Source organism: Impatiens glandulifera, chromosome 1, assembly GCF_907164915.1.
Source record: "Impatiens glandulifera chromosome 1, dImpGla2.1, whole genome shotgun sequence".
Classification (NCBI taxonomy): Eukaryota; Viridiplantae; Streptophyta; class Magnoliopsida; order Ericales; family Balsaminaceae; genus Impatiens; species Impatiens glandulifera.
The window spans coordinates 75,265,293-75,337,109 of NC_061862.1; the positions used below are offsets into that span (position 1 = coordinate 75,265,293).

The window sequence follows — 71,817 nt, forward strand, 5'->3', positions numbered from 1 at the left end:
AAAAGAAGATTGCTGTTTTGGCTTTAAGTTTTATATTTTTATTTTTGAAATAGCCAATTTAAGGGCCGGTTTTGGTTTTAAAGAAATTTTAGGTCAATGACCTTTATATACATTAAGTTTTTTTTAGATTACATATTTACAACAAGAAAAGTAAAAATCCTAAACACCTATCAAAATAGAAAGGCTAAAAACAATATATGAAATTAAAAAAAAGAAAAGCAAAAAAAGATTCAAATTCAAAAAGAGAAAAAAAAAAGACAAAAGAGCTTACAATGGGCATCCTAGAGAGAGAAGAGAGAGGAAGGTGAAGGTTGAAGGTCGAGAGTTGAAGTTCCCCTCTTTGCTAGGGTGTTAAGAGGGGTATTTATAGGCAAAGCTATGAAACCCTAGGTCCCAAAGGCCCATTTAACAATCTTGATCGTTGGAAAGAAAACTATTTTAAACATTTACAAATGTTTAAAATAATGGAGCAATCTCACATGTCACTAAATCAAGTTTTCAATCCAATGGGATTTAATCTTTATTTAATAATAATTGGATCCTTTCCTTGGCCTTACTTTGGGTTGATTTGCCTTTGATTTGGATCTTCCTATCTCTATTCACAAATCTGATCTGGATCTTGCATGTCAATCTTGGATTGACCCATTTCCCTTTATCTTACAAAAGAAATAAAATTAAAACAAACAATTAAAAAAAAAACAATTGTATTATTATTAATTATTCCTATTTCTAAGGAACAATTATAATTATAATAAAATACTAACTAACTTAATCAAATTGCAAAATCTAATCTAACAAACTAATCTAATTAAAAGAAAACAAAATATACCTAACGAAATTTTATAAAAAACGCTAATATATATTTTGTAAATAATTTTTTTAATTTTTATTTTTTATAAATACCAATGTAATTAATTAAATAAAACCTTGAATATTTTAAGTGTAATAACTTCTCTAAGTGTTGTAACATAGACAAATTACTACCTTAACTTTATTAAGAATCCAAAATCAATTATTTTCAAAAACTCAATTGTTCTAAAAATAATCGTCTTTAATATAAATCGTGCAATGAGTCCGTGAATGAATTCGAGAAAATTTTATAGACTCAGATTTATAAAAAGTATAAACTATAAAATTAGGTGTGAAAAATGAGTGTCTACAATTATGTACATCGTCGTTTAATCAATTTCGTTCATGTAATTGCAATGGTTTAGTTTATACATTTGTTAATTATTTAATGATGTTTGATTGTTTAGTGAAATCTAGTTACTAGAGTCTCTATGATAGACTCAATCCTTAATCTCTAATATCATCGGAATAAGCAAGAATTTGGTCGTCGGAGAAGAAACTATCAAACAGTTCTTCAGACGCATCTCAGGACACTTCCAAGTTGTTGTGAAGGCTCATTTGAAGCTTAAGGATGCAATGAAGACAATGTCACAGGCCAGCATGAAGACACCCGACGAGAAGAACTATTGCGAACGAAAAATGTCAATCAAATCCTAATTTGTAGGGGATTTCTGATTCAATAATTAATATCCTTTTTGTGAACTTAGACATCGATTGTCAATGTGCATCGCCTAGGCAAGTTCTAAAGAAAATGAACCCCGTATTTGGAAGCAGCGTCTAGGTGAACTTAGGCATCTATAAAATTTCCGCTTTCAATCTCGACATAGAATTGATATTTGTTCTCCAAATGGATGATTACTGGAGCTGCCTTTTGAGAGCTAGATGATGACTAGATGAATTCTGAACAAGTGAGTTCAGGAAGAGAAACCCGGTACAATAATAATATTTTTTCATAATTTTTAGTGCCCATTTGGAACACGACCTAACTTTGAAATAATGATATCTAGAGTTTTACAACTTGAAAAATTATAAAATTTCAACAGTGGGTCCACAAAATTATTTTTAACCTCCACGTAACTTTTCAAAATTTTCTAAGCACTTTTGGAGAAACACTAAATTTGGCAATGTCATATCGGGAGTCTTGTAGCTCCGAAAATTCGAAACTCGAGGGTAAAGTGATTCTAAAAATATGTTTGAAATGCTCAAAGACTTTCAAAAAAATTCAACATCTTTGGAAAATTTCTCGATTTCAGTTGTGTCATAAGTGAGGCTTCAATTCTCCTCGACTCTTAAATCCACATCTCTTTATACTCATGAACTCCTTCCTCATAAGGATTCACAATTTTTTTTACACTCGTGGACTCCTTTCCTATAATGATCCAAAGTTCGAACCCGGCAATCAAACACTCAAAAACATGCAAATCAACGAATCCACATTGTTGTTGACGTGTGCTTGAGGAGCATTCAAGGTTTCGTCATATCTTCTTTAGTATAAGAAATACCTAACAAGTGATTAGAATAATCTCTAAATTAAGAATAAGGCCACCTTTCTAAATAGAATTAAGACATGACAACGATAACCAAGAGAATTCTAGTGGCTTGATATCACTCTTTGTCCAAATCTAATTGAAGCTTAGAGTCATCTTTAAGCAATGATAGTTTATACACAAAGATAGGATATACACAAGCAAAAGAATTCTGAGCTCAAAATGCAATATGTAATAACCCTTCACAAACAAATTCCTAACTACATTTGCGTAGACACTATCCTTTGGAATATGCGCATAACCCTATGGCCCTTTCCTAATGTGTAACCAAGCACCGGACCTTTAATTCGTGAATACTCTAATTTTTTTTAGTTTCTTTGTGAAGTAAACTAAAGTGGCGAATCTTAAAAACAATTAGCTTATTATGCTTCCACGCATACAAATTAATCTAAAACATGTATGGGCCAATATCAAAAATCTATGATTTAAAACTTCACTTTGGTTCCTCATCTCAAAAGATATGACAACATCCTATATGAATAGTCTTCTTATCTATTTTTTGTGAGATTCGAGAGAAAGGTAAGCCAAGAGTTTTTATAGCATAACTTCTATAAAAAAAACTTTTCTAAAACAAGTGCATAGGTTGTGTCTACCAATCAAGTCATTCGATGCATCTCCTCCATGGGCGGAGCACTCAAACAAATAGGTAAGGCATGGGACCAACCAATATCAGATCGCACAAATCGTTATTAAAGATGGGGCATTAGAATGGATAAGAAAAATAATCATTATGAACAAATTCTTTCACGTCCAAAAAGAAAATGTGAATAGAAAAACATGGTAAAGAAAACAAAAGCATAAGCGACACAAATAAGCAGCGTACAGCCCGCGATTGCTGCTTTTCAAACATTCATGAATGTCACTTTGAAAGAAAATAAAAAGGGAAACATTTTGTTGAAACAATCCTCAATTAAGGTAATAAGTGTCGTGAACCGTACTCTCACCATATACGCCAATAAAGCCCTAGTATGAGTAAAATGCTCATCATCACCGAGGCGAAAAATCAATTGAGACTTAATCATCAGTCAAAACATATTTTTTGATATACCTATAATCATTTATAATGATCATCCTAAAAATATTATTTGTCAATAGAATACGTGAATACTTTGTTAAGATTCACGTCAAATCAAAACCTATATTTAGATAGTACATACAGTCATTTATACATGATTGTCATAAAAATGTTGTTTTCCAATAACATGAATGAATACTTTGTTAAGATTCAGGTCAAATCAAAACCTATCTTTCGATAGTTCATACGATCATTTATACATGATCGTCCTAAAAATGTTATTTATCAATAGCATGCGTGAATACTTTGTTAAGATTCACGTCAAATCAAAACATATCTTTCGATAGTACCTACGATCATTTATACATGATCGTCATAAAAATGTTATTTGTCAATAGCATACGTGAATACTTTGTTAAGATTCACATCAAATCAAAACATATATTTCGACAGTAACTACAATCATTTATACATGATCGTTCTAAAAAGGTTATTACTCAATAGCATACGTAAATATTTTGTTAAGATTCATGTCATATCAAAACATATCTTTCGATAATACATACGATCATTTATACATGATCGTCCTAAAAGTGTTATTTGTCAATAGCATACGTAAATACTTTGTTAAATTCACGTCAAATCAAAACATATTTCTTGATAGTATCCACAAGTGTTTATATATGATCATCTTAAAATTCTTAACTACGTAAATACTTTGTTAAAATTCACGTCAAATCAAAACATATTTCTTGATAGTATCCACAAGTGTTTATATATGATCATCTCAAAATTCTTAACCACTATCGATCGATATTCTAAAACTACTATTTGTTAAAAGTTCACATTAATACTTTGTTGTAATCTGTGTCAAATTAAAGTCTATCTCTCGAGAGCACCTATGATCATATGTATATGATCATTCTAAAAATACCATTTATTAATGATTCACACGAATATTTTGTTAAAAATCGTGACAAATTGAAATGCATATCTCGATGGAACCCGCAATCCTTTATATATGATCGTTCTAAAAGCATTATTTAATAATAGCCTACAGAAATGATTTATTCATATTCAGATTGATATTCAGATGTCATTTAATATCTACCTAATCCTTTATAAATAATTCCCACGAATATCCCTTAAAAAAATCAAGTGACTCTAGGTGAAAATTAATCATTGTTGGGGTAAGGCACAAGACCTCTGCCCTCTTATTTTATAATATAGGAATATTATAATTAATATTCCTATATTATAGCTATATTATAAAAAATTTGAGATTTTAAACTCATGTTAATATAATTAATAAAAAATATATTAATTTATTTAAAAAATATATTTATTAATTAAATATATAAGTAATATTCCTGTATTATATATATTATAAGAGAATTTAAAATCACCCTTAAAACATATTAATATAATTAATAGAAAATATAAAATATTTTTATAATTTAAAATATATTATAATATTAAAAATGAATAAATTTGAGAATATATAACATATATTCCTATATTATAGGAAAATTTGAGAATATATAATTAATATTTCTATATTATATTAAAATATTGTAATATTTTTATAATTAAATATATAATTAATATTATTATAATTTAATATATAATTAATATTATTATCTTATAAAACTTTAAAATATATATTTATTTAATGTTATTATAATGTTACTTAAAAATAAAATAGTAGGAAAAAATATTATAATTAAATATATAACTAATATTCCTATATTATATAATATATTATATAATGATGAAAAAGTCAGGACATGACAGGCATAGAGGGCACTGCCCTCTTTTTGCTTTTATCTACAATGCAAAAAATGAAAAAAAACCAATGACTTGCCCTTTTCCAGCTGTCCCATGCGGGCACAGGATGCTCTAAGTCTTGAAATATGGGATATTAATATTGCTCTTTAATAAAATTAAATATGTTTTGATTTGATGTGAATCTTCAATATTATATATTAGCAATTCTTAAGAAAAGAAAATCTAAATTATCCCATAAAAACTCTTAACGTTATTTATATAAGCCTACATTTAGATCTCAACCATCATTATTCAAGCAATATTTTGCCATTATCTAAAATAAATCCAAATTGCTTTGACTCAACATTATAACTTATATATCAAATAATATATAATAACATATACCAATTATACATCATACTATCTCCTAATTTATAATTTATTTATACTACTATTAACACATTATTAATAAAAAAAACATCAAATTGAAGTGGAGGGAATGAATGTTAATTTTCGAAGTTCCAAAACTATTAACTTATTATTATTATATACATATGGAAATTAATTAGATAGGGCTCTCTTCTTACTTTGTCACTTAATTTGTATCTATGTTTTCTTTTGCTTAAGCATGCAAATCTTTGAAATTATATATGGACCCATCTATTTACTTGTTTTCAACTACTTTAAGTCCTTTCACATAAAAATAATCAATTGATATTGTCGTTTGAACAACCAACATGATTAATAAAAATAACATCTACAAATAAACCATAAAGATGGAAATAAATTTTTTTCTTAAGTGAGCATGATTCATTCTTAAATTTAATATCTAATCTTTCTTAGATAATATTTTTGACACTTGAATTATCTTAATTAGTTGATTAAAACTTTTAGCAACAAAATATGTATTAAGATTATTATATTTACTAAGATAATAATTATATTTACCTTAATATTTTTAATGTTAAAATTTTGTATTAAATAATTAGATTTGCCAACTAAATATTTTCTCATATGAAATGGGTTGATATAAAAAGACTAGTGACAGTTGAATTTGTTATTTAACAAAAGAAAATCAAACCATTTTTATGAGAAATAGGTGAAATGAAAAGGTGTAGTTGGTTTTTCAATTCATTGGCAATGTCATCGCTTATTCGTCGCATACTCGCATTTACTTTTTTTTACACAACCTAACCTATGTTTATTATGAGAAACTGATCAACAATTAGATCACATTAAATTTGTAATAATTTATATATTAAAATTAATCATAATTATAAACATTGAAGGAGACCGATGAAAGTGAGATCCGAACTAATTAGAACACTGGGTTTTGTTTTGAATTTGTTTGGTCGTATTTTGAATAATTCATTTTGTATTGGTTTTGTAGTTGTAATTAAACTACTCGTTTTATATGATATTGCATATATTATTTTTTAAAATTAATATAAATGATGAAAACAACAAGATCATTTGACTTGAAAAAAAAAATGATATAATACTTTCTACCACCTTATATCTATAAACTATAATCATTCCTCATTTAATGCAGTAGAGGCTAATTTATTTCATAATTCATTTACTTTGAAGGTCTTTTGCCTTCTTGTTTATATTTCATTTCAATGACATTTTTGTCTTAATATTTTAATTTTAGTCTATAACTTTTTTCGTAATATTAATTTATACTTAACATTTATTTTTTTTAAATAAAAAAATTATGTATCAATTTTATATTTAGAGACAAACTTAATTCAACTAACAACACAAAATAATATATTAAAGAAAAATTAGTATAATTGGGAATTTTTTTTTTTGTAAAGATTTAAAATAAAGAGAGAAATATATGGCATGAGAGTCCTTTTTTAAAAAAAAATATTTAAATTGAAAGAGAGAAATATATGACAAAAGATAGTCATTGTTTGATTATGATTGTATTTTAAAAATTAAACACCAAACAAATTTTCATTATATGTGATTAACTGAGAATTTTAAACTATTTTTTTATTTATTATTAAAATATTATTTAAAATAAAATAAAATAATAACTTAAATTTAATTATAAAATAGTAAATTATAAAAAATCAACATGATAAACAAACATTTTAACATATTTAAATAGGTTTAGAAAAATATATAATTTTACAGAAATATTTTGATAGCTCCTAGTCTTGTTTGAATTTGAAATATTTTAAAATTTTTGTTTGATATATATTATGAAAAATTGAGTTATTGTCTAGAAAATATTTAAAAGTTAATATATAATATAAATATATATTTTGTAAGTATAAGATATTTAGTGATTTAATTAATAAATTTAATATATTATTTAGAACTCCGAGTTTTTTTATTCAACTCCAGCCAATCTATTATATATATATAAATATATATAAATATATATAATTATTAAATCATTTAATTAATGAACAAAAGTATCATTATTTTATTTTAAATATAAAAAATATTATAATAATTTACCTAATTAAAATTTATATAATTTAGGTAAACAAAAAATCGGTAAAAAATAAGCTTGTTTAATTTTGTTTATTTGGGTAAAATCATATTCTTAAAAAAAAATAAGTTATTTTAATTTTTAATTAATTTAATTATTAAAATACTATTATTTAAAATTTAATAAAAATATTTCAATATCTGTATTAATAAAATAAATAATTTAATAATTATAATAATAGTGATATAATAAATATATATTTTAAATAAGAAGTTTAATATTAAACTAAATATTAGTTATTTAAATAATTTTATAAGAGAATCGCCTAAAAGAGAAGGGGCGGCCCCCCGTTCATTGATAAAGAGTGTTATGTGCAATTGTGATAGGGGCCAACCAGTACAAAATTAACACGTGTCGACAAGATAAATGAATGAGATGATTATCACCACTAATGCGTTATCGATCTCCTATTGGCTCATCCTCGTACGTACGATTGACGTTGACGTCTTTCTAACCTCGTACGGTCCTTAACTGCTACCTAATAATGGAACTTGTTAAAAATATTTAATGTAATTATTCTTTAATTATAATAAATCGTTAAATAATTTTTAACTATTTATCTATTTTTGTGTTGGATTTTTAAAATATAATTTCTAACTATAATATATATTTAAAATTTAATAAAAAATAATTTTAATTTATTTCAGAATAATATATAATATTATATTTTATTATTACTCAAACAGAATTATAGGTTAGAAGTTAATATATCTAGTTAAAAAAAAATAGGTATTGTCCAAAACTATCATATTATTTTTTTCTCTTCCAACGCATAAATGATTATTTTTTAAATAACTTTATTTGGTTAACTCAATCCGAACAAGACATTAATGTTTAAGAGATTAAATTTCACAGATTCAATTCTCAATTAAAACGAAAACATTAAATTGAAAGTTAGGAAAAAAATTCATGTTAGTTTCATAAAAAAAAAAACCTTATAAATGATAAAATATAATAAAAAAATATATGTGTAGCTTAATATTATGAATTTCAATTATTATATGCCAACAAATATAAGTAATATTGTGATGTGTGCTTGATAAACAAACAAAAAAATTGTAGTTGAGGGAATTTGAAAAAGTGATTATTTAAAAAATGAGTGGTAGTGAAGGGAATTATGGAGTGAGAATGTGAGAGGAAATGACGTGACTAAAAAAATGATAAAGGATAAGGAGAGATAAGAGATAAAAAAATTTGTTATTTTTTCTCAAATCTTCTTCTCCAATTATTTTTTTTATTTAAATTATTGGATTGATTTGGTGTTACTAAAAAATAGATTATTAGATGAAATTTTAAAAGATGTTAATATTTAATAAAAATATAGTTTATAATATATATATTTTAATTTATATATTAATAAAAAAATTATATAGATGTTAAATTATTTAAATAATTTTCACTAAACAATCTCTTAAAATATAGTTAGTTGTTGATTTGCATCACCAAAAATAAATGAGGTAACAAAATTAATGTTTCTTTTTAACCTATGAAAAAACATAGGAAATATATATATGCTTGATTACTTAAATAATTTATTAAATAGTTATTTGAATAAACATATTTAAAATGTATTAATCAATGAGAAAAAATAATGAAATATAAATATTTTAATTAATAAGTAATGTGATTAACGATAAAATAGTTGAGACAATAATTAGTTATTTGAAAATGTTCAACTAACTCCTCCAAATAATGAGTGACTATTCAATTAACTGAATAAATGATTCTATTCAATTTACAAAATATTGAGAATTACTAATGTTAGAGTTAAAATTATAATTATAATTTGATCTATATTCTGATGTTGTGTTTTTTTTAACTTTTATTATGTATAATTTATAAGATTTTTTTTCTAATTTTTGCAATTTGACTAAACACTTCTTTCTGTGATATTATTCTTCACAAATTAAAAATAAGAAATTAGTGATATTTTTAATATTATGAATAAGCTTAATACACTCAATTTCTGTGGTCTTTACATTTATATATTCAAACTTTAAGTTTGGTAATGACTTTCAGTTATGACTTTCTTTTGTGATTATGATTTTTAATAATCATTATTCTAAAACATTAATCTTTTAGCTAGTTTGATGTTTTTCTTTCGAGTTTATTTTTAAATAAAAACTGTCTTTCACATATTATTTTTTCAATAATCCAATAAAGTATTTATCAATTAAAATATTAAAATACTTTTATTTTATTTTATAAAATTTAAATAAAAAATAACTTACTTATTCATTAAATAATAATAAAAAAAATCAAAAACCCATATTTTTAAATAAAACATCAAACAAGCTCTTAGGACTTGTTTGATATTGGATTTTATAGGATTGGTAAGGGTTTGAAATTTTCTTAAAATAAATTACTAAAATATTTTTTTATTTAGAATTTAAATTTAAAAAAAAAAACAAGTAAGAATACTTTTATATTTTTGTTAATGAATTAAGTGATTTAATTGATAGTTAAGAAATAGAAATAAATTTTTTTTAAAAAATACTTAAAATAACCAAAGATCAAACCAGCTCTTAGGAATTGTTGAGGTGTTTTAAAAATAATCTATGAATTATTTTTAAAAAATATTTTTGATGATTTTGAGAAAACGATATTTTTTTTTTTGTTAAAATAGTTAAAAGGTATTAATATATAATGATAAATTATTATTCTTTTAAATAAAAACGTATTTTAATTAATAAATTAAGTGATGTTAGCACATTTAAATTATTTTAATTATGTAAAAATATTGTCATTTAAATGAAAATTTTAGTTAAAAAAATAAATAAAAGTTTATGAAATGAATTAAATGAACAAAATCTATAAATAAATTTATAAATGTACTTCCATATCTGCTATTATAGACGGTGATGATCTCTTTCCCTCTCTTGTTTGTGTTTGGTCATTTCCTTTTACCATGAAGCATGTATAAGCTAGCTCTTTTAGATAGGTTTATGTGCGTTTTACCAAAACAAGCAAAAGATGAAAGTTCCCTAGAATGTATACTTAATTATCTATACTAAAATATATAATATTAATATGTTTTGTGTGTGTTTTTGTTTGAAGTGGTTAAGGAAGGAGAAAAAAGGAAAGGGGGTTTAGCTAACACTGACTTAGTACATATATGAATAAGGAAATCGATTGAGGAATTTAACCCTTTTTTCTTTTTCTCTCCCTTTCCCTTTCTTCATTCTTCTTTCTTACTTCTTTTTTTTCTGGGTTTTCTTAAAATGGTGAGAGGAAAGACTCAGATGAGAAGAATAGAGAATGCAACTAGCAGACAAGTAACATTTTCAAAGAGGAGAAATGGGTTATTGAAGAAGGCGTTTGAGCTTTCTGTTCTTTGTGATGCTAAAGTTGCTCTTATTGTCTTCTCTCCCAAAGGAAAGCTTTATGAATTCGCTAGTTCCAGGTAATTAATTAACTCTGATGATCTGATCTTTGAATAATTCACAACTCACAAAGATATATAGATATAGATCTTCCTCGTTCATACTGGTTTTTTCAAGAATTGAATCTGATGGATTGATTATTAAGCAAAGAGAGCTAGATAGAGGTTGTTTAGTGTGTAGCTAGCTAGCTAGGGTTTGGGGAAGATCAGATCTGGGTCAAGAACAACTGTTTAAATATTGTTTTAAATATTGCATTAATTTGAAAAACTGTTTATGTCATTAATTCTTGCTAGTTAATTACTTAAACTTGTCTAGCTAGACAGCTAGACCTCAAAAGACTCAAAACTTTGTTCAGTTTCATAAGATGGGTTTCAGATTTATCTCCAAATGAATCTAGGGTTATTTGTAAAAACACTTGTTTGATGTAGTTTTACAATTTCGATAAAAACAAATGTGCCCCATATCTGAATATGTTGGCTTGAACAAATTTGATGATGAAAGTGTTTAAATTTCTAATTCACAATATCCAAATCATGTCTAAATCAAGACAAAGATTTGAAATCATTCATTATATTGATTGGATTATTTAAAGGGATGTGAATCAAAATAAGAAAACTGTGATTTGAGATTATTATTATTATTATTATTATTTTACTTTCAAACCGTGAAAAGAAGGTGGAAAAGTTTAGGTTCCAAAGATAATGGTAAAGGTGTGAGTGATTAAACTTGAGAGACCATAAAACAAGTTGAGAATAGTAGTGAGTATGAATAAAGTGGAACACTGACAAGAGTCTGTTGTGTTATTTATTTAGCCACTGAAATTGTACCTTAAATCTTTTTGTTTTACTCAAAGTGTCTCATGTTTTTACTTTTATTTAATCATTTTTTCACTATTAAAATGTCTTAACTTGGATGAGGAATCTTTATGGCTTATTTGATTTAGGTTATTTGGGTTCTTTTTATTGTTTGATCCCTCTTCTAGCCTAGTCAAAGATGTGTATATTATGCCTCCTCAGGATGAGTGTGTCTACAGAAACCAGTTCGTTTTTAAAAAAAATAAAAGTTATTTGAGTTTTGATTGAATTATTATAATATTTTTTGTATTTAAAATATAAATTTTATTAAAATAAAGTAAGAGTATTTTAGTTAATTAATTTATTGATTTTATAGTTGAAAAGAAATATGAGAGATATATGAGTTTTGAGTAAATATTCCAAATAAAAATCAAACAAGCTTTGATGTTGGCTAGATTTTTACTATATTTTACTAAAAAAATTATATAAAACTTAGTAAGATATTTGAATTTTTTTAATTGGTGAATTACTATACTATTATTTTGTATTTAAATTTATAAAAATAAAGTAAAAATATCTAATATTTTGACTTTTGAGTGATTGATGATGGAATGATTGTGTTTTTAATAGAAAAACCCAATTCAAACCTAAAAGTGTACTCAAACAATTATCTTTTTTAAAGTTTGTCAAAAAAAACTAAAATTTACTTAAATATAAATTTCATCGACAAATAGGGTGGTGTCATTTTGTTTTTAGACCACTATAGTTGAAATCACTATGAAGTCTAAGTTTATTATATAGAGCTTCAATTTAACCATATTAGTTTCTTTTTATAGTTTTTTCAATTCTATTTATAGTTTCCTCACCATTATATCCGTTATAAATCAATACAAAACTAATTTTCATTGAAATAATCTTTTTGTTCCATGCATACTCTTTTATTCAGTATGGTGTCTGCTAGCTGATGTTCATCCCAAATACATCCCACCACTTCATCATGAACCTTGATCTTACCCGTAAATTGAATCAGGAATTAAAGAGACCCCAACCTTAAAATGTGTGAAGGGCTGAATTTTCGGCTGGAAAGCATTCTCATGTATATCAATGAATCAGCATTTTTAGTTTGCCCAAAATCTAGTTCTATAAGGACCCATCTAGTCATGATTCCTAAGTATGTGGATGCCCAAATTTATGTTGATCAATATCCCTAACTAGTCTTTGGTGTGGCCTATACTATGTGCATGGAAGCATCATTTAGTCTCTAACCCTATATAAATACTGAAGTAACCCAATAAACATAATATTGGCATCAAACAATACACCAACTTGTTGAAGTTGTAGATAACATCTATACCCAATCTTTGTGTTTAGAAAGAATACATTTCTTCAATTTTTACAGACAAAACATGTATTATAAGAAGAATTAATTTGGATTATGTGTGTGTGTTTAGTTGAAAATTATGAAATTAAAATTTTGTTCTATGAAAAAGTGGTATTTTTGAAATTATTTGAGTTAAATTATTAAAATATCTATTGTGTTAAAATTTAAATTGTATAGAGTAAAGTAGTGATATTTTAGCATATTAGTATATAAGTAAAGTAACGATATTTTTGTCTATTAGTTGATAAATTAAATGATTTGATATATAGTTAAAATTATATGTAATGTGATTGTAATTTTTTTGAAAAAAATACATATCACCGAATAGCTTGTCCCATATTGGTTTTGTTGAGATTTTACTAAAAATTCAATATCTCATTTACCTTCTTTTCATTAATTAAATCATCCTTTTAAATATATAAAATATTTAAATACTCTATCATTTTAATATTTTATAATTTTATTATTAGTTTATTATACTATTATTTCAGGTAATTAAGTAATTAATTAACCCTTTTAAAAATTAGTTTTTTTTAATTATTTTACTAAACAGAGTTTTTTTTATAAAAAAAATATAATTTTATCACCCAAATAACCATCAAACGAGCTCAACTAAAGATTGTTGGGAGCCTTCTATAATCGTCTTTCAAACACAAAACTCCCATTTCTTGTTGACTTAAAAGAGAATTAGGGTGAATTGTTTGTTTTTATATATATATATATATATATATATATATATATATATATATATATATATATATATATATATATATATAGCGATTCTCTATAAAATACACATATCTAATGGCCTGCCCTTTGGAGGTAGCAACATCTCAATCTTTGAATCTAAATGTTTTGTTTGATCTTGGGTATTTTAATTAGGTTTTTTTTAGTGTTTTTAAGAATAAAATTTCTATCACCATTAATTAACACAAGTATCAAAATTACTATATCTTTATTCTTTATAATACTTTAATAATTATGAACTTCTCAAATAATAAAATTCAAATTATTTCAAAATAACCCTGGAATAAAAAAAAACCATTTTTTTGTAATCAAAGTAGGCCTGAATCAGAAATTGAGGGACTAGGGGTAGATTTATGCATGCATGGTTTATGATGTGAAAAATCCTGCAAAGATATTGATAAGTCAATAGACATGAAGCTGTACCTTCTTCTGTAGTAAGGGGCATAGATTAGATTGTGTTTACTATATTTTGGTTGGGTTATTTACATAACTCCATCTTATTATTTTACTCCTTCCATTTATTATGGCCTTGTTCGGTTGGGGTTATTTAAATAACCCAACCCTACTCAAACTTCTTTTCATTCTCTCTCTCATCAATCACATCACTTAATTAATTACTCAAAATACTAAAATACCCTTTATTTTAAATTAATATTTATTATTTTATTATTATATATCAATACGCTTTAAGTAATTTTACCAAAAATATTCTCATGTCCTCAAAATCATCACCAATCATTACTCATTTTTCCCTTCTAGATTATTACAATAACCCCAATCCGAACAAGGCCTATGGCATATTCGCATTAAGTTATTTGAATAACTTAGAGAGAGAAAAAAATAATGATGGTCGAAAAAAAAATAATGATGGTAGATGATTTTAAGAAGGTTATGATTATTTGTTAAGAAAGTTTAAAGAGTATTGATATATATAAATAAAATAAAAAATAATAATTTAAAACAGATGATATTTTAATATTTTTACGTTAATGAAATAAGTGATGTGATTGATGATAAGTAATTAATTGAAAATTTAATTTTATAAAGATTAAATAAAAAAACCTAAGCTGAACAAGGCCTATATCACTAAATTAATTAATAAAATATTTTAAAGTTTTTCTATCAAAAAAAAATTCTATTTGTTCAAAATTATCATTAATTATTATTTTTTGAAATAACTAATGGACTTGTTTGGTTTGAAGTATTTAAATAATTTAAACTAATTAAAACATAATTTATATCACATATTTCATTAACTAAAACACTAAGACGTTATTAAGTTTGAGTTATTTAAATAATTCAACCTAATCAAATACAATTTCACTCCCCTTTCTTTTATTACATTATTTAATTTATTAATCAAAATATTAACATACTTTTTTTTTTTAAAAATTAAAATTTATTTTATCATTATATATTAATATTTTAAGTCATTTTACCAAAACAATCTACCCCTCCTCAAAATCATCATTAATCATTATTTTTTAAATAATTCAAGTTATTTAAATAACCTGAATCCGAACAAGGTTTGAGTTATTTAAATAACTCAACCTATTTAAACATCGTTTTTTTCTCGATCTCTTTTATTAAATCACTTAATTCATTAACTAAATTATTTTTTATTTTTTAAAAAATCATTTTATATTAATAATTTTTAAGTCTTTTTATTAAAAAAAGTATGGTTTGATTTGATCGTACTTGTTTCGGCTCTTTTTGTGGTCCTCGACTCATGTTGGAGACTTGGTCATAGTGATTGTACATTGTAGGGATAGTTTATTTTTCTTCTTTTTGGAAAAAATAAATCATCTGCATTTCAGAACTTCTTCTGTCCAATTCTAAATATTCTATTTTGAGGTTAAACAGGGATGTGAATACTATATTTTGACTGATTAACTAAATTATATACTCTCATTTAGTATGCAGGATATCATTGAGAGGTATAAACAGCACACAAAGGATATTCGAACCGAAAACATAATTGACGAAGAGAAGAGTCAGGTTATTATTCTATTTGGGACATCACATATTTCATTTCCGCCCATTTCCATTTAACCTAACATGATCGCGATTGTTATTGTTGTTATTCAGAATCTCAAACGAGAAGCCGAAAGCTTGGGGAAGAAAATAGAGTTTCTAGAAGATTCCAAGAGGTGGATAAACATTAGTATTAGTATGAAAATTTAGGATCGATGTAATGAGAAATATTTGTTTTTGTCTAAACTACTAGAAAATAATTGGTATATATGAAATGGATTGATTAGGAAAATGTTGGGAGAATGTGTTGCATCTTCTACATTCGAAGAACTTCAACAACTTGAACAACAATTGGATCGAAGTGTAACCTGCATAAGGGCAAGAAAGGTAATTACAAACAATCTCGGTTCGTAATTAAACCTAACATGTTTAATTATATTATTTGGTACAAATTTCAGATGCAGGTTTTTCAAGAACAGATTGAGAAACTAAAAGCTAAGGTATGAAAAGAATAAAAAATAAAAACATTCTAACAATGAATGGAGTTGAATTATTTTATTTTTAGCTGACCATAATTTGAAACAGGAAGTAATGCTGGTAGCAGAAAATGAAATGCTTTCTGAGAAGGTATATATAATTCATGTTGTTTTATTTAGACTACCAATATTTTTTAATCGACTAATGTGTTTTAGAAGAGAATTGAACTAATCAAATTCTTAATATTTACAGTATAATGTACGGGTTAACGAAGAATCTATGGAGAAAAGAGTGACGATTGAAAGCAGCGAAGAAGATGAAGAAGAAGAAATTGAAGTGGATACAGGTTTATTCATTGGACAAGCTGCACCTGAAAGCAGCAACAGAAGGAGGAAGAATAAGCCAATTATTATGATGCCAAATTAACTAAATTGGAAGCCAGGGTTTGGTTGATCTATTAATTAATTAATTAATGTTTAAGATTCATGTAATTTCATTTCATCGTGTAATTGTTAAGATGTTTTAAATTAATAATAAGTTATAATATTAATAAAAATTGTTAAAATATATATAAATAAGTAAATAGGGTAACTGTATTTGAATTAAATTAATTTCAAAAGTTGAACCAAACTCTCATGATATCCTATAGAACAAATCATTTTCAAATAAAGGACTTTACTATTTGGATAAGAGTGTCAAAAATATCAATTGAAGACTTTTATATATATATATATATATATATATATATATATATATATATATATATATATATATATATATATATATATATAAATATATATATATATATATAATGTAAACAAAATTAATTAAATTATTTAATCGATTTTAACGGTTTAGTTGTACATTTTATTGGACAAACTTATCGAACCGAAGTATATAATTCAATTACTATTCGATATTCTTCTTCTCATACAATCAACAGTGAACTAGCCAAAATGAGAAACCAAACCATTCCTAAACAAAGGGAGTCATAAATCATAGATAAGCAGTACCATGTTTAACTGAATCAAATTCAAGAACAAACCCTATAAAGTCTTCTTTAAAAAAAAAAAAACAAGACAGGGACCATAGATAAATTAAGTCCTAATTAGCTAGCTGTTTAAACTTTAATATTTATTATTTTAATTATTATTGTAAAGATCTAGTTCAATTAAAGAACCCAACCCTGAACAATATCAGCAGTCTCAGCAGCCATGCTCCTCGACCCTTCACCGGCAACATAATGACTGTACCTTTTTTTTTCAAAAAAACAAAAAAAAAAAACAGAATTATTGGTTTGTTTAAGTATATATAAATATAACCCTAGAAAATGATAAACATAAGAGAAATTAGAACCCTATTTGAAGAACAGGCTCCATTTGATCACAATCCATGGGATTGGCTTGAGAAACAGAGAAGCTACTTGGTCCAGGTCCAGCAGATGCATCAAGGTTCCATGATCTTAGATTTTCATGTCCATCTGGCCCGAGCTGAAACTTAAATCATGATCATCGATCATCATCATCACAAAAACCTATATATAGATAATGTAAGATCAATGATCCATATATATATATATATATATATATGCAATACCGGTGACATTTCAAGCGAAACCTTCATCTTCAATTGCTTGTTCATGTCTCCGAGCAGACGTTCCTGTCAATCCCACAATTGAAACCCTTAACCCATTGCCAATCTTTGTCATTTTCTTGTTTTTAGATATTAAAAGACATTAGGATCGATATTAATGTTTGTGTGCAAATAGTCTTATATTATGATCCTATAAACATACCTTCCTCCTAAGTTCTTCCATTTGTTCCATCATTAGCTGTGTCTACACATAATTAATTAAAGAAAACTTAGCTAATTAAATCAAAAAAAAAGTAAACCGAAATGAAAGTAAGAACATGTAGACACCTTGCGATGTCGAGCTTGTGACAACGCTGCTTCGAGTTGTTTCTCGAGATTCAACAACTCTTTCACACTTAACGGTCCAAGATCCTCCCCTAGCAAATTCCTTCAAGAAACGAAATTGTTTAAAAAAAATGAGGTTTTATTGATCATATATATAAAGTTGATGTGAGAAGAAGTGGAGAAATAAACCTTTGATTGCGTTGAAGTGATTCATACTTAGCCTTCAATTTCGATACCTCTTGGTACCAACTCTATTCATATATATTATAGAATAGTACTTCAATACTTTTATTCACTTTTAGCTCGAAAACATGTCAAGATATATACGATTGTGATTACAAAAACTAAACCTGTGTCTCCCGCTCGACAAAGCTTTCGTGTGGGTTATAGTTAGAGCGTTGGTACCTTTCTAGGGTCTTGGGAATTCTGCATAAGCAAATGTTAAATGTCAGTATGAAAATTTTCCTATATCAATTCAGTTATATATAGTAGTTTGGACAAATAAATTATTGTGAAATGGTACTCAATCTCTAAATAAGTTTAGCGATCAAAATATATAAAACACACAGAATATAATGATAGTGATGCGAAACAACAATTAACCATTAATTAGCTTAACCCAAAATAAAAATAAAAAAAAAATAGTTTGAATCAAACTAAATAACCCATTTTCCTTTTGTAAAGATAAACAATTTTCATTCACTTGTAGTTTTAGTATAAACATGACAAAAATTAATTCAAGAAAAATTATGACAAGAGAATCATAAGTCAATCATGTTCATTCATGCTTTAGATCAAATCAATTTTTTTTAATGTTAGAAACTAGCATAACCCTTACCGCCCTAACCTCGATCTTTGATCTCTTAGCAAACTCTGTTGTCACGCCACACTTAAATCAAATCATTATAATTCTCATAGTTTAAAGCTTATATATCTCTTTTTTTTAATTTCATTTTCTTTCAAGCTTCTTTTCCTTACAACTTTTGTTTTTGTTTGCTAAGAAGAATCGTTGAATAGAGAGATTTGTTTGTTCATTTTGGTGATATATTGTGATGAAACAAAGGAGACAAAGAGTTGCAGTTGCAGGCTCTCTCACACACTCAAATATCCCTCGGATTTCGAGGAGTTTCATGCAATATAACACTACATGTCTGTCTGTTTGTCTGGTTTGTCTGTTTTGTCTGTTTGAGAGAGAAAAACCCTAGATCCTGTTTCTTGAGTTGTTGATAAAAAGAGTAGAACATGCATTATTAATTATTAAGTAGTAGTGATGAATCTAACCCGGCGCTGCCGAATTCATAGAGCTTGCCACGGTTGGAGAAGATGATAAGGGCAACTTCAGCTTCGCAGAGAACAGAAAGTTCATATGCTTTCTTCAACAAACCATTTCTTCTTTTCGAGAAGGTTACCTGTCGATTGATCTTGTTCTCTATCCTTTTCAGCTCCACTCGTCCTCTTCCCATTCTCTCTTTGTTTCTTCTCTCTTCTATTCTAAAACACCTTATAATATGATATCTAAAAACTTGTTTGTTTTGTTTTTATTTTAAATTTTAGAAGTTAGTACCATCCACGTTTGTTTCTAATGATCATAATTTTTTCTTCAACTTAATATGGTTCTTAATGAAAATGATAGAGGATTATATTGAAAATTTTAATAACCGGGATTTATTATTTAGGAAGGTTAACACACCCACCATTTTATTCAGAGCGTTTTAGTGGGAATTAAGAATGAGAGTTCTATGTTAATTAAAACCAAAAGAATTGAAAAAATGGGTTAATTTGAGCTTGTTTGATAAGGTTATTTGAAGACAAATATTGGGGTTATAGTTTAAAAAAATTTATATATGTATTGTTGTTGTTTAGTTATGTTGATTCTCTTATTAGATGGATTTGAGTTTGTAGTGATTGTTTTGTGTAATGTTATTGTAATATTGGTTGATAGACATTCCTCTTTTTCTTTTTTTTTTAACGAATTATGTGATTAAAATACGAATAATTTAAACCATTTAGTAATCTCATATCAAGCAAGTTCATATTTGATCATTTCAACAATAAGTAATTGAGAATACATAAAATTAAAAGTATTGTCTAATAAATAAGTTGTATAATCTAACACAAAAAACGATAAACTAAAATACTTAAATTTATCAAACAAGTCAAAAAGATTCAAATAAGCTTAATGAAATTAGCTCATAATAAACCACTTTTTTTACAATAAAATGTGAGTTCACACAATTCTTCCTTCCTGTTTTATCTTTATCTTGATGACATTTTTTCTTTGTTATTTTGAAAAAAGAAAAAAAATCTTTCAAAAAATAGGAAATTTATTATGTGGGCAAGTAATAAAAGCATTCAACTGTGGGAAACTATTAGATACCTTGGACTAGTAGTCTGCAAAGAATAGTTGCCTTCTGTGGTAAGGTAAACTTTAATGGACCACGTTCCTGTTACTTAATACTTGTTTGTTTTATATCACTACATATTTAAAATGGGTCATAAACCTTGTTTGCTCTAGCGGTATAGATCGAGAAGAAGTTCTTAGTGAGAATCGAAGTGACGTATAATCTTTTAGGCAATATTCTTTGGATTGAATACCAAAACGATTTTTTAAAATAATTATCGAGAACGAGGTCCGACCAATACAAAATCATGAACTCCTTAATCTTGGTTGAGTTGTGTTTAATTTTCTTTTCTATTTGAAAAAAAAAATTGTTGTGTAAATTTTGTTTTAAACAAAAGTGGTTATTTAGTACAATACAAATATGAAAAATGAAATTCATATTAAAAAATTTGTCTAAATATCAAATTATGTGTCAGGTTCAATGAGGTCATCACAATACTAGCTTTCTAAAATAATTTAAAATTTTCTTTAAAAACTAATTAATTTGTGTAAAAATACTGATCATAGCATAATATTTACACATAAAAAAAGTTGTAAATTAAACCAAACCTGCCTTTATATACCACATATTTTTAGCAAAATTAATCGTGCAAGTCTTCTCATCAAACCAACCCGATCTTCCTATAATTGGTATTGTGTATTGAGATCAATTACTCAACATAACCAGTCTATTTATAAACAGTCTTTTATTAATTTCTTTCTTTTATAAATTATATATATTTTTATTTTCACTTTACCCTGGTTTATTCTTAGTGGATGAATACCACGACATTTGAAATCAAATATTTTTTTAGTGAGAATTAAAAAAATATATAAAATGATATTTGGGACTGAAAAAACAAAAAAGAGAAAACAAATTTTATAAATTATAAACTATTTGAGATATATACCCACTATAAAACCAATGGCGGGATGAAAATAGTCGATTTAAAAGACCAAAAAGATCGGTTCGATTCACACTGAAAACACTTTAAATTGAAGTGAATTGTTATGAATATGAGTGTCATGCTAATTCTCTTTATTTAAATATGAGTAATGATAGGGGAGCAAAAACTTTTGCAGCTAATGAGGCATCGAATTAAGTAGAGTGTTGACTAGACAAGCTGACTCAATATATATTTATTTTTCTCTTTATTTTCATTAATAATTTTCTCTCTCTTTTTATTACTTACATTTTCTCTTTTTATATTAATTAAGAACTATTCAATAAAAAATTAATTTTTATTATTAAAAAATATTTAATAATTATTCTCTTTAATTTTTATTATCATAAATATATATTTTTAAAATTATTGTACATGCGATTATTATACACATTTTAATTATTTCTCTCTCTCAATAATTTATAAAAATTAAAATTTATTTTCAATAATAAAAATGACTCAAATTAAAACAAATAATTAATTGTGTTATATTTAATTAAAAATATTTAATTGGGTTAATTTACTATTTTATATTAATAAATTGCACAATATGTAGCAATAAAATAAACTTATCAAAAAAACATGATACAAAATATAAAATAAACTTAACAAAAAAACGTAGTACAAAATGTTTTATAACATACTTTTACAAAATCAAACAACATAATATAATCAGTTAAATTGTCTTTAATCATTTCATAGCAATAATAGTTTTCACTAGTCTTCTATCATCAACATATTGACATCAAATATTTCAAATCTAGAAGACAAATTAAAAACAATATATAATTTAATACTAAAAATAGTTGTTTAAAACAGATTTCTTCACAGTTTGTTCAATAACAAATTATTTTTTATGGGTGGACGACTTGACTCTGGCTCGTACTTTTAGTGGAGAGTGTATTGTTTTTACACTAGATATTATCACTCCTTTAAGCTTTCAACAATTAAGAGTTTAAAAAATAGAATCAATCCGTTGAGTAAAATGATTAATAATTTTTTTATTATTAATATATATTATTAAATTAATTGATGATAGAATTAATTAATTGAATTTAAAAAAAATATATTTTTGATAATAAAAATTAAAGAGATTAATTATTTAGTGTTTTTTAATAATAATAATTGACTTTTTTTATTGAACCAGTCTTAATTAATATAGAAAGAAAAAAGGTAAATAGTGAGAAAAAAGAGAAAATTATTAATGAAAATAAAGAAAAAAATAAATATAAACTTGAGTCAGCCCCTATCATTACTCTTTAAATATATATGAGTCTTGATATGGACAACTAAGTTGAGAACGAAAATAATGTCTCACATGGTCTATCACTTGTGTAGAAAATAAAAATTAAAAAGTTATAATAAAATAATAAATAAATAAAAAATGGCAACATTCTAATATGATGTAGTTAGTTAGATTTTTATCTTGAATATGCCATGTTCAGACATATATGTATAGAATATATGGCCATTTTCTCAACTCTCGTACAAATGGTTGAATTAAAGAACTTGTTTTCTTTATAGCTTAGTTGCCTAATAATTTATATATAATATATATATATATATATATATATATTATAAATGAAACTTTTATATATTTAAGGTTTTAAATTAATATATATATATATATATATATATATATTTGTCAAATAAAACAATTAAATAAGATGGGCCTAACTAATATTTGATTATTTGAGATAGGCCCATTCGAGAAGTATCTCCAGTTGCCAGCAGTCCATTTCTATAGTGTCCGAAGAACGAAGGAAGGAAGGAAGAAATTGAACAATGGCCGGTGTCGGAGAACCCCAAAGAAGACAAGGAAGGCCGTTTCCGTCTGGTAGAGGTCCATCCGGGCCACCGCCTTCTTCAGCCAAGAATGCTCATCGCATCGAACCGATTGATCGTGAAAAGGTTTCCATTTGCTCCCTTTTTTCTATCTCTCTTTGTTTGTGTATAAGTTAGATTCTTTCATGCCTTCTAATAATCTATTCCAATGAATTTGTATATGGAAGTATTCATGAACATAAAATTGAGTTTAAGGTAAGGGATTCATTCTGTGTGTTATCGGTGTAGTGGCTTTCCTAGGGTTTTAGTCAGCTGGTGCCTGTAAAGTTTGTTTCAACATTGGATTCCTAGGGTTTATTTTATCCACATTAGGCATTTTTAGGGTTTTGGAGTAGTATATACTGAAAAGATCTTATCTCTACATTCAATTGAATGAGTCATTTCTTCAACTGATTGCATTCATATTATGTGGCCAGTAGTTTTACTGTAGACAGAACCTTAATTGTTTATTTTTTCTAAGTAAATGATGGTTTCCTAATAATATGTTTCTGATTTTTTGTGAATGCAGACTTGTCCTTTGTTGCTTCGAGTTTTTACAAAGGTATGTGTTTTCTTGGATTGTACTAGTGATTCCTTGGTTAGCTTTATGAGGCAGTCATTTTATTAGGATAAGTCATAAATTTGAATCAAGTGCCTTCCTGATTACAAATTATTTCCATATGATAATACTTGTCATCCATTAACATGTTTTGTTTCTACATTATGCTGTTCTCATAGTCTTTCGTAAAGCCGTTCTAAGTAAAGTTACTGCACAAAAAAAAAACAAAAAACCATTTGAAAGGGAAAATTTGGTTTATGTTTGTATTTTTTGGTCTGAAAGGGGTTTTTGAGTGACCGCTTTCCCTTTATATTCTATTTATGTTATGAATTGGCACTCTTAAGATCCAAATTCAGGATTTTTTTGGACTTTTAATAGACTGGAAGCCATCACTCTGATGAAGATTTTGCCGTGAGAGGTAAGGAACCAAAGGATGAGGTGCAGATATATACATGGAAGGATGCCACCCTCCGCGAGTTAACTGACTTGGTAAGTCAAAATGAAGATGTTATCTTTTATTTGTTGTCCCATTCTATAATCAAACTAGGTTATACCTGCTTGGTTTTGGCTGTCAAATTTAATACTTCTATTGGCTACCAAATAATTTGTGTATATGCATTAAGCCAAATTAGATAGTCTTGATCCAATTGTTTCAATATTGATGATTTGTAGGGGTAGAATGGACATTAATCTCATAAGAATGTGTGAATGCATTTATGCAGGGGTAGGTGAAAAGATTTGGTAATCGTGTAAATGAGTTGAAAATCTACTTTCAGGAATTATTCTGAGAAATTGTGTCTTTTGACTAAGAAAAACTTCATGACAGTAAACAACTGTTACTCAACCCATGTTGAGTAACTTAGAGCTCGATGATGTAATAAGATGTTCTGTTTTTTTTTCGAAAAAATTCATTTATCACATCACTGTCATTCTAACCATCAAACCACTTAATTCATCAACTAAAATACCAAAATACCCTTATTTTATTTTATTAAATGATAACAAATTGAAATGACGTGTTTGATTCCTTTCCTGTTAGTGGTAGTTTTTCGAGAGAGAATTAGTGAAGGATTATTAATGACCTCTGCTTTTCTATGCATTGATATTGAATTATGCGAGAAAATGCTAATGGGTCAGAAGTTACCACTACTCTACCACCTTATACACAAACTAGTTTTCCAATTTCCAGTATGAAAATGTGAAAGTTGTTAGTTTCTTGGTACTCTCAAATATGTTAAGGTTTAATAATTAGGCACTCTCCTATAGAGTTTGATTTGATTGAGGTTGGTTTTAGGTGAAAGAGGTAGCTCCCGAAGCAAGAAGAAGAGAATCCATGCTTTCATTTGCATTTGTTTATCCAGACAAACATGGGCGATTTGTGGTCAAAGAAGTTGGGAGGACTCATGCTTACCCTAATCCGAGGCGACATGACAATGGTGGCAAGGCATTAGGTGAACTCGGTTTTCAGGTAGAGAAAAAGATGATAGACCATACGCATTGTTGCCTTCCATGTTCTTCGTTATCTATTGAAGATTTGATTATATTTTCTAAATATTTTGATTGCAGATTGGAGATTACTTGGATGTGGCTATTCAGTAAGCAAGCCCTTGCCTTTCTAGGATTGTGCATTTGGGGTTTATTTATAGACTTTTAATTCTATTATATAAATGTTCTTTTGTGCAAATTTTCTGTTGTAGAAAAAATATGATACTGACTTATTTATTTGACTTTAGATTATTTTCCTTATAACTGAGTGTTGGATTAAAGTTTGTAAACATTAAATTAACGTTCTATTGAGTAAAACCTAATGACAATAAATTTGAGAGAAATATAATTAATTTTGTTTTTGTACAGTTACAATAATATTTTAAATTAAAATATGTTAATTAGATTAATTATTTTTATTTAGATGTTTAATATATATATATATATTAATTATTTATTACACTTTATAAATATATTTATATATATATATATATATATATTTATAAGAATAATTAATATTTTTAAAATATTAATCTTTTATTTTAATACTCTGAATAGTGGTTAAATAATTAATTTAAAATGTTATTATATATATTAAATTTTTTATCATAAAATATTTTATAGTATTAATTATTAAAAAAGTAATAAGTTATAATTTTGAAAAAAATATATAATATAAAGTAAATTAAAAAAACAAATAATTTATTTAATATCATATTTTAATTTATTTTAAACATTTGATAAATATTTATTATTTTAATTTACAATATTATTATTCAACAAAAAAAAATAAGTATTTATTATTAATTTTAAAATATTATTAAAAATAATATAATAATTTATATAGAGATCAAACAATAGTATTTGATTTGATGACATCAGTCTCATATTAAAAATATAAAGTAAACGGAATAAAATAAATAAATAGTGTCGGTTTTGAAAAAATATAAAAAAAAAATGTCGGCAGTGGACTACGACGTCGTCTCAATTATCTCTGATCTTATTATTATTATTATTAATTTGATTTTCTGTGAAGAATAGGGAAAGAACTGAAAAGGAGCGCCATTTTGAGTGTGCAGAAATTTGTTCTTCTGATATTCGCCAACGCCAATGGATTGATTCCTTCTAACAATCTTCTTCGCGATTCAATGGATTGATAATCTCTGGTTTGCTTCTCTGACTGACTGACTGACTGACTGACAGGCAATGGCGTTGAAGAGGAGCCTTCCAGGTTTGTCCAATCACAGGGACAAAGCCTGTCGATCTTTAAATCCGTTTGTCATTCTTATCTTCTTCTTCTTCGTGCTTGCGCCTTTGATTTTCTTCGTTGGAAGAGGACTATCATCGAATAACGCGTTAAAAGGTCAGGATGATGATGATGTATATATGCTAAAACTATATGTTCATGTTTCAGAATTATATAGTTTTAGGGCTTTGGTTGGTGTAACTTTCATTTCATGTGTTCATTTTGGCTATAGTTGCTTGCATATTTTGCTTTCCCCGTGAGCATGATTTCCTGCTAAAATTGGTGTTTTTAATTTCCTGTCAATTCTTTCTGGTGATTTTTTTAATCAGTATTATAAAAGAGAAAGGTTATTTTAGTAGCCCAAGTTTTATCAGTATCTACCTTCAAAACTGTAGCTTGATTGCTTTATGTGTGTATTGGAAACTTAATCAGATAGCCAGGATCTTGGGCAGGATTGGTCACTACTTTCTGACTTCTTAGAGTTAATAATAATCAACCAAAAGAGAGGGACTATGCCTTGTAAAACTGACATAGTCGACGTCTGTACTAGTAATTGAAATAGAAAAGGTTGCAGGAATAGGAATAGGAAACAGTAACTATCTTGTTCTGATTTGTTTTGATAAATACTTATGGAAGTTTCTTAAAGATGATGGATAACAATTGGCATCTGAGTATGAACTATTAACATCCTAGAGAGTGTGGGAAGGGAAAACAATAAGACTAGGGAAAGGGGGTATAGAGGGTATTGGCTATTCAAGAACCATCTCAAATGTAGTTCGTGTTTTCCATGTAACTGTGCAAATACATATCAAGCCAATTATACAAAAAGTGAAGCAAAATTTATTTTGGTCTTGTTATGTTAGTTAGAAATCATGTTTTTCCCTTGTGCATGGAAAACTGTAATATTTGATAAGAATTGTTGTCCTTTTATCTGGTTGTATGCTACTCACACTCTACAGGATTGTGGCTCCTTTTCAATATCTATTGATTCTTGTTTGAGCTTTGAATATTATAAGAAACAACAACTTTCATTGATCATTTTTCCTCTTAGAGAAAATATGTGCTGGAGTTCATTTTCACTAGAGGGGAGAAGGACTGTTTTTATTTCTCTTTTAAAGGAAAATCATTAAAACTGAAGACAACACAAAGATTGCATCATCCACAATAAAATTTGTTAATACACCCACCCACCCACCCATCCAAAGTAGCTCATGTGATAAGAGTGTTGAACTAAGAAGCTGATGTCTTATGTTTGATTCCCATTGAAAAGCACCTTGATTGAAGTGGGGGTGGGGGATAAATCCCTTCTCTCAAAGAAAAAATGTTAATAATACCCTTCTCTTCCTCTCTTTCATTTGTCACATTTTCTTTCCTGTAGGTCCATCTGGGGTTTTAGGTACTTCTAAACAGGTACCTTGTTAGTTCTTGCTTCCTTTGTTGTCTCATAGTCTCCTTTTGGGCCTTGGAGAGCAAAGTTAAATTTCTGAATATGCAGGACATAAATTGGGGAGAAAAATTGGCTTTACAACATGTGAAATCTCTTTTCTCTAAAGAGGTAAGTGTAGTTTAGGGTTTACTCTTAAGTCACCCATTCTTTACATCAACTTTCTTATTTGGTAAATTGTAATTGACTCTAGGTGATCGATCTGATAAAAGCCAACACAAATGACTTGGCCCCCCATAGTCTAGGCGCTTTCAGGAAAAACAATTTCTCTGTGTCATGGAAATTTTCTGGTAAAAAAGTTCCTCCTGAGAGCAATACTATTTCTACTGAGGTAAGAAGAAATATTGGGATATAAAGAGATAGTGTCATTCAGTAAATTTGACATTTGTTTGGTGTTTGTGTTTTCAAGGCATACCAAGATGCTACAAAAATCAAACTAGAAACAAATAAAGCAAAACTGGAGGACACTACAGGTATTACTTCTGTTCTCTATTTTGGCAATGATATAAGCTTGGAGCTTGTTTGATGCAGTTTTTTTTTTAATATATTTTTTGACAAAGTAGATTATTTGGATTAAATTATTAAACTATCCTTTGTATTTAATATTTTAAAGTGTCAGTGAAAACTAAAGTAAAGAGTATTTTAGTTGATGATTTGATATAAGTCCTTGACATAATGAAGAACTGAATAAATAGCTTGCCGCTTGCAGATCATGCTCAGCTTATCTATTCTCCAGCAAAACTAGCACGAAGGGTAATATTCTGGTTATTGTCATTTACAAGGTCAAATCATGATGAATTTATTAATGGGGATTTAATTTTTCAGCAAATGAGAGAAAAAAAGCGTGAAAAGCGTGCTGCTGACTTGGTAAAACAAGACGACGAAGTGATTATAAAACTCGAAAATGCGGCGATTGAACGTTCAAAGTCTGTTGACTCGGCAGTTCTGGGAAAATACAGCATATGGAGGAGAGAAAATGACAATGAGAACCCTGATTCAAATGTGCGGTTGATTCGAGATCAGATGATTATGGCAAGAGTTTATATTAGCATTGCGAATGTCAAGAATAAGTCTGATTTAGCCCTTGAACTTCAGAATCGACTTAAAGAGAGTCAACGAACATTAGGAGAGGTAACGGCTGATGCTGAACTGCCACGCAATGCACCTGAGAAAATAAAAGCTACGGGTCAAGTACTAACAAAAGCTAGAACAGAATTGTATGATTGCAAGCTTGTGACAGGAAAACTGAGATCTATGCTTCAATCATCTGATGAACAAGTTAGAAGTTTGAAAAAACAGAGCACATTTCTGAGCCAATTAGCAGCCAAGACTGTTCCCAATGGAGTTCATTGCTTATCCATGCGTTTAACCATTGATTACTATCTCCTCTCCCCAGAGAAAAGAGAGTTCCCTAGAAGTGAGAATTTGGAAAATCCTAAACTTTACCATTATGCCCTTTTCTCGGACAATGTATTGGCTGCTTCAGTAGTCGTCAACTCCACCATCATGAATGCTAAGGTATGATATTTGTAAAAAAAAAAATTGTTTATTCCTTCTCTTTTGGTGGGCTATATTTAGATCATTTGAAACTATTGCTTGTTAAGTCTCCATTGCTTGATGTGGGTTATTTGTTTGTTAGGTCTGGATTGAATTTTTCTTTGACTTTTCTTGCTGATTTGCAGGAGCCAGAGAAACATGTCTTCCATCTTGTAACCGATAAACTGAATTTCGGAGCTATAAACATGTGGTTTCTATTGAATCCTCCTCGTAAAGCTACCATACATGTTGAAAATGTTGACGAATTTAAATGGCTAAATTCTTCTTACTGCCCAGTTCTAAGACAGCTTGAATCTTCCTCCATGAAAGAATACTATTTCAAGGCAGATCATCCGACTACTCTCTCAGCCGGCTCATCAAATCTAAAATACAGGAACCCCAAGTATCTTTCAATGCTTAACCACTTAAGGTTTTACCTTCCTCAAGTTTACCCAAAGTTGGATAAGATACTTTTTTTGGACGATGATATTGTTGTTCAGAAGGACTTAACCGGATTGTGGTCTATAAACCTTAATGGAAAGGTTAATGGTGCTGTGGAAACGTGTGGGCAAAGCTTTCATCGATTTGACAAATATCTGAATTTCTCGAATCCACATATTGCGAAACATTTTGATCCGAATGCTTGTGGGTGGGCATATGGAATGAATATGTTTGATCTTGTTGAATGGAAAAAGAAGGATATCACTGGGATATATCACAAGTGGCAGAATATGGTAATTAATACTATCCCTTCTTTTTGATCTATCTAGGGTTATTTGAATAATATTCTTTCATGTAGGTAATGAAAATTAGGTTATTTGCGGTTATTTGAATAAAAGGACTTTAGAGTAAATAATTATTTTTAAAGGATATTTTGTTTGTCCTTGTTTGATGAAGGGTTATTTGATTTAATCCAAATAAATCAGTATCTTATCATAATTAAAATACCAAATTATCTTAAATTATAATAGTTAAAAATATTAAATAATAAGAACAATTTAGTCAAGTTATCCTACTTACTATTTTTATCCCAGGCAATAAATTTTCAAATAACCCTAAATCATCGAAGAAGTTCTTAGGAATAGATTATTAATTGGACAGTGAGTTATTTCAAAATTGATCACAAATAAGATACATCAAACTAAGACCCAAGTTTGTTCTTGTTATTCTTTTTTCAGGTACGATGTTTTGAACAATAATGTATGTTTTTTTTAATGTAGAATGAGGATCGTGTGTTGTGGAAGCTAGGGACGTTGCCTCCAGGTTTGATAACATTTTATGGGCTAACGTATCCACTAGAGAAGTCGTGGCATGTGCTTGGTCTAGGTTATAATCCGAGCATTGATAAATTGGAGATTGAGAAAGCGGCTGTTGTACATTATAATGGGAATATGAAACCTTGGTTAGAGTTGGCTATGAATAAGTATCGATCTTATTGGACTAAGTATATTAAATTCGACCATCCTTATATTCGCGGCTGCAAACTCAGCGGGTGAAAGACGCCACGAGAATGTTGATCTTTGGAATTTGTTTATTCTTCTCTTTTTTTTTTTGTAATAGTATGATGGGTTAGTTAGGATTTTGCCTTTGTTTTATTTGTTTGTTCATGCATTCAAATTTCAATTCAATTTAATTACCTTATTAGTTGTTGTAAAGAATGATGTGAAATGTGAATGAATGGACATGGAAATATATATTTATTGCCGCCAACTTGTTTTTTATCCTTAACTCTTATTTCTTATGAATCTTGCAAATATTTAAAAGATTGTTCATTTAAAGAACTAGAGTAAACATTTATTTAAATGCCAAACAACAAAATATTATCATTTTTTTTAAGAACTCAACTTTCTTCTTTAGTTTGAGTGCAATTTTGTCTCTCTTTATTTATGTGTGACTAGTTTAATTAATTTTATAAGATATATTTTGGGTTTAAACCATAATTTTATGTTTTTTTTAAAACTAATTCGAATAAAAGAGTTTATTTAAATAAATGTAGTTTATATATTATTATTAATTTTATATAAAATTAATAAGAAAAATAATAACTTTAAAATAATAAAATTTAAACTAGTTTAAAGGGGAAATTTGAGGAAATGACCTTCCAGATGGGCCTAATTACATATGGTGCGGGCCCATAAATTTAAAAGCGCTGGTGACCTTTTTTTTTTCCTGACGAAAATGTCCTTATTGCGTCACGCAATTTTTTTTGTTTTTTTATTTTTCAAAAAATTTTAATTATAAAATTTTTTGGACGAAAATGCCCCAGTTGCGTTACGCAATCCCATCACGAACTCCAGTTGCGTCACGCAACCGCAAGACGAAAAAAAAAAATTAAAAAAAAAATTTTAAAAAAAAAAAATAAAAAATAAATTGGTTGCGTCACGCAACAACTGGAGTTGCGTTACGCAAGGTTATAATTGTCATTAAAAAAAAGGAGTCACCAGCGCTATTAAAATTATGGGCCCGCACCATCCGTAATTAGGCCCATCTGGAGGTCATTTCCTCAAATTTCCCGTTTAAAGATTAATCCAACTTTAACATTAATAGAATATATTATTTGAAGCCCAATACTAAAATGGGCCTATTCATATAGAAGAAATGGGCTTTGAAGAAACAAAATTTAATACATCATCATAAAGGGCCAGGGCTTTATCTTTAAAAACAAATTCCGTAGCATGAAATCCATCAAGAAAACTCGTCTCCACGTGCACTCCACGTGATTCCAATTTCTTTACAAGGTTACGTATCTGATCAATAAGTGGGTCCCCAAAATATCCCCTAATCAAGCATCTTGGCAGCCGTCCGATCTTATCTTCCATACACCCAACAACCATCGGATTACAATACTCATGATCGCGATCGCTCCCCTCCGGTAACGCCAGCGACCACAACAGATCGCTAACTGGCAACGGTAATACCCTATCGTTAATCAATTTAATCTCGGATTCCGTCCTCTTCATAGTACCAAAGAACGGCTGATTCAATATCAGCCCCACGATTTTCACAGGAGACAGATCCATATCCAATGTTCTTAAACCCGCGTTGTACGCGATATTTCCTCCTGAACTACTACCCATTAGATAACAGTTTGAGAAATCTGCGAATTTTGTCAGCCACGGTTCGCCGCCGTCGGCCTGATTTTGGAGCCAGAGTAGGGAATCGACGGCGTCTTCGTATGGTGCCGGGAGACGGTTTTCCGGCGAGAGACGGTATTCGACGGAGAGGATGATGGCTGGGATGTGAGCTGCCATGGAAATGCAGGAATCGTGGAAGGGTTTAGTGGTGGCGCTGAAGAGTATGAAACCACCGCCGTGGAAATCGATTAGGATGGGGAGTTTGGTTTTGGATTGAGGAATATGGTTGGGGTTGGGGAGGAAGATGCGGATGAATGTTTTGGTTGTTGGGTTTAGAGGGATGTCTTTAGTTAGAGTGATTTGAGTTTCTTCTTGAGATGGATTAATTGATGGGATATGATTTGATCTTGTTAGAGAACCATCTGGGTTTTGAATGATTTTCAGAAATTTGTGTGGATTCAAAGATGTTTCTTCTGAGGATTGCTTATCCGCCATTGTTGTTGGTTGGTTGGATAAGGTAGAAAAAAGAGAGGAAGAAGAGTGAGAGAAATAAATAGTGAAGTGGGTGATTATTATATATCAAATAATTGTTTTAAATTTGAAGAACATTATTTATTTTACTAATTATAAAATAATCAAATTAAATATATATATATATATAATAATAATAATAATAATAATAATAATAATAATAATAATAATAAGATGATTGACAGAGGAGGGACTTTGGAGAGGGGAACAGAAGAAAGAATGTGACATTAATTGATTGAAAAAAAAATGAAAAAGTGTGGAAAAAAAAATTGTTGAAACCTATCAGAATTACATCACCTCAATTATTTCTCAAATAATAATAATTTATAATAATTTTAAGAAACGAATAATATTTAACTTAAAAATATATTAATATATAATAATAAAATATAAATTATTGTGATAGGGGATTTTGAAGAGAGACGTGACCTATCTCTCCTTTACAGATTATCATTCCATCTTTCCTTCTTGTTCTCAATTTTCTTTCTGATAACTACTCGTAATAATAATAAAAACATTTTAAATAGATAATATTTTAATTAATGAATTATTTAATAGAAAAAAGATTAAATTATGTTGAATTGGTTTGAGTTATTTAAATAACACAAATCATCAACACATTAACTATTTAAAATTAAAAACATTTTTTTAAATATCTTTATCATGATACACAAAATTTATAAAACAAAATATCACAATCTATCCATTGATAATTGAAAAAACAATTTTTATACTAATAAAATAAAACTCATACTATAATTTAAATTGTGATCCTCACTAAAAAAAAAGTAAAATCCAATTATAGTTTGAAAATTATATAATTATTATGTTTATAAAAATAAAAATAATTTGAATCACAACTTTAAACAAAATAAAGGAAAATTACAACATGATATATTAAACAAAGAACAAACTTATACAAAATAACCATAATTACTTTCAATCAAACTTTGATATTAACAATAAATAATAAATTTTGGTGCAATTAAGATGACATTATTGAAAAACTAATAGTTTTAAAATAGAACTCATATGTGTATAGGATCTCATCTCACAAAGAAATTATCTATCCTATTTGATTGTTTATTAGAAATTTCTTTTCAATATTTGAGTTTATGATCTTATTTTTAAAACACTTAAAGTGATTTTTTTTAAATAATATATACATATAGTATTCAGTTCAATTCGAACTGACAACTGTTATAACAACTAATCTGATCTAGAAGACATAAAAATCCTCCATTTATATGATTTTATTATAAAAAATTAATTTATTAGGATTAAATATAGGACTTATTCAAAATAATCAAACCAATTTAATTCGCATTCAAGATATATTACTAAATGTTATGAACATTTTTTTTAAATATATATCAACTTAATTTTTACAGTTTTATTTAATAAAAAAGAATTAAAATTATTATTGTATTGATTTGTTTACATAATCTTGTTTAATTATTTATTTTAAAATTAATTTAAAATATATCTTATATAAATTATTGGATAAATAGGATAAAATTTCTAATCAATTATCAAACTCACAAATATTTGATATATCCAATCGACTGATTAGATATATAAAATTAAATATTTAAATAATTTTCAAACCAATTGGTGAATGAATATAATTGACATTCCATATTTAAATTTATCCCAAAAAAATTGACCAAAACCCGATAACCCTAATATATATTCACACAAAAAAATGGTTTTTAAAGGGCTCACAATAATAGATACAAGTAGAAGAATAGACTATAAAGAAAATGACAAGCATGTTAGATATTTTGCAGTAGTTTGTTAATTAAATTCAATCTAAACTGGTTTTTCCTAGTTTAAGAATGGACTATAATGAAAATGACAAGCATGTTAGATATTTTGTAATAGTGTGTTAAATTCAAATTAAACCAGTTTTTCTTAGTTTACTTAAATTGAGCTAAATGTTAGAGCTAGTTTGATTTGGGTTGTTTAGGGAATTTTATCTAATTTTTTAAATTTATTCTTCTTGACACTCGTTTAATTAATTTAAATACTAAAATACACTTACTTTTATCTTGGTTAAATTTAAAATAAAATAACATTTTAATAATTAAATCAATTAAAAAATCAAATAATTTATTGTTTTATCAAATACAATTTTGACTATTTGAATCTCAAATTTGAGTCTTTTTACACGTTTAGTTCGAACTATCACAATTTTAATCATTCGAGGTTTACCAAATAGATAAAACATTGTCTTTTATTTTAACGTATTATTTTCACTTTTTAATTAATTTGTCACTTTTGTAAATAAAATCAGACATTTTGATCGTCTTTATTTTAAAGAAGTATTCTTTCAAAATCTAGCCATTCTAGTTTGTCAAAGGTTATTTGAGTAACCTAAAAAAGTGTGTCATCCTAATAAATTTTTTAAACAATTAGAAAATAGGTAAATTGTATTTTTGTTTTTTACAATTTAGATAACTTGGTATACAATCAATCAATTTAGATATTTTTGTGTTTTAAATTAATATATTTTCGAGATATACATATTGCCTTATAAAATGTGTAATTTGTGAGAATTATTGGGAAAAAATCCAAAGGTAATGGACGACATTTTTAAGGAGATGTGTTAAATTTGCTTGAAGAGTTCAAGATCCAACATCACAAGTCGTCATTCTATAGACCACAAACAAACGGAGCAGTTGAAGTGGCCAACAAGAATGTGATCATGATCATCAAAAAGATGACTCATACTTATAAGGATTGGCATGAAAAGCTTTCGTACGCACATTGGGTTATCGAGTAACGGCTAGAATGTCAAACGATGAGACACTGTTATCCCTTGTCTATGGAATGGATGTCATCCAACCAATCGAGATTGAACTTACGAAGTTGAGGGTGCTTCTAGAAATCTAGATTGTCAAAGAAGATTAGGTTAAGGCCCGTTATGACCAACTAACATTGATGGATGATAGATGTTTGAATTCTCTTTGTAAAACTCAGGCTTACCAAAAGAGGGTGTCAAACATCTTCAACAAGAAAGTCAAGCCTAGGAATCTTCGTAAATGGAATTTGGTTCTGAAAAAGACCCAAGAATTATTGAATCCAAGAGGAAAGTTCTGACCTCAATGGGAATGCCCATTCATCATCAAGAAAATCTTATTTGGGGGTGCAGTTCGCTTTTCCATGATAGATGGAGAAGAATTTTATGCACCAACCAACCTCAATGCGCTCAAGAAGTATTTTGCTTAAAGACGAAAGAGAGGGGTATGATGTGAGTACGTCATGGGATCAAGAACTAGCATACACATGTTTTACCATTCTCTAAAAAAAACCTTTAGGATCTTCCTATAACGTCTAAATGATTTTTTTAAAAGAGAATAAAAACCCTAATTCACACTAAGGGCATTAAAAAAACAAAAAAAACACACAAAAAGAGAGAATAAATCCCTAGTTCACACGATGATCATTTTCAAAATAAAATTGGCACTCTTGCACTTTTGAACTATGTTTCGACATGATTCCTCTCTCAAGATGATACGTATGAAGCCTTGTCTCGAGGCTCGGTTATAAGAATTTGTTTTCAAAAATGATAATGTGAGGAAAGGTCGTCGAGATCCCTCTCTAAAAAAATGGGAGAAAAAAACGGATATTAGAAAACAAGTACGAGCCGAGATGTGAGTGTCCCTTCGACGATCGTTTCAAAAGGAACTCAATAATTTCCTAGATGGTTCAAACAAAGGATATTCGATTATATCATTTTGTGTACTCGCAGATAATTTTTTAAAAAAAAATAAAATAAATGGGAAGCTCTTGGATAAAAATCGAAGCCTAAGCTCAAACCACGTGAATAAAGAACATTGTTTTGCTTCATAAAAGAAAAGAAAAAATGTTTCACAAAATGGGAGATGACTCGAAACTCTAGGCTTGAAAAAATAATAATAATAAATTAGTCAAAGTAGTCATCAAGGTTGAGGCATTGAAATCACCAATACGTGTTCATCTAGACTCGTGTCTTTATTACGTAAAAGCAATAACGTGAGTGTATCAATTATGTCAGATATACTCATATTGATAAAAAAAGGAAAGAAACAAAGCTTCCCTAATGGTTGAGATTTTGAAATCACCACGTAGTGCTCACCCAGACTCTCGTCCTCGTAGCTAAAATCAAGAGCATACGTGTATCGATTATTTCAGATAATACTATGAGTACAATAAGAGCCCTCTCAAGCTAGAATAACAAAACATTTCTCCAATAAAAAATATTTAATAAAGAAAGTTTCCCAAAATTCCAAAGCATGTGGCGCAAAGCTGAAAACTTGATTTAAGACGTTAGAAATGATGATTGGGCAATAAAATTCCCTTTCATAAAGAAAAATATATTTTTCGAAATAATCGCAAGAACACAAATTCAAGTGCATTTTGATGACCTTCGCATCGAACAAAAAGATAAGAAAAATATATTGTGTGATATGTAAGCTTCATAAGTTTTTTTTTTATTTTCTCTAAATTCTTGTTGTAACTAAATGATTTCTTGAAAAAAAAAAGACTGACTAAATAAAAATATTACAGTTTATATGTAACATGTCTATCCTACTTTCAAGTTTCACAACAAGATAATATCTTTAATACATTAAGTGATGATTGTAAGTCAATTTATTTAGCTGAACTACTAGACACCCTTTTTTTACAAGTTCTTTCAGAATCTGGTTGTGCATGTTTTGTGTTTGAATTATTTTGTTTTTGGAATTTACTAAATATATCAAATTGGTTCTACAAAAGAGTTTATGAATGTTTAGAATATGAGGAATGGCATGAACATATCTGTTTTGAGATTACCTTTTCGTTTAGTTTGAAACTGGGTTTTTTTTGTATGAATGTTGTCATGATGTTTTGATTTTTGTTAGGAAAGAAACATTGCGGTGTTATAATTGTGTTTGAGATTAAACAAAATCAGGTTTGAGATCGGAACAGGACAAAATATAGTAAAAACATATTAACATTTGGATTAGGAATGAACTAAAAATGAAAATGTGATTTTTAAAGTTTCTTATGAGTAGATTGTGCAGGTAGTTCTTAAATGTGGGAAGGTAGGATGATTGTTGTGAAGATCTATTTTGAATTGTCATAAGAGTTTTCCTACTTCTCTATTGTTAAAGAAAAATGAATTATTCCTTCAGTTGGGAGAAGATTTAGATTTTTAGGATCTTACTTGATGTTATGTTTAAATCTTACTTGATGTTGCATCTTGAACTAGATTTGAAAATGAATATCCAGTTATATGTATCTTTGTAATGTTTAGCAGGTTCATATTTGGGGGTTGGAAAGACAAAAACAAAATTGAAATCTGAGTTGGTAGAGAAGAAGCTGTTTTGGTTAGGCAACCAAAAAAATCAGAAGAAAAGGATGGTATAAGGAATATAACCTTATTTCTAAAAAAAAAAATATTTTTTCTAAACTACTCCAAACAGAAGCAACTTCAATAAATAAAATCACCACAAGACAACCGCAACGAAAAAGCCTCTTCTCTTTATTTCCAGAGCCTCTAGTGAGTTAGAGACAAGGAGTATTCCCACTAAAAAATATGTTTCATCCAAAAAGAAAATGCATTTCTAATCAATCATATTCTATTTCTTTTGACATATACAACAAACAATTTATCATATTATAATATTTTTGAATTTTTAAATCTTAAAACTTCTCCCAATAAAAATAATATGAAATTATTTTAGTAAACAAATTGTAACAATACTCACATATGGAAATTATCAATATCTTATCAACGTGTAACCGGTGAGGGGATGGGAATAAAGTGATTCGGGATCGGGGAGTAAAACTTTGTTATCCCCCAATTCCTCCAAACACCTACCATCCCGTCCCGATTCTCGAACGAGAATTTTTATTATATACCCTCCCCGCCAACATCAAAAAAATATATTATATTTTTAAAATTGTATAAATATGTTATATATATTTAGGGAGAGAAAATAAGCTTGAATAAAGAAAAGGATGGTATAAGGAATATAACCTGAGGCCACAAACAAACGGAGCAGTTGAAGCGGACAACAAGAATGTGATCACGATCATCAAAAAAATGACTCATACTTATAAGGATTGGCATGAACAACGACTAGAACGTCAACAAATGAGACAACATTCTTCCTTGTCTATGGAATGAACGTCGTCCAACCAATGAAGATTGAACTTCCGACGTTGAGGGTGCTTCTATAAAGTCAGATTGTCGAAGAAGATTGGGTTAAGGCTCGTTAGGATCAACTAACATTGATGGATGATAGATGTTTGAACGCTTTGTGCAAAACTCAGGATTACTAAAAGAGGGTGTCGAACGTCTTCAACAAGAAAGTCAAGCCTAGGAATCTTCGTAAGGAGGACTTGGTTCTGAAAAAGACTCGAGTATTATTGGACCCAAGGGGCAAGTTCTGACCTCAATGGGAAGGTATGTTCATTATTAGGAAAATCTTATCTGAGGGCGCAATCTGCTTGGCCACGATAGATGGAGAAGAATTTTATGCACGAATCAACCTCGATGCGCTCAAGAAGTACTTTGCTTAAAGACGAACGAGAGGGGTATGATGTGAATACGTCGTGGGATCAAGAACTAACATACACATGTTTTACTATTTTCAAATAAAAACCTTGAGGATCTTCCTAGAACGTTTAAATGATTTAAAAAAGAATAACTCTAGTTCACACTAGAGGCATTTAAAAAAAATTAAAAAAAAACACACACACAAAAGAGAGAATAAAAGCCTATTTCATACTATGAGGATTTTCAAAACAAAATCGACACTCTTGCGCCTTTGAAATACGTTTCGACATGATTCCTCTTTCAAGAGAATATGTAGACAGCCTTGGCTCGAGGCCCGATTGTAAGCATTCGTTTTCAAAAAAGATAATGTGAGGAAAGGTCTTCGAGATCTCTCTCAATAAAAGAGAGACAAAAATGGATATTAGAAAATAAGTACGAGTTGATATGAGAATGTCCCTTCGACGATCGTTTAAAAAGAACTTAATAATTTTCTAGACGGTTCGAGCACAGGTCATTTGATTGCATTGTTTCATGTACTCGCAGCTAATTCTAAAAAAAAAGGGGAAAGCTCGTGGAAAAAAATTGAATCATAAGCTCAAACCACGTGAATAAAGAACATTGTTCCTCTACCTAAAAGTAAACAAAAAAATATTTCGAAAAATGGGAGATGACTCGAAACACTAGGCATGAAAAAAAATTAATAATAATAAATTAGTCAAAGTAGTCATCAAGGTTGAGGCATTGAAATCACCATTACGTGTTCATCTAGACTCTTGTCTTTATTGCTTAAAAGCAAGAATGTGAGTGTATCGATTCTGTCACATATACTCATATTGCTAAAAATAGGAAAGAAAGAAAGCTTCCCTGATGTTGAGATTTTGAAATCACCACGTAATGCTTACCTAGATTCTCGTCCTGATTGCTAAAAGCAAGAGCATACGTGTACCAATGTTTTCAGATAGTACCATGAGTACAATAACACCTCTCTCAAGTCGAGAATGACGAAAAAACTCTCCAATAAAAAATATTTAATAATGTAAGTGGGACGAAATTCCAAAGTTCGTGGCGCAAAGTTAAAAACTTGATTTAAGACGTCAAAAATGATGATTGAGCAATAAAATTCCCTTTCATAAAGAAAAATATATTTTTTCTAAACAATCGCAAGAACATGGATTCAAGTGCATTTTGATGACCTTCACGTCGAACAAAAAGATAAGAAAAGTCAGCATCCTTTTGAGACAGTCTAAAAGCGACACTTGAAGTAAGACTCCAAACATGTTTTGATCCGGTACTCGTTCTAAAATGAGAGATATATCAAGACACGCCTTAAATCGTTAAAAAAAACAAAAAGAGGTAAAAATCCTAGACAAGTTCTAGGGACATTTTCCAAAAAAAACATAAAATATATAAAAAAAACAAATATGTGAAAAAAAAAACCTTAGATAAATGCCAAGGGACTCTTTCAAAAAGAAAAAAAAACACTCAAGTCATTTCACTAGAGGAATTTTCCAAAATAAATTAAGAGTCGAAGTCTTCAAAAAAAAAAAGTAAAATCCCCAAGTCACGCACTAGGGGGATTTTAAAAAAAAATAATAGATAAAAAAATAAAAATAAACTAAGCATCGAAGTCTTCAAACAAAAAGAAAAACTGAAATTATGATGAAAATGTTTTCTCAAAAAAAAAAATCAAAGTGATCACGACCCAAAAATTAAAAATTCCAAAACAAAATGATATGAGACAATCTTATTAAGATTTTACCCTCTAGGTTCCCTATTTCTAGGCTTTTATGAGATTTGTACACCAAAGTTCCAAACAAGCATCGAAAGATGGCTTTGCATAAAAGCGCCCCACCGAGGCATGAATCAATTGCAAAGATTAAATAGTAAGTCACTCATAGTGCAAGTGACGTAACCCAAACCACCCTTGTGTGATCAGGCGCCTGGCTTCCTAAACTACGCAATCACAAGACCGATAAAATTATTCAAACACCAATCTACCAAGATGACGCAAATCTATGGTTATCACACAAATTATTTTACGTAACTCGGACTAATTAGATACGCACTCGAGACTAGGATCGTGAGGTTAAGATGATGTAGTTGCCCACCTAAGGAAGGGCACCAACCCTTTGGTTATCTATGTAGTTGGTCTATGAACTATAGTGGTGTAAGATTAATATATTTGGTTTTCACTCGATTCAAAAGACGATTAAAACTCCCTTGGCTATTTCACGCAGTTGATCTACAGACTATAGTAGCGTGAAATTAATGTATGTGTAAGACATTCACCTGCATAAGGACGCAAAACTCTTCGGTTATCTTGCATAACTGGTCTTTAGACCATAAAAGCTTGAGATCAATACACCGTGTTCATCAATTTGTAGAATAATGAAAATATTTTGGTTTATCTCATATAGGTGGTATTCAGACCATAATAGCTTAAGTTAATACACTGTTTTCATTAGTCTAAATGATGACACAAAACCTCGTGCAACATTTCGTAATGTCTCGACATATATGCCCAGACGAGACACTTGCGTCACCAGTCAACACCTTAACCAGAGTTAAAAGTCAATCCTACCATGTTTACAGATGAAGCAAGACGAACATCCTTCAAGATCTAAACCCTTTAACAAGGCAACCAACGAGTACTAGAATCGGGGTATCATCGATCATGTGATCCTTAGGTTTTATCTATCCATACTTGTAATACTTTCCTTAATAAATAAATAAAAACAAGTCTAAGTATAATTATAAATTAGGTTGTTGCAAATTTGGTATTTATATTGTCAAACTTGGACATGCATTTATCAAAACTCGACCGTAATTTTTAAACTTTGTCCTAAAGGGGCATTATGTAGACACATACATTTTATACCATAATATTAAAATTTAATCCTAAACTAATTTAAATAAAACAAAAAATTAAAAGAGTCTTAAATGGACTTTATCTACTCTAATTAATTATGGGAGAAATGTCAATTTTATTTATAAAATTAGATGGATGTGTCAATTTTGTTTATTAAGTTGTAAGATTTTATTTATGTATACAAATTTGTTAAAAGATGTCAAATTTATTGAACTTAACAGATATCTCTAACTCCGTTAAATTTCATTCAATTGTCCTGCACGTTCATATCCACCTATTTTTTTATATTATTTTTATAGCGAAATATTACATTTCAAACTAACCTTATCATCACAAAAATAAAAGTAATTATTTCAGTTAAATATATTAATTTTGTCAATGGTGTTTGGAAACATATGTTACAAGAAAATTATGGTTTTTTTAGTTAATTAAAATTAAATTCGATTTGAAACTTGAAGTTTGGCCGAAAATGGATTGGAGAAGATTGGCATGTCTAGAAAAGACAGCATGAGTGTTCATAAATTCAGATTTGTATATTCAGATTCGTCCTTACCATGTTCATTCTCTTAAGGAATTCATATAGTACATTAAACTAAGGAAAGAGGCGTCGAAAGGGATTTAGATATAACTAAGAACATCAAACTTCTTTGTCACATCAAACAAAAAACACATAACATATTAACGAGGATCTCGACAAACTTTCCTGAATTGGGTCGTCCGATGACTTTGGCCGTGATGGCTTCATGAACGATTGGCTTTTGATTCTCAATCGTGCTGGAAAAGAAAGGAGTTGTGTTCTTTAATTTGGAAACGGAGTCTGAATCGGATTCACGGAGATCGATGAATCGTATGCATGTTTGGTCAAAATCGTCGTGGAAGGAAACATTGATAAATGGATGAACTCGATAAGGACAGCGGGGATGAGAAAGAGTTTGAGAAGTGATTGGGGATATGTACTAAAAGTATTAGTAGGATATTGGTTAACGATGGATCGAATGAAATGAAAGAGGCGGTTTGAGGAAATAAGAGATAAAACATTACTTTTATTTTTATTTGGTATATTTTAATGATAATGTCCGTTTGAAAAAATATATTATGAAGTTCAGATTTGGGGCTCGGTAAAACAAAAACAAAAATTGAAATCTGGTAGAGAAGAAAGTTGTTTAGGTCAGGCAACCAAAAAAAATAGAAGAAATTGATGGTATAAGAAATAGAGCATGAGGCATACTGCCTTCCTCACGTCACGTGCCCTTTGAGACAAACCCTTGGACCATCAAAATACTAATACTAAATCTTTCCTCTTAAAAGTGAAAATAAATAAAATAAACGTTCCTTTTCCTTAAATTAAGTCACTCAATATACCTTCCACTGCCCAGATCCGTCACCCGGTCAAAGACCCATTTATTTTTCCAATTAACGTTTTCCTTATTTATTTATTTATTTATTTATGCTTTAATCAACTTCAAAATTCCTTAAAAAAATATATATATATCAAATAACCAAACCCAATTTAATTCCCTATATATATATATATATATATATATATAAATTACTATTGTATTGATTTGTTTACATAATCTTGTTTAATTATTTATTTTAAAATTAATTTAAAATATATCTTATATAAATTATTGGATAAGTAGGATAAGATTTCTAATCAATTATCAAACTCACCAATATTTGATACATCCAATGAAATGAATAGATATATAAAATCAAATATTCAAATAATTTTCAAACCAACTTACTGAATGAATATAATTGACATTCCATATATAAATTTATCCACACAAAAATTGACCAAAATCCATAACTCGAACAAATTGTTTGTTTGTGGGGGTGTTATTTGAAAAACTTAGAAGTTGAAAAAAATAATATATATATATATATATATATATATAAAATATAAAATAATAATTTAAAATTAAAATAATTTTAAAATTTTAGTTAATAAATTGAGTAATATAATTAGGAGTAAATGAAATAATATTTGATTTTGTAACCAAACAAAGTCTAATATATATTATAAAAAAAACTTTTAAATGGTTCAAAATAATAATTACAAAGTAAAAGAATAGACTATAAAGAAAATGACAAGCATGTTAGATATTTTAGTAATAATTTGTTAAATTCAAAATTAAACTGGTTTTTCCTAGTTTAAGAATATACTATAACGAAAATGACAAACATGTTAGATATTTTGTAATAGTTTATTAAATTCAAATTAAACACGTTTTGTTTTTTCTAGTTTAAATTCAGTTATATGTTTGATCTAATTTCTTAATTTATGCTTTTTGTCACAATATTTTCAATTTTACCAATTTAAATAAAATACTAAAATACATCTACTTTATCTTTGTTAATTTTAAATTTTAAAATAAAATAACATTTTAATAATTAAATTAATTAAAAACTTATTCTTTTATCAAATACAATTTTGATTATTTGAATTTCGAATTTGAGTCTTTTTACACCATCCAAAATTTTATTCATTTAAGATTTACCAAATATAAAAAGTATCGTTCTTCTTCTTTTAACGTCTCATTTTACGTGTTTTTTTAAAGAAATGTTATTTCAAAATCTACTAATTTTAGTTGTTAAAAGTTATTTGGGTAACTTAAAAAAAGTGTAATTCTAATAATAAAAAAATTAGAGAATAGGTAAATTTGATTTTATATTTTTACAAAAAATTTAAAACTTTTATACCTTCTATCAATTTAGACATGTCTGTGTTTTAAATTAATATAATTTTAAAATATACACCTTTTAATTTATCAATTGCAGTTGGAATGTCTTACAAAATATGTGGTTTGTGAAAATAGTTGGAAAAAGTTTTAAAAATTAAAAAAATAAATTTTCAAATGTGATAAATTATTTTTAAAAATAAAATAAAAGAAGGATGTTCATTTGAAAGAAAGTTTCAAATTACTAAAAATTGTGATATTAAAACCAAACACGTTTGGAGCATAAAATAGTAATTTGGAAATAAAATTTTGGGTACAAAATTAAAAAATAAATAAATAAATAAATAAAATAAGCATGCCAAGAAGAAATAGGGCAGCTGTACTTGTCTAATTAATTTTGGTGTACACAGTAAATGTCGCCACCAAATTTGCTCAACTGAAAAGCAATAAAAGATTTCTAACTGCATTAAATGACATGGTCCCCTTCCTCACTCACCTTACAACTATAAACCCTAAATTAATTATGAATCAAGCAAGCATCAAACCTTAATTTTGATTATTAGATTTAGATCTATCCCAATAACATATTAAAGAAACAAATAAAGCAGACAAGGAAGAAAGATAGATAAAATCTGGAGGGACCCAAATCTTTTTTTCACAGCTAATAAAGAGTAAGTTCATCAAATTCCGTGGCACTAATCGATTAGTTATCATTACTTATGCCTACAAAGATGGCTCCTTTATACCACACATCATTATGCATAGGATTCTTAAGGATCAAACTTGGTTTTCAGATCTTAATTTGTTTGACTCTAAAGCAATTATGTACACTTTTTGCAAACAGAATCAGTCAATTAATTGTTAGTTAAATCGACAAAGAACTCACCTTCACCTTGCCCTTTTACGCGATTTGAAAGGAAAACTGGAAGGAGGTGATGGAGAAAACTCAAAAGGCAATTGAGGAGCATCAGCTTCACCAGATAGAACCCTAACAATCTCTGTTATAGTTGGTCTCTTCATTGGGGTTTTTTGTAAACATAGTAGTGCCATTGTGATGCATAAAAGTGCTTCATCCTTGTCCAAAGAATGAATACAAGGATCAACAAGATCTAATAACTTCCCATTTCGGGCTAATTGTCGAGCCCATGAAATCAAATTGGCTCTCTCGAATTCTGACATTGGTGAGGCTGTTACTTGTAATGGTCTTCTTCCTGAAATTAAAACTAATAATAACACACCGAAACTGTAAATGTCACCTCTCTCGGAAAGATGTCCACCACCTCCATACTCGGGTGCAATGTAGCATACAGTTCCTCTCATACTCGGAGTGCTGCTGATGCCGCCACTCTTTGGAATCTCGCCGCTAGCCCACTCTTGGCTATTTCTTCGGTCACTCAAACCATCTAACCACCAATCTATGCTTCCTTTGCTTCTGTTCTTCCTCTTCTTTCTATCCGGTGTAGTTTCCTCCTCCCTCTGCCACCACGCATCGCCCCCACCCCCGATTCTGTGGCTGTGACCTCTTTTCTTCTTCTTCTTTGCCAATTCCTCGCAGAATTCCTCCTTCCACCACTCCCTTGGCTTTCTATTCTTCTTTTCTTTTCGTTTTCTCTCCTCCTCATCTAATGATGTCCACCATTCCAGTTTCTTCTTGTTCTTCCTTGCAGCCTCCTCTGTTAAGCTAGAAGTGGCAGCAGCAGCAGCAGCCCATTCGTTATTGGGTCTTTCCTTCTTTATTGCGCTTCCAATCCACTCCATTACATAATCTTTCACTCTACCCGATTCAGATACTACACCATCTCCATTGCCGTTGTCCTGTTTCCACCACCATTCTCTATCTGATCCACCCGTCTTCTTCCTCCCAATTCGTCTATGGTCACTATCAATGCTAACCCTATCTAAACAGTACTCAGACGCACTCGTCTTATCCAAACCCTCCGACGGAGATCCCTCGATTGCCAACATTTCAGACTCCGAATCCAAAACCCTTGCGCAACTTTCAGGCGACCTGTCAACATTCACCGCCGCAACAACAATATCCTCCGTCATCACACTCTCTGTTTCCTCGATTATCGATCCATTATCCTCTCCAACAACTTCCACCACCACTACTCCGTCCTTCCTCTTCTCACCAATCTCGTCCTCCGTGAGAACACGAGCCAAACCGAAGTCCGCGATCTTCGCATTGAAGTAACCGTCGAGCAAAATGTTCGACGGCTTTATATCGCCGTGAACAATAGGCGGATTGCAGGAGCAATGAAGGTACTGAATCCCTTTCGCAATATTCAGTGCTATAGCGAATCGATTTTTCCAATCCATCAGTTCTATACACTTCTTATCTAGAAGCGCATCCTGCAAACTTCCATTCTGCATATACTCATAAACTAACAACAATCTCCGCCTACAACGACTACGTTGATCGGAAGAGAATCCTAAAATGGCGACAACATGTTCGCAACAAGAGTAATCAATCGTTGAAGATATAGATAGTTCATTGTGAAACTCACGCTCACCTTGTAAAGATCCTAACGCATCCATTAACTTCACAGCGATTTCCTGACCTGACGGAAGAATTCCTCTGTAGACGGAACCGAATCCTCCCTGACCGAGTCGGTTAGCAGCGGAGAAGGAAGACGTAGCGCGACGAAGCTCGGAGTAAGTGAACGGTTGAGGTAGCTTCAGATCTGCAGGTGCGGTTCGTTTCCGGGAGATTTTCCGGTAGAAAATAATGAATAGAATGAGAAATGTTACCGTAACCGACGCCGCGACAATCGGAAGGATTAATTTGGCGTCGTTTGTGTGATGGTGAGGTTGTTTTGGAAGTTCCGGCGGCGGTGGTGAAGATTCCGCCGGTAAAACTGGAAACTGCAAGAAGGAACGTGAAGGCATCGTGCTTAAGGAAGATGAAATGCGTACATACAGTGTGGCGTTATGGATATAGAGAGAGAAAGAGAGAGAATGAGGAGAATGTGATTGCTCAATTGGAAACTGATATACTCTCTCGTCTTCTTCTTCATATAACTTTTTTCTGTGATCTCACTCACACCTTTTTCCTTCTTCTTGGATACATACTGGTGAACCTGAGGCAAAGATAAACTCACGGACCTGTGAGGCTGTGACCATGTATACATACATACATGAGTCAAATGAGTTGACTTAATTAACTCAATCCCATCAAACAAAAACAAAACAAAGCACATGACCCAATAATATATTTATTTATTAATTAATCAACTCTTTCTTCTTTCAAAATCTAGTTTCATATTAATTGGAAATAACCCAAATACTTATTTAATAAACTGTTTATATAAATAATCTCAAGTAATAAAAATATAAATTTAAGCCAATAAATATATCTAACAATGTTCAACATTAACAATTCAATACTAATTTAAATAAAACCTAGATAAAAATATAAACAAAAAAAAAAATTAAAGAAAATTATAATGATATGTATTTAATATTTAAAATTCTTAATAAATTATAAATAATATATTACATTTTATTCACTTTGATAAAACAACTCATCTTCTCACATATCTCATCATATATTTTATTCTAATAAAACTCTCATTTTGTGGCTTATACTTTCACTTTTGATCTATCAAATATTTAATTCATATTTTTTAAAATATTTAGCTAGTATTGTGATCTCACACTTTGGTCAATCAAATATTTGATTTATATTTTTTTAACCACTTTCAATTGTTATGGGTCTATTATCCATCGGTAAACCACAATTCAATCACGCTTGGTTAAATTATTGTACTTGTTTTGTTATGTTGCAAATTCAAAACATACATACTCATTTTAAGTGTATGGGCGGGTAAACTTACAATTCGACTCAAGTATCCATTTACTCTCACATATATATCCAAATTAACCACAGCTCTCGACCTGGAAAATCAAACACTTTAAAAATTAAGCACCATTATATATATAGAGCAGTTAATTAAAAATGTTAAACTTATATTGTTAAAAATGTCTCGCGTTTATCAAATTTGGTGTTGAATTTAAAATATAAAGTCTTATTAGTCAAGTTGGTTAAAGAGTTGTACTTGTTTAATTATGTTGCAAGTTCAAAACATACAAATAATATTTTTAATTTTATTTTTAACCGTTTTAAATTTATGGACGGGTCAACCCACAATGCGACCCAATTATACATTTACTCTCACATATATATCTAAATTAACCATTGCTCTTGACCCGACAATTCGAACACTTTGAAATTAAGCATTATTATTATTATTATTATTATTATTATATATATATATATATTAGTCCAAATTATAAATTATTCAAAATAATATTAAGGCGGTTGATGCGAAAATAATTGTCGAATTTTTCAATAAATATAATCCTTAGATGCATATTATTCATAATGTTATTATTATTATATGTTCTAATATTCGTTCAGGAAAGTTGATAAGTTTGGTCGTAGAGTTAATCACCCTTCTCAAAAATTTTATGAGCTCGATAATATGTTGGTATGTGTGTGTTTTTGTTCTTATTTTTATATTTTATTATTTTTTCTAATATGAAGTTTGTGTCATTATTCTTAAACTGGCCTTAATTGTTTTCATTATATATATTCTAATATAATATTTTTATTTTACAAATTTAAAATGATTCACCTCTTTTTAACTCCTTCCTTATTTTTTTTATAATGACAAATTAAATTTGGCAACTTTTGTATCATACTTAAATATAATTATTATTTGAAAATTTTGAAAATGTATACTTTTTTTTTTGTCCTATGGGTCTAGGTGAATGCTTAGTGTTTCTAGTGTCTTCTTCCAATGATAGTCAGAGTTGACTATGATTTAATTTGATAAGAAAATTAAAATTACTAAAAAAAAATGTTAGAAAATGTTTTTTTGGTAGTCAAACTAGCGTAAACAACTGTTCATCATCATATATCATGATTTCATATTTCAATTTTTGTTAATAATAATTTGAAATTGGAAATTTTATAATAATAAATTATTTACTTTTAGTATAATTAACTAGAAATCTTGATTTACGAGTTAATAAATGATTTATAAGTACTTTTCTAAGTTAATTGAGAAAATATAAATAAATTCTTTTAAAAACATATTTTTATAAGACATTGTAATTATACTAAATTGTATTTTTAATTGTTTATTTAAATAAGATAGTGTTACGAAATATATAAATATTTATAAAAATTCATATTCAACTAAAAAAATAATAATTTCAAATGCCCAATATTTCTCCTCTTATTTGAAAGAATCTATATTTAAAAATTGTGCTTATAATTGTGTAAATCATATTAATTTAATATAAAAAAATCATAAATATTTTTGAAAATTATTGGACGAGAATTGAATTGACGAACTGGACCACAACCCTTTGTAGTCATTCACGTGCTAACCTGACCTCTTTTCATCTCATCTGTTATTTTCTTCTTTGTTTTGTGGTTCTGCCCCTCTACCCTTATTTATCAGTAGAAACCGACTTATTATTATTATTATTTTATTTGTAATAACTATTACCACTTTTATTGTTACAAATTCATTGAACCACCTTATACAAGGCTTAGTTGTAATGTTTTTAACAATATAGAAGTTTTATTCTAACAAATGTTAATATATGGACTTCATGTTACATCTGTAGCTAGGGAGAAAGTATTGAGTTGATTAAAAATGTTAAGAGTTCTAACTCACCTAATTTAAAATTTCAAACTATATTAACATATAATATAGACTGCTCTAGGCTTTAGTCCCAAAAGTGTAATTTTTTTTTTGTTATTATTTTTTTTAATGATATTTGAACCATCAATGTTTCTTGAATGATCTTTCGGTTCGAGAATTAAAAATAAGAGGACGAAACTATTTATTCTGACTCTTTTTCAAATTCGAAACCACGCTATAACATTTTTTAACTAATTATCATATATGTTTAGAAAATTAGTTGTCGGGTTTGCTGAATAAGATGGCAATAAGGCGGTTCGGGGAGAGGAATACATTATCATCCCCATCCGTTTTTATTTAAAAAATTGTTTAATATCATCCCTGTTCCGTTTGGTTTCAGAGAATTCCTGTGAGAAACCATTTATAAAATATTTTTAAAAAATTATTCAAGATTATATAAAAGGATTTTTTAATATAATATATATTGTAATATATTAAGATTTTATATTATTATAAGGAAATAAATTTCCACTATTATAAAATATAATAAATAATTATATATTTAATTGTGTTTATAATGTTCGGGCATAATTAGGACGGATCGGGGCGAGTTACACAAATATCATTTTCACCATCCTCGTTTGGTTTCGGGGAATAACCGCACAAAATAGGATAATTCGATTCGATTACTGCGGAACAATTTCAAATTGTAGTCCTTATTGTCGAGCTTATCCCAAGTTGGGCAATATAGAGTTCAATTATAAAGCTAAACCAAATTAATCTACAAATATGTATATATTTTTGTAAAGATATATCAATTTAAATGTGAATGATTTGATATAAACTATGACCCAATATTTGATATATTCTCTGAAAAGTATAAAATATCATAAATCAAATTGGCAATAGAGGATAAGTGTGACCAATATCAATAATGAAACTTTTCTTTTTCTTTTCTAAAAAAATTATCATGCCAATTATTAAAAACTAAATAAACAGAGCAAGCTAGTAGACTCATTCGTTTGACTTGTGTAAGTAAAAAGTAAAAAGTTAGCCTCGAAACTAGCACAGGCAGCATTTCTAAACAAAAAAAACAAACAGGCCTCCCCAATTAATCCCATATTATTATTATTATTATTCCTATTATAGATAGGAGGAGCACCTATTATTTAATAATATTATGATGTTTTCAATAAGGCAAGATTTAAAAAAATATGTAATAAATAATTAAATATTCAAGTGGGAGGAGTGGAGGTAGAAACTCTTGCCTTGGCGCCGCCGCCGGCTTCTAGTTCAAACTCAACCGGAGTCGTTGATCCACTTTTCCGACCAGATTGTCCGGCAAATGTCCTACCCATAAATCTTCCAGCTTTACTCAGGCTACCACCAACCGCTCCAAACCCACTTCCCATAATACCCGCACCAGTACTCAGACCAGTCCCAACCGCACCCGCCCCGACGGCGAGTCCAGACCCAACTGCCCCGGCACCCACAGTAACCACCCCCGCCCCGGCCGAAATGCCCGTCCCAACCGCACCTGCCCCGACGGCAAGACCACTACCCACAACCTCAACTCCTGACCCGACAATAGAAACCGCCCCATCAACTGCTTCCATAGTGCTACCGATTACTCCTTCCTCTTTCAGTTTATTTCTCTCTTCTAGAATCTTCTTTTCTTCAGCAAGAGCAGCTAACTGTTCTTCCTTGTTGAACTTATAATATGTTGATTCAATTGTTATGGTTCCTCTATCCTTCTTGTCTTTTACTTTTAGTGTGTCCAGTGATGAAAGAAGTCTAACCTGGATTTCTTTTGTTCCTTCCACTTCAAGATCAATTAAGGGTATTTTTGCCACACCCAATCTCTTGTCTTGTCCAATATCTTGATCAAAAACTTCCAACATCAGAGCTTGAGTCTCCATGTCTTCAACAATCAAGTCGAATGTTTCATTCCAATTGGGATTCAAGTTGTTGTCTATAACCTTTGTTTTCACCTTGAATAATGTCCTCACGAATAGAACTGTGTATGGATCTGATTTACCAAGCATTTCCATGTTCTTTAGATCATTTGCCTTCACAACTGTCACTGTTAGCTTTCCTTGAGGTTTCAGTTCTAGGTCACTTCAATCATCAAATATCATAAAAACCCACTTCACATCAGTGTTTCTTAATCACACATGTTTAAACAACAATAAAAATTACAGAAATAGACTCTACGTGAGTGAGTTATGAAATTGTAAGTATTTGAGAAGAAGAAGATGAAAAAACTTATAAGTATAACAATTACTCATTTAGAAACACTTCATGTAGGAGCTGGTTATGAGTTTGTATTAAATATCTAATGAAGTTATCATTCATTACATTATTTCGTCTGATCAACATTCAGATTAAAAAAAAATAGAAACCAAAGTTCTTCTCGATTATATTAAGAACATTTGATTCAAATGGGGTTACAATAACGCAGATCATGTTAGTTACCCTGAAAATAAACAAGAGTAAGAAAAAGAAATCTCGTTTTAAAAAAAAAGGTTAATGCAACCTTTTTTTCAACCAAACTCTATTAAGACAGTTTTAAGACTGAAGAAAAAAGTTGCAAATTAAATGTTCTTAACAATTAGTTCTTTTTTTCATTAATTCATAATAAATGCAAAAGTAAGTTGGGAAAAGTTCTTAACAACTAGTTAACTCATATTAATAGATAATAACAACTCATATTAATAGATAATAACTGTTAATCTTCTAGAACTCATAACTGCTATGCTTCAAAGAAAGAAAAGTAATTGCTTAAGTTAGAAATTAATTATTCTTAACAACTAAGTATCTGAGATTAATATCTGAAAATCTTCTAGAAAGCATAACCCTTCTGCTTCTAGAAGATATTGCCAACTATAAATGGATTTGGGTTTTGATTGTACCATGTTAAATAATCGTAAGCATTCAGACAAAAAATTTGAAATAATTCATAGAAATATTACCTTATATCAACGGCTACACCACCAAGTGGGACAACAATCCTGTGTGGCCACTCAAGCATATCTGTAATAATTGAACTCACAGTATCCTATAGCCAATATTATAGCATGAAAGCACAAATAACATAAGAAACTATCCATAATGAAGGAGAAGAAGATGAATTATGTTGTCTCAGATCCAAGCTTACATCTATCATATCTGAAAGTCCAGGAACAGCAGATAAGCTTCCACCAACAGCCTTCAATATATAATCAAATCTAGGCTTTGGCTGATTAAGCAGGAAAATAAACACTTGTTTAGTCAATTGGATTTAACCCATTTGCTCAAACAAAGAAGTCATGATCATCTAAGTGAACTTGTTAAAAACAAACCAACCTCTGAAAGTAACGCGATAACTACAGCGGATATACATGGGATCTCTTCGGAAAGTTGGAAGATAACACGAATAACTGTGAAAACTTGAAGATCTTTCAGCTACAAAACAAAAACATAGTTACATGATGCAAAAAACAGTATATATGAAGGAAAACAGGAATTATCACCAACCAACCTGAATTGGTAATGAAGCTAACATAGCAGCTTCAATACCCAAAACAATGTCTGGATCACCACCCCAACGGAAATCAACGTCCATTGTTATTTGCCCTTGTTTAAGGCTCTGAACACGAATGCCTACATTATAAGATAAGACATTGAAAATTATGAATCACTTTCATAGAAAAAATATGTAAAAATTTTCAATTCACCTTCAATTTTCGGTGGCACATTGCCAAGAGACAGCTTGCTAAATTTCAATGCAGTTATTCCTGGTGGCCGATATTCCTCGAGTATAGGTTCAACCGATTCTTTGATAACTGCTGTCGCAGCCTGTAAGCAGTCAGACATGAAAGAAACAAAGCTAGTAAGAATATAACATAAACAATGATATAAAGTTATCGAGTGAAGAGGATTACATCTGCGATAAATGGCCACATTTTGGTTAATTGCTTGTTCAACCATTTCACCTGAATACAAATGGTTCAGTCAGGTGTCGAATGCCCCATTTTCAACATTGGATAGATAGGAAAACTATTACATAATCAATTACTTGCCGGTTCATAAACAGGAAAAGAAACCCATTCAGGAAAGTTATCACCACAAAGCTTTTTCAATTCATCTCTTCCAAGTGATCCAAGAAGTTTCATATCAACAGCCTATAATCGATAAAAGCATCCAACATTGATAGATGTAATGCAACTAGAACTTGAAACAGGAAACAAACACTGTTGTTCAGTACTAATATGAATCACCTTTTCAATACGTTTTTTGCTTCGATGCTGCATCATTTGACACCATCCGTAAATTATCCCGATCCCGATTATAATTCCCGTTAGTATTCCGGAGATCAAACCCATTTTAGCTTTTTCTTTTTCCTTTTGAAACATAAAATCGAATCAGCGAATCATGACAATCGATTGATGCATATATATATGTATAAATAAAGGAAGAGAAACAAACTTACAGGGATTAACAGTGTTAAATGTCAACCGGCACATTGGATTTGGAATTGTTTTGTCTAACTAAAACAGTAATGAAGAAGATCTTGTCGTGTTGATGATGGAATTCTGCGTTTTGAAGGATTGAAGCCATTGTCATAACCAAAGTTTCTTGTTACTTACCCGCAATGGACGCCATTGCCATCAAATTTCAGTTATACTCCCACTTTTCCAAAAATAAAAGGTCCCTGAATTTATAATCTTGTTGCATTTATCCCATCAAACTTATATTTAATTCTCTTCTACCTGGAAGTCTATTTGTCACCGTTGGCTGTGTTTATTTTATGCTTTATCTCTTACTATAATAATATCGTGTTATGCACGACTATATATATATATATAAATTATAATTTGGTTTCCAATAAATTAAAATTAACAGTGATATACATTCTTTTTTTAATATAATGTTTGGATATTTACTGTATCATTTTAAACAAGAGGATTGGTGAAATTTTAAACTCACTTCAAAATCTTGTTTTTTTTGTATAGAGTTTTATATGTGGAGGACTATAGATGAATGAAAATAATGTATTATGGTTAATAGTCGTAAAATGTGTTAGGAAGTTGTGAAAAAAATAACTTCACATGCTTTTGCATTGTGATTTTGAACATATTTTGGAACACATTATTTAATTCAGTGGGTGATGTTTAAGTTAATCGTTGGTTGTTGAGATATTGTTTTTGATAAAAACCGCGAACTCGGATGGATTGAGTTAATGCGTCCATATTTTAATTATTTTATAGTGAATTATTTGGCTTGAAATGAATTTTTGGATGTTCAATGATTGCGGCAGACCAATGCCATTATTCCGCACGTTATTATTATGACGATATGAGAGGTTTATCTGAAAACCTAATGAAGGCGGTCGATAAATTCATTGATTTTTTTAAAAATATTTGAGTTTTTTAACGATAAATTTTATATTTGTTTGTTGATGCGCATTTTTGATTTGTATTTTCATTGTTATTTCTTCGTATGGTTAGTTATGAACATTTGTATGTTTATTATGTTTTTATCGTCATACTTAAACGACTATCGTTTATATCATATTACATTAACATGAACTTAATTAAGTTAATAAAAACGTGATTTTTTCATCTTAGTCTAGCAAGAAAAATTGTTTGAAATTATTATTATTTTGTTGTATTTATATGATAAAATTATATTATAAATTTGTCAAAGTTGAATTATTGATGTATAAATTGAATATTAAAAAAATGAAAAATAATTAATATTGATAGATTATAATCATCATAGTAGAGTCTTAATTTAACTAAAAAAACAATTCAAAATTTTAAAATCCTCAGTAATAATTTTTTAGATATAAATATATGCACAAATAAAATAAAAAATCTAAAATTTTAATCCAGACTATGAACCATAAAAAAAAATGAGCAGGGATAACAATGGTGTAATAGAATTCGATTTGGGAAACATATTAAAATATCCGCACCCGAATGTATCAGCCTCGCCTTGATTTCGACGGGATTTTAAATATAAACCATTCCCAGACACCCGGGGACAAAATTTCTCATGGTGCACCAAAATAAAAAAATAATTTAATTTTAAAATATAAATAATAAAATAATTTATATAATAATTATAAATGATTAAAATATTATTAATTTATAATCTTTTTTGACAAAAAAAAAATAATGATTAACATTAAATAAATATATATAAATTATTTTAAACAACTATCAATTAAAAATAATAATTGTATATTCGGGATCGGACATTTAAATACTATCTTTATTCGGAACCGATCAACCTATTTCAAATTTTCCCCTATCCCTAGTTTCAATTTGAATCGATTACCGAGATGGTTTCAATTTGATATTAAATTCAAATTGGCATACTTTTAATAATGAGAATATAATATTATATAATTATTTAATATTATTAAATAATTATATAATATTTCCTAACTATTTATTTTATCAAATTAATTTGAATAAAAAAAATTAGTACTAGAAGATAATTATTTTTTATATCCATTTAGATTATGCCATTTGGATTCATCTCACGCCAGTTTAATTAGGGCAGTTACCAATGGTCCCACTCAATAGTGGCGGGAAACATCTAGACAGTTTGGAATATCGGCGAAGAATCTAGAACGCAGTAGAAATATCAAACTCTCTCTCTCTCACTTGTATATATACATGGCGCTTCATCAATCTTCAATAACAGAAACATTTACAAAGAAGACTAACCAGAGAGCGAGTACTGTGAAAATCTAAGTGTTGTACAGGGATTTGCGGAAAGTTTGTGAGCTGAAATCTAAGTCATTCGGATTGTGGAACCGGCCGGAGGTGTTTCCCCTTTCAAATTCTGCCATAAGTTATAATAAGGTCAGTGATTTCTCTTTCGTACTTTTCTTCATCTCATTTGTTTAGCATTAGCTTTAGATTGTTGAGATATATGATATATATCCTCCGCCGAGCGATGAATTCGGCTGTTGTTTTTGTCGGAGATGTAATGATTGATGCAATCTCCTTAAATGTAGCTTGAAATAGTTCTCTGTTGACGATATTTAGGGTTTGATTCATTTTTAATAGCTGAAACATGTAGATGTAGTGATTAACAAAACTGTTCGTCTTCAGATCCTAGTGTGATCGGATCTTAGCTGTGAAATTGATCAATTGAATAACAGAACTAAATATTATTTATTGTTGGACAGATCTGGAAACAGCCTTATTTTTAGACGATATTTAGTGAAATTGTTTTCTTCTTAGGTTATTAGCATTAGTTTACAATCTTAATTTGTATCAATTACAGGAATAAATTAGCAGGAGTTCTTGATTTTTAGCAAGATCTTCAAAAAATGTATCCTCAGTATGATACCTGTTCTGATCAGAGAAGCCAAATGCCTTACACTCATCGCTATCCAACTTTTTTCATCCCACCTCAAATGAGTGTGAATCCAGTGAGTCACACTCATTCAGCTTATGAGCCATGGTCTTATGGAGGAAATTATGGCTATCGGATTCCAGACAGCCATAACTACTTCCCTCCATACCATTGTTCAGGATATCCACATCCTTATCACCCACCGCCACCATTACCCTATTTCCACGATGCTTGTTGCCCTTCGTTCTCCAGGATTCATCATCCAGTTCACTATGCACATCCTCCAAACTACTCAATGGAGCTACCTATATATGATTATGACAAGAAACCACACAGGCGGTGCCCATATCATCCATGCAGTTGGGGAGGAGATACAATGGAGAAGGAGCCAGATGCTGAAAAGACAACTAATTCCTTGTCATCTGCCCAGTCCAAAAACCTTCCCTACCCAATTGTTTGGATTCCTACTGAAGAAATGAACAAAGCAAAGCAAATGCATGGTGGGTTTCCTGAACCAGAACCTAATAGACGAAACCATGATGAGAGTATGAACTCTTCCAACCAGCCATGTGATCCCATCAAGCTTGAAAAGGGGGAAAAAGTTGAAAACCAGTTCCCGTTTCCAATAATATGGGTTCCTTACAAACAGGAGGAAACAGGAAAGAAAGATCACACTGAAGGGAAAACTACTCCCACTCTCATGATGACTGGTCATGAAGAAGGTAGCCCGTTTAAAGAAAGTGTCCACAACAATGTGGACCAGGCAACGACAATGGTGGGAAAGAATGATCCCAATCGTTGCAAGATAATACCCGTAAAGCAATTGGATGAAATGGTAGATAATAACAATACCATTTCAAAAGAAGCGGAAAAGGAGCTAGCAAAGAACAATCCTGAGGGTGGAAGTAGTACTAAAAGACAGACTTCACCACTGTCAAAAACTTGTAAACTTCCTCCAGTTTGTTTGAGAGTTGAACCCTTTCCGAAAAGGAAGAATGGAAGTGGGAAGTCACGTTCTTTAAGTCCACCCAAGAAAGGGAGACACGAGGAATTTGTTGGCGAGAGTTGTGCAAAGATGGAGTTGAAAGAGGAAAACAAACTTCTTCAGGTGGCGGATGAACATACAGATCCAAAAACCAAAGAAGTTGGTAATTCTGAAGGAATGGACTCAAAAGAGGTCTCACAGGAGAATGTGACGAGAAAGAAGTTGTTGACAGAGGCGGAGGCAGCTGTTCTCATTCAAGCGGCGTACAGAGGATATGAAGTTAGAAAATGGGAACCGATAAAGAAACTGAAAGAAATAGGTAAAGTGAGGGACGAGTTGGATGGGGTGAAAAGTCGTTTTAAGGCATCTTCTTCCTCCTTAGAAGAGAAGGAGAGAAGCTTAATTGGAGAAATGATAATGAACCTCCTTCTAAAGCTGGACACAATTCAGGTAATATTATTGTTTTGGTTTTTGTGCAATTAAAAGTTGGTTTGTGGTTGTTTTGAATTCTGAATGGTGTATTTGTTGTGGTGAAATAATAACAATAGGGTCTTCATCCAGTAGCAAGAGATATGAGGAAGTGGACAGCGAAGGAGCTTGTGAAGCTTCAGGAAGAAGTGGATTGTGCTGTGAAGAAAGGAGATGTTAATAAATCTCTGGAAATAGAAAGTAGTGCAGAAACTGAAGAGATGAAGAAGCATGATGATGAAGAAGAGGTTAATAAATCTCTGGAAATGGAAAGTAGTGCAGCAACTGAAGTGATGAAGAAGCATGATGATGAAGAAGAGGTTAATAAATCTCTGGAATTGGAAAGTGGTTCTTCAACTGAAGAAATGAAGAAGCATGATGATGAAGAAGAGGTTAATAAATCTCTGGAATTGGAAAGTGGTTCTTCAACTGAAGAAATGAAGAAGCATGATGATGAAGAAGAGGTTAATAAATCTCTGGAAATGGAAAGTAGTGCAGCAACTGAAGTGATGAAGAAGCATGATGATGAAGAGGTTAATAAATCTCTGGAATTGGAAAGTGGTTCTTCAACTGAAGAAATGAAGAAGCATGATGATGAAGAAGAGGTTAATAAATCTCTGGAATTGGAAAGTAGTTCTTCAACTGAAGAGATGAAGAAGCATGATGAAGAAGAAGAGGAGGAAGTAAAGGTATGTGATGGGGATGTTGAAGCAAATAGGAAAGGAGAAGATGTTAATAATTCTCTGGAAATGGAGAGTAGTGCTTCAACTGAAGAGATGAAGAAGCATGATGATGAAGAAGAGGAGGAAGTAAAGGTAAGTGAAGGGGATGTTGAAGCAAATAAGAAAGGAGAAGATGTTAATAATTCTCTGGAAATGGAGAGTAGTGCAGCAACTGAAGAGATGAAGAAGCATGACGATGAAGAAGGGGAGAAAGTAAAGGTATGTGATGGGGATGTTGAAGCAAATAAGAAAGAGGAGGATAATGGTGGTACAACTGCTGGTGAAGACAATAAAACTACTAGTTCATTTGAGTTAAAAGAGGAGAAATGTGTGGATATGAAAATGGATGAAATGATGGAAAAGTTGGTGGAGAAAGGGAAAGAGCAGCTGGAGGAAATAAGGGAGCTGTCTGAGAGAGTTAAAATGCTGGAGAAGAAGCTTGCAGCAACAACAAGCAAGAAAAGGAAAGGTGGAGGCAGATCTAAAACCAGAACCAGACATTGAAAGATGAAGATGATGAGCTAGCCAGAATGATTGAGTTTTAGTGTATGAGATCTGATTGTGTTGTTTGTTGTTCTTGGTTCAGTTCTTGTTCCATGTTGTTATTATGAAGTTTGATAATGGTAATAAATTAATATTAAGTTTGGTGTCTCTGAGTGTGTAATGGCTAGCATCAGAACTTATGTACATTAGTTCTTGTAGTTCAATGGCCCATTGCATTGTTTTTTAACTCCTGCTGACAAACAACTTAAAAGAACAGGTTAACTCATCTATTCAATGGATTAACATTCTTCTAACATAGTCAAAGTCAAAGTGATTCTACTGATTGAAATAGTTTCAATAGATGATTGACAGTAGAATCAGAATGTGTATTTAGTAGAAGTCTGTATTTTGTACACTGAAATAATTATTAGTAAGTTTAATGACTTATTGTGACATTGAGTATTCTATTCTATTGAATTAGTTTATTTAACATCTCCTTTCAAAAGAAATAGGCTCTCAAATGTGTAAGATATTCAAACGAAACAGGATGACACACTGTAAGATTATCTTTTGCAAAAAAAGTAAATCTATTAGAGGGCAATCTTTTTAATCATGAAACCTATTGGATTTTAATGAGTTCTGAAGATTGGTAGTAAAATGATACCTTAAAAAATAAGGGGAAGCTTTTTTATCTAGTAGCTATGCTTAAATCAATATTTTTGAATCAGAACATTTCTGAGAAAGTATACATATACAACCTAGCAGTTTCACTTCCAAAGATAGTGAGAATGAAGGACAATTACAACGATCCATTTATGATTTGAATTAGGTCTCGAGGAGTTGGAACATAATTTGATATACAATTAAAAAGTTTAATTTCATACTGAACCATGTGCATATAAGAAGGTTAATAGAATTACGATTACATTTATTATTTTATTTGTAGATGACATATTAATAATGAGAAATGATATTTGCATCAGAATTTATAGAAGATATATCAAGAAAATTGTTTGGTCATTCATAAGCTAAATACACAGATAAAATAGATAAGGTGCTAAGAAATGATATGTTCTTATGATGCACATAGAATACATTTCTAAATTTATATGTCCAACAACGCAGTAAGGGAATCACAAGGGATTCACATTAATGAGATTTTATACGGCGATTCGATCTATTAGGTATGTTATGTTCAAGTTTTTTTATAACGTATGCATTAAGTGCAACTAGTAGAGATATTAGTCGAATCCAGGTTAAGAATATCTTAAAATATTTACGAAGAACTAAGGATAAGTTCTTCATATATGGAGGGCATGAACTTGAAATAAGATGGTATACTTATGCCAAATTTCAAACTGATAAAGATGATTCAAAATCTCAATCGATTTTGTATTTATGCTAAATGTAGGCGCAATTAGTTGAAGAGTTCCAAATAAACGATGATAGTGGATTTGACAACTAAAACAGAGTATATAACAACCTCAAAGGGCAGAGTATATAACAGCCTCAAAGGAAACTGTATGGATGAAGAAGTGTATTACTGAATTAGGAGTAGTTCCATGCACAATTGTGACAATTATAGAGTTATTGCGCAAGCAAAGGAATCACGATCTCATCAAAGATTCAAACACGTATTTTGTAAATATTATATTATTATGAGATTGTCTCGAATTGAGACATCTATATAGAAAAAATCGACACTAATTAGAATATATCTCATTCGTTTACTAAAGCGCTTCCCCAATCTAGTTTTGAGAAACATGTGAATTCTTGTGGTATTAGATACCAAAGTGAAAAAACTTTTAGAGAAAGTGAGAGTTTGTTAGATATATGTGCTCAATAACCATCCCCTTAGCACCTAATTAGGTGATAATTGAATATTATTATTTCGAATTAATAAAGACATCTTCTTTGTTTTATACTATTGTCTTTAAGAGAAATTGTGAAAAGTGTTTTCTTAATATGAATCAATAGAAGTTCATGAAATGTTACTAGTATAAAAGTGTTTATGATAATAGTTATAAAAGTAGGTCGCTTATTATATTTCATAACATTCAAATATAAATAATTCATAATCATAGGTTTAATGATTTTTAAGATTAATGTATGTTACATTACTTGGCGACTGTTAACTCAAGATTATAGTTGATAATATGAATGAACATACGAGTAGTTGTAAATGAGTTAACCACACACCGGAATATCTGCACGAAACCTCTCATAGTAATTAATAATTTTATGTTGGTGGTGCATCTCATAGCGACTATCATGAATTATCCCTACACTTGAGGCACTCATATAAATCATATGTTTGATGAGTTCTTTATTCAATTGTAAAAAATACCAAAAATTATTAAACTGTAATATAAAAAAAAAACTCGAGGCACTCAAATAAATCATATGTGGATCATATATTTTGACACAAGTTAAGGTCGATCGGTAAAAGGGCGTTCACGAGTTGATATTGGGTATATGTGAAATATAGTGTTATTGTTTTGTCAATATGGAAGTCACAACTCTTGTAACATTAATAATGATGTATATTATTTAAATGCCATTTGTCGAAACTCTTCTTAACAGTGAATGACCATGACATTCTTTCTAATGTTGATGGTCTCCTCATAATAGATTAAAGGAGTAATAAGTTTCGGGATGACAATAAATTAGGTTGGGGCTAGATGGATATTTTGGTCTAAGGAGTTGACAATTAATAACCATATTCAAATAATTGAGTCAAATATAAGGTGTGACGAGATAAATATTTACAAATAAATATTAGCGGACATTTTTGACACTTTGTCAAAGTTAGTGCCAATTAACTTTCTAGAGCATTATGAGTCATAAACGTTTTTTTGCTAAAAATATCTTCGTGATAAAATTATAATTAAATTGTTGGTTATAATCAATTAAAATTGTAGAGACCTAATAGGTCACGCGCAATAAAAGAATCGAGTTAAAATGTAAAACGACAATAATTTTTTTTAATTCGTTATTGAATTTTATAGGTATTATTGAATATTTAAAAATTAGTTATGATGCTTATATTTGATATATAAAATAAGTTTTGGTTGATATTTTTATTTATTTGATTTTTTTTAAATAAAATATATTAAAATGTTTTATTATTATTATTATTATTATTATTATTATATATATATATTGTATTGATGTTTAAATGTATTAGTGGTTGATTGAAAGTTTTTTCAATTTTACAATTATTTTTTATAATAATGATTATCGATGAAACAGACAAATAAATACATGAATGAATGGTCTTTGAAGAGTTATTCTATCAGTTTTCATTTTTCACTCTATTCATTTTTTATTGAGAACTTTCTCTTTCTAAGAGTTGTTTTAGAAAGGAAAATACATGTTCTCTTATTTTATCACATTTAGAAATGATTTTTAGTTGCTTTGAATGATCTTTGCGTGGATCAACGTTAGAGATGTTGAAAATGCGTTTGGTGAACCAAAAGACAATGGTAGTTCGAGTCCTAATTGTCAAGTGTTCGTGAATTTCTTGAAGGTATTTCAGGCACTTCTTGAGAAGTCCAAGAAACCATAAAGAGTACGATTATGGATGGCAATGGGTACCCGTATACTCAATATCCATGGGTACCCAATGATCGGATTCGGGATCGGGTTGGGAATGAGGAGTGAAAAATATTACCTGATCGAGTTCGGGGTTAATGGAGTTTTCTAAGGGTCGAAAGGCATTGAAAAATAAATGGATGTTCAAGCTAAAGAGAGATGAAAATGAAGAAATTATGAAGTACAAAGTTCGACTGGTTGTAAAGGGTTTCAGACAAAAAAAGACATCGACTTTGAGTAGATTTTCTCATCAGTGGTAAAGATGACTTCCATTCGTACAGTGTTAGGTCTAGTAACTAACTTAGATCTTGAGGTTGAGCAGCTTGATGTAAAAATTACATTCTTTCGTAGTAACTTGGAATGAGAGATCTACATGGTGAAACTAGAGGGATTTGAAGTGAAAGAAAAAAAGAACATGATTTGTAAATTGAAGAAAAGTTAATACAGTTTGAAACAAACTTCGAGATAGTGGTACAAGAAATTTGACTCTTTTATGATGAGTCATAGGTACCCGAGAAACAAGGCAGACCCATGTGTTTTACTTAAAAATAGTTTCAAATGGAAAATTTCTAATCTTTTACTTTATATTGATGATATGTTGATTGTAGGACATGATGCTCTTATAATAGTTATGTTAAAGAATGAGATGTTCAAGACATTTGACATGAAAGACATGGGAAATCACGTCAGATATTGGACACGCAAATTACTCGTGACAGAAATGCCAAGAAACTTTGGTTGTCACAAGGAAAGTACATTGAAAGAATGCTTAAGAGATTCAACATGCAAGAATCAAGGAAGTAAGTTGTCCACTTCCTAGCCATTTGAAATTCAGTAAGAAGCTGTGTCCATCAACAGAGAAACAAAAATATGATATGTCAATTGTTCCATACTCAGTTGTAGGGTGTTTAATGTATGCAATTGTTTGCACTAGGCCAGATATAACGCATGCAGTTAGTGTGGTAAGTAGAATCATCTCTAATTCAGAAAAACAACATTGGGAAGCAGTGAAGTGGATTCTTAGATATCTAAGAGACACTTCTAATTTGTGTTTGAGTTTTGGAAATGGTGAAACTATGTTAGAAGGTTACACAGATGCTGATATGGATGGAGATCTAGATCACAAAAAATCCACTTCAGGTTATGTGTTTACTTTTGTAGGGGAATCCAAGTTGCAAAAATGTGTGGTTTTGTCAACAACAAAAATATAATACATTGCAGCAATTGAAGTTAGTAAGGAGTTATTGTGGGTGATTAGATTTCTCCTGAAACATCGTATGCAACAAAAGATGCAATTATTTAATGTGATAGCTAGAGTGACATATATTTGAGTAAAATGCTACATATCATTTCAGATCTAAGCATATTGATGTGAGATTTCATTAGTTAAGATATATATAATAGAAAACCAACAGATGAAACTGAAAAAAATATACACGAATAAAAACCCGTTAGACATGTTTACGAAGATAGTTCCAAAAGACAAGTTTGAGTTTTATTGTCGGCTTATCGACATGAATACCAATTGATTATTAGAAGATCAATGTGCCTCTCTCTATGGACTGGAGGGGAGATTTTTTGGCCTTATGGGTCTAGCCCAATTAGGCACTTAATGAAACAAACCCTAAGAATGTTATTCATTCTATTATTGCTATAAAGTGAATGCATTCCGCTAGTAGACCGGAAATAGAGAAGAAGAAACAGAGAAAGAAGATGTAGAGAGAAGAAGAAACATGTGAAGAAGAAGGAGAAATAGTAATCTTTTTGCTTTTATCACATTTATGTTTCAATTTCTTGTTGTCTCATATCTAGACTTGCTTGAGTTTAAATAAAATTGGTTTTCTCTATATATATATACCTCAAGTTGAAAAGAACATTTATATCTGTTTCTTATTGATATAATGATATTTGATGGTTGACCGTTGTTTTTTACCCTCCAGGTTGAGAGAGTTTTCCACGTAAATTTGGTGTTATTTATTATTGTGTTTGATATCCTATTTTAGATTTAGATGACTTGTGCATTTACCCATCTTACATCAATTTATTACAATAAAAAATATTATTCGTTTCGAATTTCCCAACAGATGATACCATTGTTGGGAAGAAAAGAGTCATTTTCAAACGTTTGAATGGTTTTCACAAAGAAAATATAAATGAGAAAGTTAAGGCAATATGCAACCATTGTAAGAAGCAACTAGGAGGTGATTCAAAAAATGACACAAAATATTTGTGGGCTCATCTTCGGACTTGTCCAAAATTGAATATGAAAGATATTAATTAGGAATAAAAAATATCTAAAGGCTTAAAAAGAATGAGGATGGAATAACAAAAAATTATTAATATGACTTTTGACCAAGAAGTGTCACGAAAAAAACTAGCAAGAATGATTATTAGACATGACTATCCTCTTTCGATAGTTGATCAAGAAAGTTTTAGAGATTTTGTGAATAGTATACAACCGTTGTTCACTATGATTTCTAGAAATACCCTTTGAGTGAATATCACACTTTGAAAGTCAAAGTGATGAAACAAATTGAGTTGAGTCAAAGTAGTATAGCTATCAACACTGATATGTGGATCCCAAAATTAAAGACAAGGGTTATATGGCTATTACTTCTCAATGGATTGACGAATCATGGCACTTGTAAAAGAGACTTATCAACTTTGTATATGTGCCTGCCTCATATACATGAGATGTTCTTTTTGACATTTAAGAGACACTTTGATGAGTTGGGTTATGATAGGAAGCTCACTACTTTGACGGGTGATAATTATAGTGCAAATGATGCAATTATTAAAGATTTTGTCTAAAAAAACTTAATGCATCTAAATTATTATTGCGTGGAAAATATTTTCAGATGCGATGTTGTGCTCACATCCTTAATCTGATTGTCAAATATGGGTTAAATGTTATTGGAGACGGTATTGAAAAAATTCATAATATTGTTGTTTTTTGGAGAGTAAGTGCCAAAAGAGAGGAGAAGTTCATTTAAATTTGTGATCATCTACAAATTTTTTATTCAAGAAAGTTAGCCATTGATTGTAAAACTCGATGGAACTCTACTTTTCTTATGATTCAAACAACTCTAATTTATAAAGATGTTTTTGAACAGTTGATGTTTAGTGAGGATATAAATAGAGATATCTGTCGAGTTCGAGTCGAGTAGTAAATTAAAAATTGGGTTCGGAGATGAGTACTTCACTACCTGGCGAGTAGGGTACCCGTTGTCATCCCTAATCTCGACCGTTCTGTAAAAGGTTAACAAAATATACTAATTCTATAAACACCCTATAAATGTTTTTTTAATAATTTATAAACGGTGAATTCTATATGTACGGAATATTCTTAAAAAACTTGTAACGATCAACATATGCATGTATTATAAGTTTTATTAAATTTTAAATGTTAAATTCTAAAATTTCATATAATATATGTACGACATATTCATAAAAAACTCCAACAATGTCATTATACTTATAGCAATACAAGTTCATGTTTGAAGACTTAAAATGTGTCATCGGAAGCAATAGTGGATAACATGGATTCAACTAATGAAAAGTAGATCTAGAGTGCACCAAAAAGGATGAACCATGTACCGAAATATTCACAACACAATGAAAAACATTTCGGTACCAACCTTGATATGTCATTCATCATTTGTGAAGTAGGAAGACCAATGAAAGTGCGATATAAGTCAAATGAGCTAACTAGAGATAGCATGTACTTCAAATGAAGAAAAGTCCAACTAGATTGTTCCATTATGCATATATGACCTACCAAATTTGCGATTCAAGTGTCAGCTATCAGTTGATACCGACCCTAGCCTGCCATGCATAGTGTATCAACCAAGAGAAGTCTCGCAACCTAGCAATGATGAGTTTAGTTTGCTGAAGCTTCAACCAGTTAATGACAAATTAATTGTACATCATACGGGACGAACCACCTACCAAATTGACGACTTGAAGATCAACTAGTGTTGGTCTCTCCCTATCACTAATCGTGTGTCAGCCTAGAGATGCCCACATAAGTCGGTTGTCATAGTTAACGTGTTTGATGTTTAACGAGGAAGAACAAAAGATATGATAAACTAAATGGGGTGAATGACCTACCAAGTTGAAGTGGTGATGATAACTTTTAAAGCATAGTAAGCCTCATAACTTTCTGTCCAAGTTTAATTGTATTGCACATATTATAAATTTAATTGTGAAAGACGGGTTGAAGGAAGAAAACCAATCAATTGTGAAGATCTGTAATGCAATACGTTTTGTAAGATCATTACCTTATAGGTTAGAGTTGTTTAAGAAGGTAGCGGAAAAATTGAAATTTTCTAAAAAAAATGATGTATCTAGATATCCCCACAAGGTGGAATTATACTTACTTGATGCTTGAAGCAGTTGAGAAATTTGAAAAGGTTTTTGATCGTTTAACGGAAGATCGGAAGTTTTTGACATATTTTATAGAAGAAGATATAGTTGATGAAAATGGCAAGGCAAAGGAAAGAGGAAAAAGTATTTGGGTCCTCCGTCGACGATTGATTGAGAAAATGCTAGACATTTCTTACCATTTTTGAAACTCTTCTATGATTCTGCTAATAATGTTTCTGCGACTTTGTATGTCACATTTAGCTCATTTTTTTAATAAGCCTATAGGAATTCAATTGAAGTTGAGAAATATGTGTAAGAGTGGAGATCCTTTAATTAATCAAATGTCCAAGATGATGTATCTAAAATTCAATAAGTATTGGGGAAATATATAAAAAAGTAATATGTTAATATTGGTGGCGGTTATATTGGATCCCCGATTTAAGTTGAGATATGTCAACTTTTGCTTTCGTAATATGTATAATGTATGTGATGCAAATGAAAAAAACAACTCAGTGAGAGATTGCTTGTTTAAATTGTACAAATTTTATGAGCAAAAGATGAAGTTGATGAATGTTGAAAGTTCTACAAGTGCAAATAATGTGGATGAAAATAATGTAGCGGATTCCTCAATTGCTTATCAATTCATGCAACATGTAATGGAAGAGGATTCATTTGAAATTAAGTATGAGATTGAAATATATTTATTTGATAGTATCGTAGTTTTGAATCCGGATTGTAAATTTGATTTGTTGAACGGGTGGAAAGAAAACGGATACAAGTATCCAATACTTTCTTCAATTGCTAGAGACATCTTAGTTGTACAAGTTTCTTCAGTTGCATCAGAATCGGCTTTTTGTATAGGAGGAAGGATTCTTGACCCCTCTCGTAGCTCGATGACTCCCGCAACAGTTGAAGCGCTTATTTGCACCCAAAATTAGTTACTCTCTAAGTCAATTATACCTAAAATAGACAAAATATGGGCTGATTTGGACAATCTTGAAGCTATTGAAGAATCTATCATAATTTTATTTGTTTTTATTATTTTTTATTGTAGAATTTGTGTAATTATTTGTTCCAACTTTTTATTGTAGAATTGTCGATTAAATTGGTGTTGAATGATGAATTATAAAGTGTGGTTAAGTTGTTTTGAAGACTTCGATTGGTAAGTTTTATGTTTTTAACTATGTTTAATTGTTTATTGGTATTTTTTTGTGGAAAAAACGACTTAGCGTCATTTCATTAAAAATTCTCAAAAACGGGAAAAAAACCCACGAGTTTAAGAGATCATTCTAGACAGGTCTAGAAGGATTTTGAAGTCGTAACATTTTGAATAAAAGCTAAAAACGTAAATGAATTATCTGATTACAATGCTTTCAATTATAGTGAGTTCAAACAACGGTAAATTCCAGTTCCTGCAGATATTACAGCTATGCTCCGTGCTTAGAATTCTTCTCCGCGTTCCCGTGAGGGCACTGCAATCCGATACAATATCTTTTCATAACTCTTCAACGCTCCTCCGGGTTCTACCATATACCATTGCATTTCGTTTTTGCCAAATGTTATACACCACTACTCCAAATCCGCACTTGAACACGTTTGTTGCAAATCTATTTCCCTTGGCTTTGAGTAGTGTTGTTTTTTTGACTTCATTCCATTCGCTCGGAAAATTGACCAGCTCTAGATTTTTATAGAATCTGTCTCAAAGCTCCGAAACAATACAACAACTCCCGAATAGGTGATCTATGGTTTCTTCATTTCTTCTGCATAGAAGACAACTCGCGTCCGGGATGCTCATATACTTGCTGATACGATCATGTTTATTGGTATTTCATTTTATATAATCAAAGTTAACATATTTAATTTTTAATTTTGTTATTTTTATGCAGATATTTGGAGGTTAAGGTTGGAAGTTGAAAATGATATATGTTATGTTGTTTGTTTAAATTTCAATATTTCTATTTTTAAGTTTAATTGTTGTTTGTTAACTGGATTTTTTTCTTCAATTATTGAAAACTTAAAACTGGTATGGTTTCTTTTTGACTTGTTGAAGTGGGTAATGATTTTTTGTTCAATTGTTGGTATTTGGTATAGTTTCTTTTTGACTTATTGAAGTTGGTAATTGGTACATATTTTAAAAAATATATTTTTACTATTTTATTAATTTTAAAATTTTTTTATTTTATTAATAACCGATCTAACCGAATAACCGATCGAGCCGATCTTCGAACCGATTAAACCAAACTGATCAATAAACCGAAAATGATGGTTTGTAATTTAGGCAAACCGACCGAACCGAACCACTTACAAGCCTAATAGAGATATCTCAAAAGAACCATGATTGCATATTGGTTAGAAGAAATCAATAGTTTATGAGAATCTATCTCAAATTCTTAATGGAGAAACGAAAGTGTTCTATTTATATGCCTTGAAAATTATTTGACAAAGACTATCAGCGACGACATTTGTTGGTGAGTCGTTGATAGTCTAAATATCGAAGTATCTGTAACGTAGTATATGTAACGGTTCTTTGTAAAACATATATGTAACGGTTTTTTGTAAAACTGTTACATATAGTATAAGTATCGGTAATGGCATTCACATAGAGTTGTTACAGATATCCTTTATGGTATCTGTAACGGTTTCACAAATTACCGTTATAGATACTTATATATATTATTTTTAGCGGCATTCACATAGAGCCGTTACAAATACCCTTTTTTGA

At 29.6% G+C, this 71,817-nt stretch overlaps 8 protein-coding genes across 9 annotated transcripts; 4 read left to right on the top strand and 4 right to left on the bottom strand.

Moving 5' to 3' along the window:
• Positions 1–10,840: 10,840 nt before the first annotated feature.
• Positions 10,841–16,927, top strand: LOC124918924 (MADS-box protein SOC1-like). The gene is made up of 7 exons (XM_047458996.1): positions 10,841–11,090; positions 15,909–15,990; positions 16,081–16,142; positions 16,254–16,353; positions 16,425–16,466; positions 16,552–16,593; positions 16,696–16,927. The coding sequence occupies exons 1-7, from the start codon at positions 10,909–10,911 to the stop codon at positions 16,867–16,869; spliced, it is 684 nt and encodes a 227-aa protein (XP_047314952.1). The 5' UTR covers positions 10,841–10,908; the 3' UTR covers positions 16,870–16,927.
• Positions 16,928–17,967: 1,040 nt separating this feature from the next.
• On the bottom strand, positions 17,968–19,844 carry LOC124932752 (agamous-like MADS-box protein MADS3). Its single transcript, XM_047473434.1, has 7 exons — positions 19,642–19,844; positions 18,711–18,786; positions 18,550–18,611; positions 18,364–18,463; positions 18,239–18,280; positions 18,035–18,102; positions 17,968–17,977 (listed from the first exon to the last, which is right to left on the bottom strand). Exons 1-7 carry the CDS (start codon positions 19,821–19,823, stop codon positions 17,968–17,970), a joined length of 540 nt encoding a protein of 179 aa, XP_047329390.1. The 5' UTR covers positions 19,824–19,844.
• A 3,576-nt stretch (positions 19,845–23,420) lies between these two features.
• On the top strand, positions 23,421–25,813 carry LOC124918925 (histone deacetylase complex subunit SAP18-like). Its single transcript, XM_047458997.1, has 5 exons — positions 23,421–23,595; positions 24,038–24,070; positions 24,446–24,556; positions 25,362–25,535; positions 25,634–25,813. The coding sequence occupies exons 1-5, from the start codon at positions 23,470–23,472 to the stop codon at positions 25,664–25,666; spliced, it is 477 nt and encodes a 158-aa protein (XP_047314953.1). The 5' UTR covers positions 23,421–23,469; the 3' UTR covers positions 25,667–25,813.
• A 775-nt stretch (positions 25,814–26,588) lies between these two features.
• LOC124918923 (polygalacturonate 4-alpha-galacturonosyltransferase-like) lies at positions 26,589–31,484 on the top strand. Its single transcript, XM_047458995.1, has 9 exons — positions 26,589–26,915; positions 28,177–28,208; positions 28,294–28,353; positions 28,436–28,573; positions 28,652–28,715; positions 28,952–28,995; positions 29,068–29,760; positions 29,925–30,512; positions 30,999–31,484. The coding sequence occupies exons 1-9, from the start codon at positions 26,759–26,761 to the stop codon at positions 31,272–31,274; spliced, it is 2,052 nt and encodes a 683-aa protein (XP_047314951.1). The 5' UTR covers positions 26,589–26,758; the 3' UTR covers positions 31,275–31,484.
• Positions 31,485–32,301: 817 nt separating this feature from the next.
• On the bottom strand, positions 32,302–33,389 carry LOC124921574 (probable carboxylesterase 8). The gene has a single exon (XM_047462249.1). It carries the CDS (start codon positions 33,345–33,347, stop codon positions 32,364–32,366), a length of 984 nt encoding a protein of 327 aa, XP_047318205.1. The 5' UTR covers positions 33,348–33,389; the 3' UTR covers positions 32,302–32,363.
• Positions 33,390–46,085: 12,696 nt separating this feature from the next.
• On the bottom strand, positions 46,086–48,565 carry LOC124918927 (receptor-like serine/threonine-protein kinase At2g45590). Its single transcript, XM_047458998.1, has one exon. It carries the CDS (start codon positions 48,352–48,354, stop codon positions 46,354–46,356), a length of 2,001 nt encoding a protein of 666 aa, XP_047314954.1. The 5' UTR covers positions 48,355–48,565; the 3' UTR covers positions 46,086–46,353.
• A 3,545-nt stretch (positions 48,566–52,110) lies between these two features.
• Positions 52,111–55,492, bottom strand: LOC124921580 (calcium-dependent lipid-binding protein-like). Its single transcript, XM_047462255.1, has 9 exons — positions 55,382–55,492; positions 55,184–55,285; positions 55,046–55,096; positions 54,839–54,959; positions 54,643–54,764; positions 54,468–54,566; positions 54,280–54,360; positions 54,095–54,180; positions 52,111–53,240 (listed from the first exon to the last, which is right to left on the bottom strand). Exons 1-9 carry the CDS (start codon positions 55,484–55,486, stop codon positions 52,358–52,360), a joined length of 1,650 nt encoding a protein of 549 aa, XP_047318211.1. The 5' UTR covers positions 55,487–55,492; the 3' UTR covers positions 52,111–52,357.
• Positions 55,493–57,809: 2,317 nt separating this feature from the next.
• On the top strand, positions 57,810–61,304 carry LOC124918928 (BAG family molecular chaperone regulator 6). 2 transcript variants are annotated; one of them, XM_047459000.1, is made up of 4 exons: positions 57,810–57,979; positions 58,407–59,913; positions 60,012–60,395; positions 60,465–61,304. In XM_047459000.1, the coding sequence occupies exons 2-4, from the start codon at positions 58,453–58,455 to the stop codon at positions 61,155–61,157; spliced, it is 2,538 nt and encodes an 845-aa protein (XP_047314956.1). In that variant the 5' UTR covers positions 57,810–57,979; positions 58,407–58,452; the 3' UTR covers positions 61,158–61,304. The 2 variants fall into 2 exon arrangements, with proteins under 2 accessions (XP_047314956.1, XP_047314955.1); XM_047458999.1 differs by having other exon boundaries at positions 60,012–61,304.
• Positions 61,305–71,817: the final 10,513 nt, after the last annotated feature.

What these genes read in the sequence shown, in the direction of transcription:
- LOC124918924 (XM_047458996.1), top strand. Translation starts at nt 10,909, where the DNA reads ATGGTGAGAGGAAAGACTCAGATGAGAAGAATAGAGAATGCAACTAGC. An exon ending in TATGAATTCGCTAGTTCCAG is followed by an intron (nt 11,091 to 15,908) that starts GTAATTAATTAA and finishes ACTCTCATTTAG; the next exon opens with TATGCAGGATATCATTGAGA. An exon ending in TTTCTAGAAGATTCCAAGAG is followed by an intron (nt 16,143 to 16,253) that starts GTGGATAAACAT and finishes TGGATTGATTAG; the next exon opens with GAAAATGTTGGGAGAATGTG.
- LOC124932752 (XM_047473434.1), bottom strand. Translation starts at nt 19,823, where the DNA reads ATGGGAAGAGGACGAGTGGAGCTGAAAAGGATAGAGAACAAGATCAAT. An exon ending in TATGAATTCGGCAGCGCCGG is followed by an intron (nt 18,787 to 19,641) that starts GTTAGATTCATC and finishes TTGCTTATGCAG; the next exon opens with AATTCCCAAGACCCTAGAAA. An exon ending in TGGAAGAACTTAGGAGGAAG is followed by an intron (nt 18,103 to 18,238) that starts GTATGTTTATAG and finishes TGGGATTGACAG; the next exon opens with GAACGTCTGCTCGGAGACAT.
- LOC124918925 (XM_047458997.1), top strand. Translation starts at nt 23,470, where the DNA reads ATGGCCGGTGTCGGAGAACCCCAAAGAAGACAAGGAAGGCCGTTTCCG. An exon ending in TGCTTCGAGTTTTTACAAAG is followed by an intron (nt 24,071 to 24,445) that starts GTATGTGTTTTC and finishes GACTTTTAATAG; the next exon opens with ACTGGAAGCCATCACTCTGA. An exon ending in TCCGCGAGTTAACTGACTTG is followed by an intron (nt 24,557 to 25,361) that starts GTAAGTCAAAAT and finishes GGTTGGTTTTAG; the next exon opens with GTGAAAGAGGTAGCTCCCGA.
- LOC124918923 (XM_047458995.1), top strand. Translation starts at nt 26,759, where the DNA reads ATGGCGTTGAAGAGGAGCCTTCCAGGTTTGTCCAATCACAGGGACAAA. An exon ending in AATCTCTTTTCTCTAAAGAG is followed by an intron (nt 28,354 to 28,435) that starts GTAAGTGTAGTT and finishes AATTGACTCTAG; the next exon opens with GTGATCGATCTGATAAAAGC. An exon ending in CAGCAAAACTAGCACGAAGG is followed by an intron (nt 28,996 to 29,067) that starts GTAATATTCTGG and finishes TTAATTTTTCAG; the next exon opens with CAAATGAGAGAAAAAAAGCG.
- LOC124921574 (XM_047462249.1), bottom strand. Translation starts at nt 33,347, where the DNA reads ATGGCGGATAAGCAATCCTCAGAAGAAACATCTTTGAATCCACACAAA.
- LOC124918927 (XM_047458998.1), bottom strand. Translation starts at nt 48,354, where the DNA reads ATGCCTTCACGTTCCTTCTTGCAGTTTCCAGTTTTACCGGCGGAATCT.
- LOC124921580 (XM_047462255.1), bottom strand. Translation starts at nt 55,486, where the DNA reads ATGGGTTTGATCTCCGGAATACTAACGGGAATTATAATCGGGATCGGG. An exon ending in GCAAAAAACGTATTGAAAAG is followed by an intron (nt 55,286 to 55,381) that starts GTGATTCATATT and finishes TATCGATTATAG; the next exon opens with GCTGTTGATATGAAACTTCT. An exon ending in TGTGGCCATTTATCGCAGAT is followed by an intron (nt 54,960 to 55,045) that starts GTAATCCTCTTC and finishes GACTGCTTACAG; the next exon opens with GCTGCGACAGCAGTTATCAA.
- LOC124918928 (XM_047458999.1), top strand. Translation starts at nt 58,453, where the DNA reads ATGTATCCTCAGTATGATACCTGTTCTGATCAGAGAAGCCAAATGCCT. An exon ending in TAAAGCTGGACACAATTCAG is followed by an intron (nt 59,914 to 60,011) that starts GTAATATTATTG and finishes TAATAACAATAG; the next exon opens with GGTCTTCATCCAGTAGCAAG.